This window comes from Macaca nemestrina, chromosome 3 (assembly GCF_043159975.1).
Source record: "Macaca nemestrina isolate mMacNem1 chromosome 3, mMacNem.hap1, whole genome shotgun sequence".
In the NCBI taxonomy this organism is placed as follows: domain Eukaryota; kingdom Metazoa; phylum Chordata; class Mammalia; order Primates; family Cercopithecidae; genus Macaca; species Macaca nemestrina.
Window position 1 is genome coordinate 126,590,764 of NC_092127.1, and position 72,089 is coordinate 126,662,852.

At 35.0% G+C, this 72,089-nt stretch overlaps 1 long non-coding RNA gene across 1 annotated transcript; it reads left to right on the forward strand.

Moving 5' to 3' along the window:
• The first annotated feature begins 24,731 nt into the window (after window positions 1–24,731).
• Window positions 24,732–29,115, forward strand: LOC105463589 (uncharacterized). The gene is made up of 3 exons (XR_976425.3): window positions 24,732–24,779; window positions 25,603–25,658; window positions 27,640–29,115. It is a non-coding gene; the product is annotated as an uncharacterized lncRNA (long non-coding RNA).
• The last annotated feature ends 42,974 nt before the right edge of the window (window positions 29,116–72,089 follow it).

Sequence of the window (72,089 nt, forward strand, 5' to 3'; positions counted from 1 at the left end):
CTGCCATAGGAGGAAGAAGGACATAGACTGTGATATGGTTTAGATGTTTGTCACTTCCAAATCTCATAGTTTTGTTTGTTTATTTCTTTGTTCATGCTTTGAGACAGGATCTCACTCTGCTGCCCAGGCTACGGTGGCAGATCTTAGCTCACTGCAGCCTTGAATTCCTGGGCTCAGGCAATCCTCCTGTCTCAGCTTCCCAAAGTGCTGGAATTACAGGTGTAATAAATCTCATGTTGAAATGTCATTCTCAACATTGGAGGTGGGGCCTGTTGGGAGGTGTTTGGATTAATGGTTGGATTTCTCATGAATGGTTTGGAGACGTTCTCATGGTAATGAGTGAGTTCTCACTCTATGAGTTCATATGAGATCTGGTTGTTTAAAAGAGCCTGGAGCTTCCTCATCTCTCTTACTCCCTCTCTTGCCATGTGATATGCTGGCTCCCTTTGCCTTCCATTATTATTGAAAGCTTCCTAAGAAACTCAGCAGAACCAGATGCTGCCACTATGCCTTCTGTATAGCCTGAAGAACTGTGAGCCAAATAAGCCTCCTTTCTTTATAAACCCTGTGTCTGGTATTTATTTACAGCAATGCAAGTGGGCTAACACAGCCTGGGATATACCAGAAACTTCTCTCTTACCTCATGATGTTGCATTCTTGGTATATATTGCAGTTATGCTAAAATATATAAGCATTCAAAGAATTGCAAAAAGGAAGGGCAAGAACTGTGCCAGCCAAAGCCATCTAGGGACCTATCCTACAATCTATTACAATCTATTACCAATATGAGCAAAATTCAGATTTACCTATGATTAATTTTGTTGAATATTTGTTTTTCTAATGTTATTTCTAAAATGTGGATATTTATAATTTTATTTTGCTTCGTTCTTCAATTAACTATATAGATATATATACATACACACATACACATATATACATAACCATATATAGTGCATATATTATACACATTAACTATATATGTGATGTATTCACTATTCAGGAATAAATTAGATATAAATGACAAAAGAAAACAAAAAGTATGTTTCTGCATGTGTGTGTGTATATATATATATATTCAATATATATATATTTTTAAAATTCCTTATCTGAAAATCCAAAAACTACAATATTCTGACAAAAAGTGTTTATTACTGATGTTATACAATTGATTTAACTTGAATTTAATGTACTTTTATTCTATATATTGTAAACATTCATAAATTTATATTGAATCCACACACACACACACAGGCACACACACACAAGTATGTATATTGAAAGAAAGAGAGATTACTTCATACATTCAGGCCTACAATTTCTCATCTAAAAATCTAAAAGCAGTAATATTCTTAAAAAAGATGTTCATTACTGATGTTACAAAATTTGATTTGACTTGAATATAATGTACTTTACTCTATATTTATGAATATTCATAAATTTATTTGAAGAAACATGAATATGTTTGATAAGAGGGTGATTCCCTAGACCCTAAAAGTTGTATTATATGACATGTGGTACACATACATATTACTTCTATTTCTGAAATTCAAAAAACTCTGAATTACAAATTATATCTACACATAATGTTTTAGGATGAGATTTTCTGGATCTACATATATATAGTTACATATGATTCTTAAGTTTCATTTACTGAGTTTATTTTTAAAGGGAATGTAATGCAGCTATAGTTACTACGTACTTATGACAGTTGGTGGTATTGCTTCACCAAGTAGTAGAAAATATTTTGCAGATTTAAGCAATGTTTGTATTTTGTAAAAATATGTTCACAAGAGCTGAATGCCTAGTTTCTTTTTATATGAAAAATTACAGTAGTTTTTTATAGCAATTAATAAGCTCTTAAAATATAAAGATAAAATCAAAGAGGCAATTCATCTCAAAATGTGTTTAAAATTTTTGCATATTTTCTTTTACTTTGTATAAACATTTAAAAATCTTTTTCTGTTTCATATTATTTTTGTTAGTGTTTCTTCTATTAATTGTTTTAAACATTATTTCTTTATTTTGTCGCTCTCTTCTTTTGAAAACTGAAACTTTTTCCTCAGGTACATGTTTCTCAATAACATTATTCTGAAATATTATGTATTGATTGATACAGTATTATAAATAAAATTAATTGGGAAATGTTCTATATCTGTTCTTTATAAAATTTGTGTTCTTTAAAATCCCTAATATTTCACTCTTGAATTATATATACTTATTTATCTGATCACAGTACAGGTGACCAGATAGACACAGGCCTGGCTCAACAGAAAACTTGAACCTTTCCCAAGCAAGTCAGGGAACAGAAATGAATATATAACTTTTCTCTGAAGGGTGACCTCATACACAGAAGTGACTCAAGTCTATGTTCCATCCTCCACATACTTTCACAATTTAAACCAGCCTCTTATCCAATTCAGATATGATCATCTATGTTGCCCTCCTCTTGAATCTAAGATGGCTTGTGACTACAGTGTGGTCCTTATGGCTTTGAAAGCTAGGATGAAAAGCCTTATAACTTCTACTTGGTTATATTTATAAATTTTCTCTGGGGAAATCCATATCTTCTGAGACCGCCATGCTGAAGAAGCCATGTATTTGTGCTCTAGTCGAGAGTGCTGGCAGAGTTTGTGGATGACAGAAAGCATTATCCATCAGCCTTGTTTGTCAGCCATTATGGATGCCTATACTAAAGTTTTCAGATTATCATAGCCCCGGCTGACATTTAACTGAATATTAGGCATCCCAATAGAGAGCTCTACAGGAGCACCCTGCCCAAATTCCTGAACCACAGAAATTAAAAGCATAGAAGAATGGTTATTGTTCTACACTAATAAATGGCTTGGTAATCAGTTACAGCAATTTAAAATATTTATTTTAATTCTAATACTATTTATAATGACACCATCAATTATTAAAATTAATTAATCTTTTTGTTCAAGGAACTTCACAAAATATGCATGATAATGAAAATATATATATGTATGGTATGGTAAGACATTTTTCAGTGCAACTCATTTTACAAGATTTATTTCAAAAATGGCTAACGTTTATTGAATTTTTCTATTATCCCAGTAATTAGTCATTTTTTCATTAATTTTGCTATTTAATATTTGCAAGAAACATGAAGTAAGCATTATTTAATGGTGCAGAAATAAAAGTTTAGAGAATAAATATATTTTCAGACATAGCACACCTGGCAAATGATAGATCTACCCAATCTAAAAGCCTTTCATTTTCATACTATGATGTATTTAGAAAAGAAAGTCATATTTATTAAGTTTGCAATGGATATACTATATTAGCTGTTTGACAAAATTATGTTTTAAGATCATGGTTTCCCCTTTTTTATTTTCTGCTGATACTTCTCATTAGAGTATATTTTTATATATTCTGCAAAGAGTATGCTTATTTTATGCTTGTTTATTTTATACAAATGAATGGCTTTGAAATTGCTGAACAGGTGGCCTTAGCCAATCAGTTATGGTTTGGGATATTAAAGAGGTCCATCTTTCAGACAGTGGGAGGTCTATAAAAATGTTGTGTGTAGTAAGATTACTTATTTATCTTTGTGGCATATTTAGAAACTGAGGGTTATTTAAATAATTTGTGTTCTGTAAAACATTGACAAATGTGTACCATAGCATGGCTCACATACTCAAGGGTACATTTTAGGCCATTTTGATCAATGAAATTTATATCTTATTTTGAATACATTTTTCTTAGTATAGATAGTTTTGGAAAATTGATGTTAGGTATCTTGGTGGCATCAACATAATAAACATTTCACACTTTGTGCAAATTGTGAAAAAATACTGGGTGTTATAGACATCTTAAAAGAACACTGGTAAGACAACTATTTTTATTTTATAGACACATTTGTGTATTTGTAAACCACATCAATATTATCTTTACTAACTACATTTTTAAAAACCCTCAAAAGTGGATTGTTTTGAAGTAATCCACAGAACTAGTTTTGTTTTCAAGTAGATTGTGATTTAAAAATTTTTAATTATACTTGGAATCTAGAAAGCAAAGCAAAAATCAAAATGTTCACGCTGATAAGATTTTTTTAAAGAATAAATTATTTCTAGAAACAGTAATAAACTGCAAAAGGAAAGATATGTGATTCATATTCTAAAGAGATAAAACATTGCTATCAACCATTGACTTATCTCCATTTTCTCAGGCATGTCATAAAATTCCTAGAGGCTGATATTTGCTAAATCAAAGGACATCTTTGACTCTATTTCATCTATCCATCATTTCTTTTAGTGACAGCTCATGGATTTCTCAGTACTTCAAAAACAATTGTTAGGGCAACATTATCTGCCTTTTTTCCATGGATCTCTTATTCCCATAGGAAATTTCTCATTCACATGGGAATATTCCAACACCATGAAAGAGTAAGTGAAAATTTGCATCTATCTGATGCTTTCCATAGATATGACATATACTTATTTATTTTTCTGGGAACATGATACTTCTATAGGATACTATTATAGGAAGAGAACACAAATACATTTCTGCCCGCTTTTTAAATCTTACAAATGTGGATTTCTGTAACCCACCAGTAGACCACCATTGTTCATTTACATTCACAAAGAATTCTCTTCATTTCCAATCACCCAAATTCTGCATAATTTTTTTTAACTATTATTGCTTAACTTCTTTTCTATACACCAGCAATTAACAATTTGGGATTTTAAATTAAACACAAGATGTCATTTACAATAGTGTCACAAAATGAATATTTTAGGTATAAACATAATACATACAAAAACTATATGTGGAAACTAAAACTCTGGTACAATAAATCCAAGAAACTCTAAAAACATGGAGCGTTACTCATGGTCATATAATGAAATACTTAATATTAAGGTATAATTTTTTTCATCTTAATTTATGGATTAAACACAATACCCATGAAAATCCCAGCAAGGCATTTTGTGAATATTGGAAAACTGATTTTAAAGTTACATTGAAAGAAAAAATATCCAAAGGATCCAATGCAATAGTAAAGAGGAAAAAAAATTGGAGAAATGACACTATCAATATATAAAACATCAATTAAAATCAGCAAAATATCGTAACAGACTTCTTACCAAAGGAAATAGACAGATTATAATTAAACAAAAATGATGTTCATTATCACTTGTCATTGTGAAATTCCAAATTAAAACAACAACGAGACATCACCACACACTGCATAAAATGGTTATAATCCCCAAAACCTGATAATGCTAAATACTGGTGAGAATGTATAGCAAATGTAATTCTCATTCATTGCTTATGAAAATGCAAAATGATACACTTTGGAAGACAGTTTGTCAGTCCCTTACAAAGATAAATATAGTTTTGTTATATGATCCTTCATTTGTTCTCCTAGATACTTAATTAATTGGTTAAAAAAACTATTCAAACATAAACTTATAGACTTACATTTATAACAGCTTTATTCATAATTTCCAAACTGAAAGCAATAAAAATGTCCCTCAAATGAAAATGGAACTATAGACTGTGGTACATCTCTACAAAGGAATATTATTTTGCAATAAAAAGAAATAAACTAGAAAGCAATAAAATATGAAGAAATATAAATATATTATGATAAGTTTGAAAGATGAGCAGTTGCATTGATATCAACTTTAAAAATTATTGAAATAGTAAAATAATTGAGGCATTAAAAGTGTTAGTGAATTCCAAGAAGGCCAAATAGGAACAGTTCCAGTCTGCAGCTCCCAGTGAGTTCGATGCAGAAGAAGGGAAATTTCTGCATTTCCAACTGAGGTACCTGGTTCATCTCACTGGGACTGTTTGGACAGTGGGTGAAGTCCATGGAGGGCAAGCCGAAGCAGGGTGGGGCATCACCTCCCTGGGAAGTGCAAGGGTTCAGGGGATTTCCCTTTCCTAGCCAAGGGAAGCCATGACAGACTGTACCTGGAGAAACAATACACTCCTGACCAAATATTGTGCTTTTCCCATGGTTAGCAACCAGCAGAACAAGAGATATACTCCCATGCCTGGATCAGTGGGTCCCATGCCCACAGAGCCTGACTCACTGCTAATGCTGCAGTCTGAGATCAACCTGCGACACTGCAGCTTGATGGGGTTAGGGGTGTCCGCCACTGCTGAGGCTTGAGTAGCTCACAGTGTAAACAAAGTGGCTGGAAAACTCAAACTGGGCAGAGTCCACCACAGCTCAGCCAGGCCTACTGCCTCTCTAGATTCCACTTGTGGGGGCAGGGCATAGCAGAAAAAAGGCAGCAGACAGCTTCTGCAGACTTAAACATCCCTGTTGGACAGCTCTGAAGAGAGTAGTGGTTCTCTCAGCATGGTGTTCGAGCTCTGGGAATGGACAGACTGCCTCCTCAAGTGGGTATCTGACCCCCATGTAGCCTGACTGGGAGACACCTCCCAGCAGGGGCCGACAGATACCTCAAACAGGCAGGGGCCCCTCTGGGATGAAGCTTCCAGAGGTAGAATCAGGCAGCAATATTTGCTGTTTTGCAGCCTCTGCTGGTGATACCCAAGCAAACAGGATCTGGAGTGAACCTCCAGCAAACTCCAACATACCTGCAGCTGAGAGGCCTGACTCCTAGAAGGAAAACTAACAAACAGAAAGGAATAGCATCAACCTCAACAAAAAGACATTCACACCAAAACTCCATCTGTAGGTCACCAACATCAAACACCAAAAAGGTAAATAAAACCACAAAGATGGGGAGAAACCAGAGCAGAAAAACTGAAAATTCCAAAAACCAGAGAGCCTCTTCTCCTCCAAAGGATTGTAGCTCCTCACCAGCAAGGGAACAAAACTGGATGGATAATTAGTTTGATGAGTTGACAGAACTAGGCTTCAGAAGGTTGTTAATAACAAATTTCTGCAAGCTAAAAGAGAATGTTCTAACCCATTGAAAGGAAGCAAAAACCTTGAAAAAATGTTAGACAAATGACTACCTAGAATAAACAGTGTAGAGAAGACCTTAAATGACCTCATAGCATGAGAAAACCATAGCATGAGAACCATAGCATGAGAACTTTGTGACGCATGCACAAGCTTCAATAACCAACTTGATCAAGTGGAAGAAAAGATATCAGTGATTGAAGATGAAATTAATGAAATAAAGTGGGAAGACACGATTGGAGAAAAAAGAATGAAAAGAAAAGAACAAAGTCTCCAAGAAATAAGGAACTATGTGAAAAGACCAAATATACGTTTCATTGGTGTACTGGAAAGTGACAGGGAGAATGGAACCAAGTTAGAAAACACTCCACAGGATATTTTCAGGAGAACTTCCCTAACCTAGTTAGGCAAGCATTCAAATTCAGTAAATACAGAGAACACCACAAAGATACTCCTCGAGAAGAGCAATCCAAGCCAGAAGAGAGTGGGGGCCAATATTCAACATTCTTTTTTTTTTTTAAATTATTATTATACTTTAAGTTCTAGGGTACATGTGCATAATGTGCAGGTTTGTTACATATGTATACTTCTACCATGTTGGTGTGCTGCACCCATCAACTCATCAGCACTCATCAACTCGTCATTTACATCAGGTATAACTAACAATGCAATCCCTCACTCCTCCCCCCTCCCCATGATAGGCCCCAGTGTGTGATGTTCCCCTTCCCGAGTCCAAGTGATCACATTGCTCAGTTCCCACCTATGAGTGAGAACATGCAGTGTTTGGTTTTCTGTTCTTGTGATAGTTTGCTGAGAATGATGGTTTTCAGCTGCATCCATGTCCCTACAAAGGACACAAACTCATCCTTTTTTATGGCTGCATAGTATTCCATGGTGTATATGTGCCACATTTTCTTAATCCAGTCTGTCCCTGATGGACATGTGGGTTGATTCCAAGTCTTTGCTATTGTGAATAGTGCCGCAATAAACATACGTGTTCATGTGTCTTTATAGCAGCATGATTTATAATCCTTTGGGTATATACCCAGTAATGGGATGGCTGGGTCATATGGTACTCCTAGTTCTAGATCCTTGAAGAATCGCCATACTGTTTTCCATAATGGTTGAACTGGTTTACAATCCCACCAACAGTGTAAAAGTGTTCCTATTTCTCCACATCCTCCCCAGCACCTGTTGTTTCCTGAGTTTTTATTGATTGCCATTCTAACTGGTGTGAGATGGTATCTCATTGTGCTTTTGATTTGCATTTCTCTGATGGCTAGTCATGATGAGCATTTTTTCATGTGTCTGTTGGCTGTGTGAATGTCCTCTTTTGAGAAATGTCTGTTCATATCCTTTGCCCACTTTTTGATGGGGTTGTTTGTTTTTTTCTTGTAAATTTGTTTGAGTTCTTTGTAGGTTCTGGATATTAGCCCTTTGTCAGATGAGTAGATTGCAAAAATGTTCTCCCATTCTGTAGGTTGCCTGTTCATGCTGACAGTAATTTCTTTTGCTGTGCAGAAGCTCTTTAGTTTAATTAGATCCCATTTGTCAATTTTGGCTTGTGTTGCTGTTGCTTCTCGTGTTTTAGACATGAAGTCCTTGCCCATGCCTATGTCCTGAATAGAATTACCTAGGTTTTCTTCTAGGGTTTTTATGGTATTAGGTCTGACATTTAAGTCTCTAATCCATCTTGAATTAATATTTGTATAAGGAGTAAGGAAAGGATCCAGTTTCAGCTTTCTACTTATGGCTACCCAATTTTCCCAGCACCATTTATTAAATAGGGAATCCTTTCTCCACTTCTTGTTTTTCTCAGATTTTTGAAAGATCAGATGGCTGTAGATGTGTGGTATTATTTCTGAGGACTCTGTTCTGTTCCATTGGTCTATATGTCTGTTTTGATACCAGTACCATGCTGTTTTGGTTACTGTAGCCTTGTAGTATAGTTTGAAGTCAGGTAGCGTGATGCCTCCAGCTTTGTTCTTTTGACTTAGGATTGTCTTGGCAATGTGGGCTCTTTTTTGGTTCCATATGAACTTTAAAGCAGTTTTTTCCAATTCTGTGAAGAAAGTCATTGGTAGCTTGATGGGGATGGCATTGAATCTATAAATTACCTTGGGCAGTATGGCCATTTTCACAATATTGATTCTTCCTATCCATGAGCATGGTATGTTCTCCCATTTGTTTGTGTCCTCTTTTATTTCACTGAGCAGTGGTTTGTAGTTCTCCTTGAAGAGGTCCTTTACATCCCTTGTCAGTTGGATTCCTAGGTATTTTATTCTCTTTGAATTAATTGTGAATGGAAGTTCATTCATGATTTGGCTCTCTGTTTGTCTGTTACTGGTGTATAAGAATTCTTGTGATTTTTGCACATTGATTTTGTATCCTGAGAATTTGCTGAAGTTTCTTATCAGCTTAAGGAGATTTTGGGCTGAGACAATGGGGTTTTCTAAATATACAATCATGTCATCTGCAAAGAGGGACAATTTGACTTCTTCATTTCCTAACTGAATACCCTTGATTTCTTTCTCTTGCCCGATTGCCCTAGCCAGAACTTCCAACAATACGTTGAATAAGAGTGGCAAGAGAGGGCATCCCTGTCTTGTGCCAGTTTTCAAAGAGAATTTTTCCAGTTTTTACACATTCAGTATGATATTGGCTGTGGGTTTGTCATAAATAGCTCTTATTATTTTGAGATACGTTCCATCAATACTAAATTTATTGAGCGTTTTTAGCAATAAGGGCTATTGAATTTTGTCAAAGGCCTTTACTGCATCTATTAAGATAATCATGTGGTTTTTGTCTTTGGTTCTGTTTATATGCTGGATTAAGTTTATTGATTTGCATATGTTGAACCAGCCTTGTATCCCAGGGATGAAGCCCACTTGATCATACTGCATAAGCTTTTTGATGTGCTGCTGGATCTGGTTTGCCAGTATTTTATTGAGGATTTTTGCATTGATGTTCATCAGGGATATTGGTCTAAAATTCTCTTTTTTTGTTGTGTCTCTGCCAGGCTTTGGTATCAGGATGATGTTGGCCTCATAAAATGAGTTAGGGAGAATTTCCTCTTTTTCTATTGATTGGAATAGTTTCAGAAGGAATGGTACCAGCTCCTCCTTGTACTTCTGGTAGAATTCAGTTGTGAATCCATCTGGTCCTGGACTTTTTTTGGTTGGTAGGCTATTAATTATTGCCTCAATTTCAGAGCCTGCTATTTGTCTATTCAGGGATTCAGCTTCTTCCTTGTTTAGTCTTGGGAGAGTGTAAGTGTCCAGGAAATTTTCCATTTCTTCTAGATTTTATAGTTTATTTGCATAGAGCTGTTTATAGTATTCACTGATGGTAGTTTGTATTTCTGTGGAGTCCGTGGTGATTTCCTCTTTATCATTTTTTATTGTGTCTATTTGATTCTTCTGTCTTTTCTTCTTTATTAGTCTTGCTAGTGGTCTATCAATTTTGTTGATCTTTTCAAAAAACCAACTCCTGGATTCATTGATTTTTCGGAGGGTTTTTTGTGTCTCTATCTCCTTCAGTTCTGCTCTGATCTTAGTTATTTATTGCCTTCTGCTAGCTTTTGAATGTGTTTGCTCTTGCTTCTCTAGTTCTTTTAATTGTGATGTTAGAGTGTCAATTTTAGATCTTTCCAGCTTTCTCTTGTGGGCATTTAGTGCTATAAATTTCCCTCTACACACTGCTTTAAATGTGTCCCAGAGATTCTGATATGTTGTATGTTTGTTCTCATTGGTTTCAAAGAACATCTTTATTTCTGCCTTCATTTCGTTATGTACCCAGTAGTCATTCAGGAGCAGGTTGTTCAGTTTCCATGTAGTTGAGCGGTTTTGATTGAGTTTCTTAGTCTTGAGTTCTAGTTTGATTGCACTATGGTCTGAGAGACAGTTTGTTATAATTACTTTCTTGTACATTTGCTGAGGAGTACTTTACTTCCAATTATGTGGTCAATTTTGGAATAAGTGTGATGTGGTGCTGAGAAGAATGTATATTCTGTTGATTTGGGGTGGAGAGTTCTATAGATGTCTATTAGGTCTGCTTGCTGCAGAGATGAGTTCAATTCCTGGATATCCTTGTTAACTTTCTGTCTTGTTGATCTGTCTAATGTTGACAGTGGAGTGTTGAAGTCTCCCATTATTATTGTATGGGAGTCTAAGTCTCTTTGTAAGTCTCTAAGGACTTGCTTTATGAATCTGGGTGCTCCCGTATTGGGTGCATATATATTTAGGATAGTTAGCTCTTCCTGTCGAATTGATCCCTTTACCATTATGTAACGGCCTCCTTTGTCTCTTTTGATCTTTGATGGTTTAAAGTCTGTTTTATCAGAGACTAGGATTGCAACCTCTGCTTTTTTTTGTTCTCCATTTGCTTGGTAGGTTTTCCTCCACCCCTTTATTTTTAGCCTATATGTGTCTCCGCATGTGAGATGGGGCTCCTGAATACAGCAAACTGATGGGTATTGACTCTTTTTTTTTTTTTTTTTTTTTTTTTTGAGACAGAGACTGGCTCTGCCGCCCAGGCTGGAGTGCAGTGGCCGGATCTCAGCTCACTGCAAGCTCCGCCTCCCAGGTTCACACCATTCTCCTGCCTCAGCCTCCCGAGTAGTTGGGACTACAGGCGCCCGCCACCGCGCCTGGCTAGTTTTTTGTATTTTTTAGCAGAGACGGGGTTTCACCGTGTTAGCCAGGATGGTCTCGATCTCCTGACCTCGTGATCCGCCCGTCTCGGCCTCCCAAAGTGCTGGGATTACAGGCTTGAGCCACCGCGCCCGGCTGGGTCTTGACTCTTTATCCAGTTTGCCAGTCTGTGCCTTTTAATTGGACCATGTAGTCCATTTACATTTAAGCTTAATATTGTTATGTGTGAACTTGATCCTGCCATTATGATATTAACTGGTTATTTTGCTCGTTAGTTGATGCAGTTTCTTCCTAGCCTTGATGGTCTTTACATTTTGGCATGTTTTTGCAATAGCTGGTACTGGTTGTTCCTTTCCATGTTTAGTGCTTACTTCAGGGTCTCTTGTAAGGCAGGCCTGGTGTTGACAATATCTCTAAGCATTTGCTTGTCTGTAAAGGATTTTATTTCTCCTTCACTTATGAAACTTAGTTTGGTTGGATACGAAATTCTGGGTTGAAAATTCTTTTCTTTAAGAATGTTGAATATTGGCCGCCACTCTCTTCTGGCTTGTAGAGTTTCTGCCAAGAGATCTGCTATTATCTGATGGGCTTCCCTTTGTGGGTAACCCGACCTTTCTCTCTGGCTGTCCTTAAGATTTTTTCCTTCATTTCAACTTTGGTGAATCTGGCAATTATGTGTCTTGGAGTTGCTCTTCTCAAGGAGTATCTTTGTGGTGTTCTCTGTATTTCCTGAATTTGAATGTTGGCCTGCCTTACTAGGTTGGGGAAGTTCTCCTGGATGATATCCTGAAGAGTGTTTTCCAACTTGGTTCCATTTTCCCCCTCAATTTCAGGCACCCCAATCAGAAGTAGATTTAGTCTTTTTACATAATCCCATACTTCTTGCAGGCTTTGTTCATTTCTTTCTCTTCTTTTTTCTTTAGATTTCTCTTCTCACTTCATTTCATTCATTTGATCCTCAATTGTTGATACTCTTTCTTCCAGTTGATCAAGTCAGTTACTGAAGCTTGTGCATTTGTCACGTATTTCTGGTGTCATGGTTTTCATCTCTGTCAGTTCGTTTATGGCCTTCTCTGCATTAATTATTCTTGTTATCAATTCTTCCACTCTTTTTTCAAGATTTTTAGTTTCTTCGCGCTGGGTACATAATTCCTCCTTTAGTTCTGAGACGTTTGATGGACTGAAGCCTTCTTCTCTCATCTCGTCAAAGTCATTCTCCATCCATGTTTGGTTCGTTGCTGGTGATGAGCTGCATTCCTTTGCAGGTAGAGATGCACTCTTATTTTTTGAATTTCCAGCTTTTCTGTCCTGCTTTTTCCCCATCTTTATGCTTTTATATGCCTCTGGTCTTGGATGATGGTGACATACTGATGGGGTTTTTGTGTGGGTGTCCTTCCTGTTTGTTAGTTTTCCTTCTAACAGTCAGGACCCTCAGCTGTAGGTCTGTTGGAGATTGCTTGAGGTCCAGTCCAGACCCTGTTTGCCTGGGTATCAGCAGCAGAAGCTGCAGAAGATAGAATATTGCTGAACAGTGAGTGTTGCTGTCTGATTCTTGCTTTGGAAGCTTCCTCTCAGGGGTGTACTCCACCATGTGAGTTGTGGGGTGTCAGTCTTCCCCTAGTGGGGGATGTCTCCCATTTAGGCTACTCAGGGGTCAGGGACCCACTTGAGGAGGTAGTCTGTCCATTTTCAGATCTCAACCTCCGTGTTGGGAAATCCACTGCTCTCTTCAAAGCTGTCAGACAGAGTCGTTTGTGTCTGCAGAGGTTTCTGCTGCCTTTTGCTGTTGTTGTTGTTCTTGTTTAGCTGTGCCCTGTCCTCAGAGATGGGATCTACAGAGACAGGCAGGCCTCCTTGAGCTGCTGTGAGCTCCATCCAGTTTGATCTTCCCAGGGCTTTGTTTACCTACTTAAGCCTCAGCAATGGTGGGCGCCCCTCACCCAGCCTCACTGCTGCCTTGCTGTTAGATAGCAGACTGCTATGCTAGCAATGAGGGAGGCTCCGTGGGCGTGGGATATAATCTCCTGGTGCGCCCGTTTGTTAAGACCCTTGGTAAAGCTCAGTATTGGGGTGGGAGTTACCCGATTTTCCAGGTGTTGTGTGTCTCAGTTCCCCTGGCTAGGAAAAGGGATTCCCTTCCCCCTTGCACTTCCCAGGTGAGGTGATGTCTCGCCCTGCTTCAGCTCTGGCTGGTTGGGTTGCTGCAGCTGACCAGCACTGATTGTCCAGCACTTCCTAGTGAGATGAACCCAGTACCTCAGTTGAAAATGCAGAAATCACCTGTCTTCTGTGTTGCTGGCACTGGGAGCTGGAGACTGGAGCTGTTCCTATTCAGCCATCTTGCCCCGCCCCCCCCCAACATTATCACAACATTCTTAAAGAATTTTCAACCAGAATTTCATATCCAGTCAAACTAAACTTCATAAGTTAAGGAGAAATAGCATCCTTTACAGAAAAGCGAATGCTGAGAGATTTTTTTCACCACTAGTCCTGCCTTACAAGAGCTCCTGAAGGAAGCACTAAACATGGAAAGAAACAACTGGTACCCGCCACTGCAAAAACATGGAAATTGTAAAGACCATCGATGCTAGGAAGAAACTGTATCAATTAATGTGCAAAATAACCAGCGAACATGATAATGACATGATCAAATTCACACATAACAATATTAACCTTAAAGGTAAATGGGCTAAATACCTCAATTAAAAGACACAGACTGGCAAATGGGATAAAGAGTCAAGACCTATCAGTGTGCTGTATTCAGGAGAACCATTTCACATGCAAAGATGGACATAGGCTCAAAATAAAGAGAGAAAGATCTACCAAGCAAATGGAATGCTAAAAAAAAAATAAAAAATAATAATAATAATAATAAAAAAAGGCAGAGATTGAAATCCTAGTCTCTGATAAAACAGACTTTAAACAGACAAAGATCAAGAGACAAAGAAGGCCACTACACAATGGTAAGGGATCAATTCAACAAGAAGAGCTCACTATCCTAAATATATATGCACCCAATACAGGAGCACCCAGATTCATAAAGCAAGTCCTTGGAGACCTACAAAGAAACTTAGACTCCCAGACAATAATAATGGGAGATTTTAACACCCCATTGTTAATATTAGACAGATCAACGAGACAGAAAGTTAACAAGGATATCCAGGACTTGGACTCAACTCTGGACCAAGCGGACCTAATAGACATCTACAGAACTCTCCACCCCAAGTCAACAGAATATGCATTCTTCTCAGCACCATATCGTAATTATTCTACAATTGACCACATAATTGTAAGTAAAACACTTCTCAGAAAATGTAAAATAACAGAAATCACAACAAACTGTCTCTCAGACCACAGTGCAATCAAATTAGAACTCAGGATTAATAAGCTCTCTCAAAACTGCATAACTACAAGGAAACTAAACAACCTGCTCCTGAATGACTACTGGATAAATAATGAAATGAAGATAGAAATAAAGATGCTCTTTGAAACCAAGGAGAACAAAGACACAACATAGCAGAATCTCTGGGATACATTTAAAGCAGTATGTAGAGGGAAATTTATAGTGCTAAATACCCACAAGAGAAAGCAAGAAAGATCTAAAATCGACAGTCTAATGTCACAATTTAAAGAACTAGAGAAGCAAAATCAAGTAAATTGAAAAGCTAGCAGAAGCCAAGAAATAACTAAGATCAGAGCAGAACTAAAGGAGATAGAAATACAAAAAAAAGTTAAAAAAAAAAAAAATCAAGCAGAGCTAGTTTTTGAAAAGATCAACAAAATAGATAGCCCACTAGCAAGACTAATAAAGAAGAAAAGAGAGAAGAATAAAATAGATGCAATAAAAGATGGTAAAGGGGATATCACCACCAATCCCACAGAAATAAAAACTACCATTGGGGAATACCATGAATGCAAATAAACTAGAAAATGAAGAAGAAATGGATAAATTCCTGGACACATACTCCCTCCCAAGACTAAACCAGGAAGAAGTTGAATCTTTGAATAGTCCAATAACAGATTCTGAATGAGGCAATAATTAATAGCATACCAGCCCCTCCCCCCCCCACAAAAATCCAGGACCAGATTGATTCATAGCTGAATTCCACCAGAGGTGCAAAGAGGAGCTGATACCATTCCTTCTGTAACTATTCCAACCAATAGAAAAAGAAGGAATCCTCCCTAACTCTTTTTATGAGGGCAGCATTATCCTGATACCAAAGCCTCGCAGAGACACAACAAAAAATGAATTTTAGGCCAATATCCCTGATGAACATTGATGTGAAAATCCTTAATAAAATCCTGGGTAGTAGGCTTCATCCCTGGTATGGAAGGCTGTTTCAATATATGCAAATAAATAAGCATAATCCATCACATAAACAGAACCAACACCAATGACGAAAACCACATGATTATTTCAATAAATGTAGAAAAGGCCTGTGACAAAATTCAACAGCCCTTCATGCTAAAAACTATGGACTTTACTGAGTGTATTAATATTTGTTCATTAATGATAACAAATACAGTAATGTAGGAAATTAATAATAGGTGAAACTGAGTGAATGGTATATGATAAATCTCTTTAATATGTTTTTCAATTTTCTGTAAATCTAAAACTGTTTTAAAAAGAAAATGTATTCAAAAAGTAATTAATGATACTTGGATAATTCTAAAATATTATGCTATAATATGATTGCAAAAAGTCAATAAATTTTCTATATAACCAAATTGTATACATAACCTACATGTATTAAGATGCAATAAATTCATATAAATGAAACTTCTGAAAAATAATCTCCGTGAATGATTTATTTCGTTATTAAACCACTTGCAAATCCTTTTATTTATGCATTTCAAGCCTGCCTACAAGTAACCTCTGCAGCTGCGAATGGAATACTGTGAAACTGTATTTTGAACACAGTTAAAAAGAAATTGCCCCAGGATTGTTAAAAAATAAGTATAAGAGCAGTAATGCTAACTTTGAGACTCAATGGATTAAACCACTGAGCAGGAGAATAGTTATTTGGTATGTTGGTATAAACTCTTTTAGGTTGTTGAAATGACTAGTGATATAAGAAAAAGGAAGCTTTTGATTTAACTTCCTCCCATTCTAACCAAACTTATCGTTTAATGCTAAGTCACCAGTAACTAGAGCATAGTTTTATGAGCAATAAAAAAGACAACATGCCGATCCATCAGTATTTTTGTACAATGCAAATGTGCGGTAGGATTATTTGTTATTATGGCAGGGAAAAAAATGACAGACCCAGGCAAATATTGAGTCCAAGTCAACATACTCACCCATCCTTGATCCCAGGCTGGAAATGTCATCTGGTCTACTACACATGCTGGATATATACATTTTTTGAGTTAATATGTTTTAAATATGTATTAGACATGGATGCTTACAATCAATTGATTGGAGATACACAAACACAAATACACACATCCTCAGATGTCCAAAAAATATTGTTGTGGTAGAGCCAAAAATGAGGAAATAGGCACTTTATAGTAGTATCATCTGAAACCAAGTGATTATATTGAAAAAATTTGTTTTGCTTTATAAATCCTTAACTTCATTCCTGGATGATGGTAGTTAGCATACTTCCGAAAAGACTATTCCAATTTAACTTGAATAGGGAAACCAAAGAAACAGCAAGAATGGTATACCTTTGTCTTTAAAATACTCCATTTGTTTCTACATAATTTAGAGTAAAAATACTAATAAATGATTGTTTAAATATGTTTTATGTGTTAATCCAATTTTAGAGACTTACAGAGATAGTTCTACTAGATAATATACTTAATATTCCTCTTTAGTGAAGACAAAAATTATTTTTGGATAGGTATTAAAAATTTAGTTTAGTGGACATCAATAATGGTTGAATATCCTAAATTAACTTGCTAACAAATATAGACAAATAGAAAATTATTATAATGAATAAACAATTTACAATTTTAAAATGGTATTACAGCTGGGTGTGGTGGCTCATGCCTGTAATCCCAGCACTTTGGGAGGCCACGGTGGGCGGATCACTGGAGGTCAGGAGTTGGAGACCAGTCTGGCCAACATGGTGAAAACTTGTCTCTACTAAAATACAAAAATTAGCTGGCTGTGGTGGTGCACACCCGTAGTCCCAGCTAATCGGGAGGCTGAGGCAGGAGAATTGCTTGAACTTGGGGAAGCAGAGGTTTCAGTGAGCTGAGATCACGCCACTGCACTCCAGCCTGGGTGACAGAGTGAGATAACGTCTCAAAAACATAAATAAAATAAAATAAAATAAAATAAAATAAAATAAAATAAAATAAAATAAAATAAAATAAAATGGTGTGTGATCCCTAAGATGTGTGGGGAAAATAAATACCTCATTGTTCTTTTCAATTCCATTAAAAAGTCAACCAACAATATTTTATTACAAATAAAATTAACTTGCTTTTCTGGATAGATTGTGGTAAGCATCTTAAAGTACATAAATATTTTCATTGATTATCACTAACATTATACTTTTTCCAAAATGTTATACACTTACAAAATATGTTCAGATTGAAGGCACTGCCTTACAAGTCACATTTTCTTTTCATTTATTTTACTTTTTTTTCACATGAGACAGCTCTAAATGTTTTACAAGGGTTAGTAACACACTTTTGCTTTCTCTAGTAAAGTTTTATTCATCTGTTTTCTTTTTGAATTTTCACTTATTTACTATCGTAGATAAAATACTAAGAAATATTCTGTGATGAAAAAGGATTCAGTCTTGAAGAGGAGTCAGTTTTTCTTGTTCTTTAAAAAAGATGAACACAAACTTCCATGCTTAGAAAAACAGTTATCATATGGAATATAATTTAGAGTGAGAATCTGGCATTTTTATTAAAAATATGTGATCTTTTTGTGTCAGTGAAATACTTATGTATTCTTCAAATTTTTTTGTAACATCTTTCTGTAAAAATCTAAGTGAAATGTACTATAAAAAGAAATTGGAGTTATAATATTGTGCCATTTGGCAGTGTGGAGCTTATACCATTTAATTTAGATCAAGAGATTTACCACTAGCCTGAGAGGTTTTGAAATTGGCTTATTCATCAGCTTTATTTTCTGTCAAACTGTAATCATTATCTTTTTTTTTTTTTTTTTAATGGTAGTTCCAAAAGAGTATTGACTGTCTTAGCTATTAAGTATACAGAAAATCTCCCACTCTCTTGCTGACTGGACCATTTTTAAAGAATATGGATTCCTTGGGAGACATAGCATTTTCACACAGGACTTTATAAAATTTCTTTATGCACTCTCTGTCTTTGAGATCTTTTCAGTTTGACATTTTATAGCCGGGTGAGGATTTTGTCTATTTTTCTCATTTATGTAGTGTTATATACCACATTTCAGGGTATGGTGGTCTGAACTAGAAAGCAACGGGGATTGATCTTTACATTTCTAAAAAATTACCTCTTACTAAAGTATCAAGAATCTAACTAAATAGGAATTTTTTTTTTTTTTTTTTTTTTTTTTTTTTTTTGGAAATCATAAATAAAGTCATCCATAAAATATGGGAAGCCTATGTGGAAAAGAAACCAAGGATGAAAATTATAGCTACAATTTTAATGCAGAAATGTTCTAGTTAGAATATGGCAGCTAGTGATGTGACGGTTGAAAAGGCACTTCCCTGGCTCTGAATCCTATACACTCACTTCAACAGTTCCAGGCCAGGCACGGTGGTTCACCCCTGTAATCTCAGCACTTTGGGAGGTCGAGGCGGGTGGATCACGAGGTCAGGAGATCGAGACCATAGGGTATTTTACTGTCTGTTTCTGAGTTATTTCACTTAGAATAATGGCCTCCAGTGCCATCCAGGTTGCTGCAAAGGAGTCATTTTATTACCTTTTATGGTTGCATAATGTATCAGTCTGTTCTCACGCTGCTATTCAGAAACATCTGAGGCTGGGTAATTTATAAAGAAAAGAGGCTTAATTTACTCACAGTTTTCCAGGGTTGGGGAGGCCTCAGGAAACTTATAATTTTGACAGAAGGAGAAGAAAACATGTCCTTTTTCACATGGTGAAATGCTGAACAAGAGGGGAAAAAGTCTCTTACAAAACCATCAGATGTTGTGAAAACTCACTTGAGAACAACATGGAGGTAACTGCTCTCACGACTCCATTGCATTTAGTTTTTTGATAATTTTTAGATTACTGTGAATGGTATGATATAATAGTCAAAATTAATTGCTTCCCATATATAGCTAGTTACATCAGCAAATTTTAAAGGTCTTTTTACCCCACTGAAAATTACTTTAAAACTATTTTTATTGTATTCTGACTTTTTGTTGCCTTTGATATAAAGTCAACCAATATTTGTACTGTTATTTCTTTAAAAGTAATTAATTTTTTTTTTGTCTGGTTGCGTTTAACATTTCACTTCCTTGTTTAGCTTCCTATGCTTGCTCTTAGCCAAAAGAATGAGAAGTGATATTTTGCTTTTTAAGATGTGTGTGTGTGTGTGCGTGTGTGTGTGTGTGTGAATGTGTGTTGAATTTACTTAGGTTTTTAATATGTGGGTTGATGCCTTTCATGAGTTTTGAAAAATTTATGACTATTTCTCAAATGTTTTTCTGCCTCATAGTATATATCCTTTGCTTCCAAGGCTCCAATTGCATGTGTTTTAGATCATTTGAAATTGTCCAGCCATTCTCAAATAACTTTAAATTTTTTTCTTTTTTCATCTCTTCTTTAGGTTGTATAACTTCTGTTATCCTTTTCTTCAAATGAGCTTAAACAATCCGTATCTATTCCCCTTTAAATGCAGTGCCTTCATTTCAGATATTTATTTTCAGTCGTAATTCATATTTAATTATGTGATTGTTTTATAATTAGTCTAAAATATAAAATCAGTTTTAACACATTTTTAACCTTTTTCCTGCACATGTATCAAGTTAATTATGAAGATTATTTTAAAGTTGTATCTGCCCATTCAGACATTAGGTTCGTATATGAGTTGGATTTATCTTTTTTTTTTCCCCCACTGTAAGGTATTTTTAAAAAAATTTATAAGGTTACTTATTTGCTTTTATTATTTTTTATTATATGTCAGTTACTGTGTATTGAAGAACAGTAGAAGTTGAAATAGATTTTATTACTCCACCTCCTTTTTTAAAGGTTGCTGAAGTAGGAGCTGATAGCTTCATTGCAAATCTTCATTTAACTTAGACCTGGTCTGTGTTTTCTTTTTAGATTTTTTAATGCCATCAGGTTCAACTATTTCAATGGCAAAGTTAGAGCTCTGCTTTCTCTAGAGCTTGGAGGACTCAGGAGGCTCCCTCTCTCTACCTCTTCTTTACAGTTCAGTTCCAGTTTTGTTACCCGTGTTTGACACTTCTGGACAGCTCTCTGTTCTCCAGCCTAGCTCTTAGCTTTCTGTGTCTTGGCAGATTGCTTCTTTTTATTTTGATCTCCTTCCAGTCTTTGGGCACCATCGCTATTCTCTTTTTGAAGGCTCCACAGGGAATATTTTGTAGACTGGTATGCCAAGGATCTAGGTAATTGTCTTTGATCTTTTCTCTGGCCACCAGACTTCATTGTGTAGCCTTCCCATGCTCTCTTGCAAGCAAATGAGAACTCTGTTACTCAGCTCCTGAGGATTCTAACCTATCCAATCAGCCCAGGTAAGACTCTTAATTTATTTCTTCCTCTCAGATTTAAATCCTCCTACTTACGTTATTTCTTTTTTGCTTGCTTGTTTGTTTGTTTTTTCCACCTGGGCTGACTTTAAGGATGAAAGTAGCTTGGGTCCCTATTCTCCTAGGAAAAGTTTGTTTCACTCAAGAATTCAGTTCATTTAAGATTTTAATTCCTCAGCATTTAAATATATTTCTAAACACGATTTTGTTGCTGTCTTTGCATATTCTTTTTGTTTGCATGGGAGCAAAGTGTGTGCAGGTGCATATATATACATACATACATATAAACATTTTTAGTTTATTCAGAGACAGAATTTCAAGAGAATAGACTATTTGGTAAGTAATATTAACATTTGAATTTGACTTGTTCATATTAACAATGTAGTATTAGAAAAAAGAAAAATAGGCTGGGGGCAGTGGCTCAGCCTGTACTCCTAGCATTTTGGGAGGCTGAGGACGGCAGATCACCTGAGGTCAGGAGTTAGAGATCATCCTTGCCAACATGGTGAAACCCCATGTCTACTAAAAGCACATAAATTAGCCGAGCATGGTGCCGGGTGCCTATAATCCCAACTACTTGGGAGGCTGAGGCAGGGGTATTGCTTGAACCCAGGAGGCGGAAGTTGCAGTGAGCCAAGATTGTGCAACTGTACTTCAGCCTGGGCAACAGAGCAAGACTCCATCTCAAAAAAAAAATAAATAAAATAAAATCTGTCTAACTTATTTGAGACAACCTTATTTTAATTTTCAATGGAATAATTCCTTCTGTTCATGATCATTGAAAAATATGGCACAGTAAACGTGTAAGATATGGAATATTTTGATTCTCAACCAATGAATTTTGTCTTAAACATCCAATGATAATTATAGCACCAAATGCAAGATTTTCCTACTCAAAAGTTATCTAATAATTTTAATAATTGTTTTCTTATTTTACGTTTAATCTTTTGCTTTTTAACTTTTATTTTAAGTTCAAGATTATATATTCCAGTTTGTTACATATGTAAACTTGTGTCACAGGGCTTTGTTGTACAGATTATTTCATCACCCAGGTATTAAGCTTAGCACTCATTAGTTATCTTTCCGGATCCTCTCCCTCCTCCTACTTTCTACCCTCCAATAGGCCCCAGTGTGTGTTTTTCCCCTCTATGTGTCCACATATTCTCATCAGTGAGTTCCAACTTATAAGTGAGAACATGTAGTATTTCATTTTCTGCTCCTGCATTACTTTGCAAAGGATAATGTCCTCCAATACTATCCATGTCTCTGCAAAGGACATGATCTTGTTGTTTTTTATGGCTTCATAGTACTCGATGGTGTATATGTGCCACATTTTCTTTCTCCCGTGTATCACTGATGAACTTTCAGATTGATTCCATGTCTTACAACAGTGCTGCAATAAACCATGTGTACATATGGCATTATAATAGAATAATTTATATTCCTTTGGTATATACCCAGTGATGAGATTGCTGGGTCAAATAGCCTTTCTGTTTTTAGATCTCTGAGGAAATGCCTTCATTTTGTTTGTGCTGGTATCAGAACTGCAAATAAAAATGCAATAATGTTCATGCAGAACATTTTGCAGAATTTTAATTCATCAATATGGTAGGAAGACATAGTATCACATTTTATATCTTCAACAGTTATATTTAACTTTGCAAAATTTACCAGTTGTATATGTAAGTAGAAAGAAAACTATTTGAGTCTCATCTATTTTATTATTACTTACATAAACATGCGATTATGAACACTAGTAGTAACAAGCTGTCATAAGAAATTATGAGTGGAAACAGTTTCAATATCATTTATTTCTCACTCAAGAAGACTTGATAGAATTAGTACCTGTGTCTAATCTGATATTCTTATTTCAGTTATTAAAACATCATAAAACCTAAGACAATAGACCTTTACAAACTTATCTTCCCTGTGGAATGTAATTTATTTATTTTATAAAAATATATATTTTTAAATGTGGTAATATAAGAAAAATAAATTTTAAGTATAGGTTTCTTTTCTATTTAGTATGTAAACAGGAGATATTTTGTCTGATATAATCTTTAATGATACAGATATTAACTATCCCACAATTTTTTAAATAAATGAAAGAACATAAAAAGTTAAAAGCATTTATATGCTCTTCTAATGAGCTATAATAAGAAAAAGTTTATGTGAAAAATTAAAATTTAGCTTAGGTTTCCTGGTGCTCGATACATTAGTCTAGTCTCCATATTCAGTACTGGAGTTTATGAATAAATTTACATGTATAATATATCTAATATATTGTACATGTAACATAAACATGTTTAGTTTAATAAGCTTTGAACTATATATATAAGCTTAATATTTATATATATTCTTAAACATTATAATATATAATGGTCCAGTATCTTTAACATACTTGTTAAATTTGTTTCTTCCAGAATCGAAGCTGTAAAGCTACAAATCGTTCTTCAAATAGAGCCCCAGATGCAGACCATGACTAATATATACCACAGACCCCTGGACTGGCTTGCTAGTCCATGCTCTGCTGCTAATGACATCGAAGGCACCCCTCCTGAGGAAATCTCAACTGCACAACCCCTACTATGCTCCAATTCATCAGGAAGCAGTTAGAGCAGTCTTTGGCCAGCCCCCCCAACAGCACTTGGGTTTTCCTGCTGAGAGGGGGACTGAGAGACAGGACTAGCTGGATTTCCCAGGCCAACTAAGAATCCCTAAGCCTAGCTGGGAAGGTGACCGCTTCCACCTTTAAACACGGGGCTTGCAACTTAGTTCACATCCGACCAATCAGATAGTAAAGAGAGCTCACTAAAATGCTAGTTAGGCAAAAAGAGGAGGTAAAGGAATAGCCAATCATCTATTGCCTGAGCGCACAGCAGGAGGGACAATGATCGCGATATAAACCCAGGCATTCAAGACGGCAACGACAAGCTGCTTTGGGTCCCCTCCCTTTGTATGGGAGCTCTATTTCACTCTATTAAATCTTAAAACTGCAAAAAAAAATTAATAATAATAATAATATATAATGGTCCAATGTGTAGGCAAATATGTTTTTTGATAAATCTCACTCAGATTTTATACATTTTAAATTAATCTGCTCATCAAAATATAGATAGGCTTATGTATAGCCATGGTGGTCACTAAACATCTCTTTAGAATCTCTTAAAAACACAGATTAAAAGCATCCACATTGAAGTATTATTTGCAATATGGATGTTAAAATGTTTGCATTTCTTGACACGTTTAAAATAGGTTTGTAATTCCAAATATAAATATCCTCATACTGTATCTGTAACTAAAATCAATAATAATAATATAACATGCTTAATTTTTCTCCAGTTTTCTGTTGATTCTTATATGTGAAGAATGAATAGCTATAGATTAGCTCATATTTCCAGTGACTAGATATTTGATGTTCCAAAGAAAGCTGGTAATTTTAGAACATTCTACTGAGCATAATAAAGGAGCTTGTGACTTAAGTTTCCATCATTTGCATAGAGAGTTATATGAAAGCAAGTAGCAAGTCCAGGAAGACACATTGTGAATAAGGTAGATATGAAGTTATCTGTCACAGGCCTGAAAGTTCACTACAGATCCAAACAGATAAAGGAAAACATGTAAATACAGTGCAAAAATGCTATGAAATGTTAGTACAGGACACTATGGAAACATTAGCATATATCTGGAATTAAAGTATGCATATGTTAAAATGTGTCAGGCCAGTAATGATTATTTGTATTTGTGTATGTGTATGTGTGTACATATGTGTTAATGTAGTTTTTCACTCTGTCAGAGGAAACACACATAAAGTTCTGAACCTTAAAAGATTACATTATATATCAGAACTACAAAGGATTCAAAGAGCTTCAATACATTTGTAGCACAAAATGTGACATGCTGCTGGGGAAGGCAGAAAGGAATGAGTTAGGAGAGAGAAAAAAGAATGTATTGATGGAAGCCTTTGTAATCTATGTTAAGTACTATAGTCTTTCCTTTTCTAAAGGTGTTGAGTATCTGTGAAATATACTGCTTTATTTCTCACTCAAGAAGACTTGATAGAATTAGTACCTGTGTCTAATCTGATATTCTCATTTTAGTTATTAAGACATGATAAAACCTAAGACAACAGGCCGTCTTCACAAACTTATCTTCCCTGTGGAACATAATTTATTTATTTTATAAAAAAAAAAACATAAAAAATTCTTACTAAAAAAACTGCTTGTTGAAAATTATTACTTAAGTGTTGGTAGAAAGTGCTAAAATGTTTTAAATTTTAGGTAAACATACATGAGTTTGACTAATATCGTGAAAATATGATATTTGTTGAATACGAGTATAAAAAGGAATGATTTAATACTTCTTTTAACTACAGGAAACAGAAAAACAAAGCCCACTTGATTGGTCCATACACTACAAGCTTCAAGAGGGGTGAGATTTTATTTTGTATTGTCTTTATTACTGCTCTCTGATATAGAAACAGCACCTGATATCCAGGCACACCATAAAATTTTGGATAATGTAATGAAAATGTGTGTTACTCAAAGTTTTGTAATATTAAAATATCCAGGGTCTAGTTCTTTAGATTGAAAGCAAGTTCGTTAAGATTAGAGCATTTATTAAGATTTTAAATAAAATTTAAAGGATGAAAGAAAGGATATTGCCAAATAAAGAATGTTGATATGAATATAAAATGCACTAGTGTCTTGTATATGGTGATTATGATTTGCAAGCATAATAAGCATTTAGGGGTACATGAAAATAGAGACTGAGAACCGTAGTCAGGGTAAATAAATGAGATTTGTCTAGAATACTCAAAGTTGAATACAAAATTTGTTTATGAACAAAATTTCCCACTAATTCACAATTTCTGTGTATATTAAAATAAGCACAGAACATCCTAAAGCAACATTTTATGCATTGGTATTTTCTCTGTTTCTGCAATGTCTTTTTATCTCTCTTCTTTTAAATTCCTTCCATAATATGAGCAGTATATTCAATTTTCAAAAGAAAAAATAGCTTTTATCTGTTAGTTCATTAGTTACTTATCATTGTCAATCTGGTAAATGTAGCATTTGTAGAATTTTCAAATGAATATTGTTCTCTGGCAAAGAATAGGAGTCACATTTATAATCCTTTTGTTACAGATGCTCATGGAAAGTGGATGGTATTTAAAGTATATGATATTTAATTTATTCTTTCATAAATCTATAAATATGCTTAAAATGCATCTCTCTAATAATAATAATGTAATAGAAACTATATAGAGAATATTAAAATCCCAGAGATTAAGATAGACTATATTTTTGATAAAATGTGGTCATGTGAATGGGTATCATCATTAATGGGGATCATATCTTCACTGTAAAAATTTTGTTCTCATTGGCAATTTTTCTGTAGAATCAAATCTCTGATTGTCTATGTAAAACTCTTTGGTGATAGCCAAATTCTTCTGTCCGTTGTGTCTTTAACTGGAGTCATAATGTATACCAGTATTTCTAGGGCAGTCCCTGCTTGTGTCTGTCATACAATAATAATGATTAGTAGTGCTCCACATTTTGTCCTAAATCTCCCAGTTTTAACTGTAAGCTTATAAAATATATTCTCATCCCATCCTGAATCTTAAGCAAATAATTTTCTTGAGATGCTCTTATTTAGAGAGACGGGGGGTGGGGGGAGGGAGAGAGAGAGAGAGAGAACATAAATAAATTAAATTCAAATAAATAAAATAATAAAACTTAATGCTTTACTAAGATTATTGAATCTGAAATCTTGTTACATCACAACTTTGTAGAAAAAGATTCTGAGAAGATATTCATTATAATGAAATAATCAAGGTAACATTTAATATGTAAGTAATTAAAATAGGTCAAATAACTAGATACATGAAGACAAATCCGGTATGCTTTCTAGTAATCTACTGAGTAAATTTGACTGTAATTAAACATTAAAGACCTACTATTTCTTGTTTATTTGCTTGTTTAAGATGGAGTCTTGCTCTGTCGCCCAGGCTGGAGTGCAGAGGCGTGATCTCGGCTCACTACCACCCCGCTTCCTGGGTTCAAGCGATTCTCCCACCTCCGCCTCCCAAGTATCTGGGATTACAGGCACCCACCATCATGCCTGGTTAATGTTTGTATTTTTGTAGAGATGGGGTTTTGCCATATTGGCCAGGCTGGTCTTGAACTCCTGACCTCAGGTGATCAGCCCACCTCGGCCTCTGAAAGTGGTTGGGATTACAGGCATGAGCCACCACGCCTGGCCCTTACTATCTCTATTCTATGTTTATTTATTGATGAATGTGTCTCTAAATCATTTGATCATAAGGTACTCTGAGATACCTTTTAAGAAAGAAAGAGTAACATCAGCAAGATGGCCAACTAGAATTACCTGTTTCTCATTCTCCCTACAGAAAGGGAACAGCACAACAAATAAACAATTATATTTCAACTGGAGTTATGGAAGAGCACCAGGGGAGCAGTGAAATCCATGTAGAGCATGGAAGCCCAGGATACATCCATAGAGAGGAAAGCAGCATCCTGCCTCTGCCACTGTTTCCCCTGATATATTTGGCCTGAAACCAAGAGGGACTATTTTATAGAGAAAAAAAAAAAAAAAAAAAAGCTGAGGACCCTCGATGGTTCACATCACTGTTGAAAATGCAAACATTCATCTATAGGAGGGTGTCTCAGTCCTCACAGCCCCAGAATCCAGTTTGTACAATTAAGAGTCCAAAGGACTGCATTGTCCCAGAATAGAAACCCTCTTTGCAGTCCCCACCCTGGCAACCTAAGCTTCTTTGGCATGGTGCCCTTTACAAACCAGAGCTGCAGCTGGAGTGTATTTTGCCCAGGGAGCCAGTAGCCACTGAACACCTCCATCTCTGAGGTCCCATCATCATTCCACTGTGTTCAAGAGGGGTAGCTGCAACACCACTACCCAGGCCTCCCAGAGCCTAGCCCCAAAGAACGACTGAGACACTGGCCTCCCAACTCATAAGGCATGCTATTCACCAGGAAAACAGGTGAACCTGCACAGTGATGTCTAATAGTCACCCTGGCCTCCACGTGTTTGTTTCTACAGCCAGTCTTATAGACACCCCAGGGGCAGCCTTGCCTCCAAAGACAATGATGCATGGCAGCCTGGCTCAAATGTCCTGATGCCTGGCATAAGAGCTATTCTGGTGGCAGCCCTGCACCCTAAGAAGACTGCTGCACAGACATCCTCTTGTGTTCCCAGACCAGCAACCAACCTGGTGACCCTACCCCAGCAAAATCATGACACCGTGACCTCATATAAAATGTTTAAAATACTGCTATAATTGGAAACAAAATAATAATATGTATTATGAAAACACATGAAAGTATGAAACTCATCAGTATAGTTAAATTCATAAATATTCTCAGAATATCTTAGAGCTGAAATGGTGCTCTGTAACACTTTCAAATCTCTAGTATAAATATTTAACATCAAAATGGTCCAAAAAAATAGCTACAATCAGTGACTAAGAAACACACTATAAATGAAAATGTAAATTAGGGCAACAAGAATATAAATGATCTGTGTGGGATGAAAGTTTACAGTATATTTTTGCAACCAAAATGAAGTTGTTTTCAGCTTAAAGTAGTCTATTAAAACAAGACTTTTTGTATTAGCCACATGGTAACCACAAAGAAAATTACAGCAAATGTACAAACAAGGAAAAGAAAGAAAGCAGTTTAGCCCTGCAGAAAACTACGAAATCATAGAGGAAATCTACAAGAGAGGAAGAAAGGAACAAATGATCTACAATCAGAAAACAATTTTTGGAATGTCAGGAGTAAGTCCTTACTTACTAATATAACTTTGAAAATAGATAAATTAAATTATGTAATTAAAAGGTATAGTGTGGGTGAGTTGAATTTTTAAAAAAACACCTGGTTTTATACTGCCCACAAAAAACTCACTTCACTATAAAAGACAAACATAAACTGAAAACAAAGGGATAAAAAAAGATATTTCATGCAAGTGAGAACCAAAAACAAGCAGTAGCTATAGTTACGTCAGATAAAGAGGACTTTAAGTCAAAAACTCTAAAAAGGGACAAAGAAGGAAATTACATAATGATAAAAGAATCAATTCATTAAGAAGATATAGCCATCAAAAATATATAAGCACACCAAACCAGAACACCCAAATATATAAAGCAAATATTACTAGACCTAATATGAGAGTCAGACTGCAAATACAGTAATAGTAGAAACTTTCAATACCTCACTTTCAACAAGGGACAGATTATCTAAACAGAAAATCAGCATAAAGGAACATAAAACTGCACCACATAACAAATGAACCTAACAAACGTGTACAGAACATTTCATCCAATAGGTTCAGGCTATACATTCTTCTCAATTGCACACAAAACATTTCCCAGTATAGGTCATAATATTAAGTCCTAAAACAAATCTTAACAAATTTAAGAAGATACAGATCATATAAAGTATCTTTCCAACCACAAAGTATAAAACTAAAATTCAAGGAGAAAAGCTTTGGAAACCTTATGAATACATGAACATTTAACAATATTTCCTAAATAACCAATGGGTTAAAGAAAAAAATAAAAATGAAATTTAAAAATTATTTGAGACAAATGAGAATGGAAACATAACATACTAAAACTTACAGGACACAGTAAAATCAGTTCTATGAATAGGAAAGTTCACAGCACTAAATGCCTAGATCAAAAATAACGATTTCCAATAAATAACTTAACCAGGCACTTCAAGAAACTAGAAAAATGAGAACAAACTAAACTCAAAATTGATGGAAGAAAATAATGAATCTGAGAGCAGAAATAAACAAAATAGAGACTAAAAAAGTTCAAAAGATCAACAAAACAAAGCGTTGGACTTTGAAAAGTCAAATAAAAGAGACAAAACTTTAGCTAGACTAATATAACAAGATAAAAGACTGAAATAATGAAAATTTGAGATGAAAAAAGGGATACTATTAGTGATATCAAAGAGATACAGAGGATTATAAGAGATTGTTATGAACGACAATATGCCAACAAATTTGAAAACAAAAAAAAATGGATAAATTTCTGGACACATATAACCTACCAAGATTAAATTATAAACAAACCTAAAATTCTGATCAAATTAATGAGTAAGAAAACGAAATCAGTATTCCATTATAGAAAAGTCCAGGAGCTGATGGTTTAACTGCTGAATTGTACCAAACATTTAAAGATTAATTAATATCATTTTTTTTCTCAAACTATTTCAAAAAATTTGAAATGAAGGAAATAATTCCAAATTCATTTTATGAAGCAAGCATTTTCCTGATGTGAAAACGAGACAAGAACATGGCTGAAACAGAAAACTACAGATCAACATTCTTGATGAACATAGATGCAAAAATCCTGAAACTAGCAGCAAACTGAATTCAACAGCATTTTAAAAAGATCTTTCACTATGATCAAGTGGGATTCATGTTCATGATGCAAGGATGGGATTTGAACTTTGCCCAACACACACTTTTATTAAAAAAAAAACCTCTTATTAAAAGAAAGAAAAATGAAAAACATATTTTCAATAGATACAGAAAATGCATTTGACAAAATCCAACATCCCTTCTTGATAAAAAATTCTCAACAAAATAGGTATACAAGGTGTGTAACTCAGCACCAAAAAAGCCGATATATGACAAACCCACAGCTCATAGCATACTGAAAAGCTAAAAGCATTTCTTCTAATATCAGAAACAAGACAAAGGTGTTCATTTTCATCAGTCCTGTTCATCATAGTACTGAAAATCTTAGCCAAAGCAAGTAGGCAAGTGAAAGTAATAAAATGCTTCCAAATAAAAAAATGCTCAACATTGCCAGTCATGGGGAAATGCAAGTCAAAACCATAATGAGTTATTACATCACTCCACTTAGAATGGCTATTACAAAAATATAAAAGTAAACAAATACTAGTGAGGATGTGGAGATAGGAGAATATTTACACTCTGTTGGTGGGATTGTAAATTAGTAAAACCATTATGGGAAACAATATGAGGATTCTTCAAAAACTTAAAACCGTTCCAGCAATTCCACTACTCTGTGTGTGTGTGTTTGTGTGTGTATACTGTGTGTGTGTGTATATATATATATATAAAAATTAAATCAGTGTGTGGAAGGAATAGCTTCCCTCTCATGTTTATTGCAGCATATTTGCCGAATTGCCCAAAAACTGATGAATGGAATAACACTGTGGAATACTATTCGGCCATAAAAAGAATAAAATACTATCATTTATGACAACACAAATACACCCGGAGGACGTCAGGCTAAGTGGAATATGCCAGGCAAAGACAGACAAATATCACAGGATCTCATTCATATGTGGAATCTTAGAAAAGTTTGTGTGCATGTGTGTGTGTGTGCGCGCGCGTGTGTGTGTATGTGTTTGTGTGTGACAAAGAGAGAGACAGAGAGTTGATATCATAGAATCATAGAAGCGGAGCACAGATCAAGCCTTGGAGAGGAAGAGTGTAGAATGGGGAGGGGTTGGTTGGTGGTCAATGGGAAGAAAGTTAAAATCATATAGCAGGAATAAGTTTTAGTGTTCTAACACACAGAAGGATGAGAACGGTTTACAGTAAGACTTTTTATATTACAAAATAACTAGAAGAAAATCTATTGAATGCACTTACTACACAAATATGATAAATACCTGAGCTGATAGATACGCTAAATAAGCTGGGCGCCGTGGCTCAAGCCTGTAATCCCAGCACTTTGGGAGGCCGAGGCGGGAGGATCACGAGGTCAGGAGATTGAGACCATCCTGGCTAACACGGGGAAACTCTGTCTCTACTAAAAATACAAAAAATTAGCCAGGTGTGGTGGCGGGCGCCTGTAGTCCCAGCCACTCGGGAGACTGAGGCAGGAGAGTGGCGTGAACCCGGGAGGCGGAACTTGCAGTGAGCCGAGATCGCGCCACTGCACTCCAGCGTGGGCAATGAAGGGAGACTCTGTCTCAGGAAAAAAAAAAAAAAAAGAAAGAAAAAAAAAATATGCTAAATACGCTGATTTGAAGATTATACAATACATATGTGAAACTAAACATCAAATTACACTCTGTACACTGTCAATTTAAATAAAAGTGAGATTAATTATGTATGCTGTAGTATTATTTAAATTATATCTATAAATTTATATTTTTTTCCAGATTTATTTTTAGCACAATACTTAGTGTTGAAAGCAATTCACTATAAAGAAAATGTGTTGGAATCCCATTAATAACGTTTACAAATTTTTTAATAGTATTCTTTCATTTGCTTCCATGTGTGTTTTATAAGACTTTTATATGTCAATTAATTTTTTAACTGTTAAAAAATATTAAGTAGGAAAAAAAGGCCGGGCGCGGTGGCTCAAGCCTGTAGTCCCAGCACTTTGGGAGGCCGAGACGGGCGGATCACGAGGTCAGGAGATCGAGACCATCCTGGCTAACACGGCGAAACCCCGTCTCTACTAAAAAAAAAAAAAAAAAAAAAAAAAACTAGCAGGGCGAGGTGGTGGGCGCCTGTAGTCCCAGCTACTCGGGAGGCTGAGGCAGGAGAATGGCGTAAACCCGGGAGGCGGAGCTTGCAGTGAGCTGAGATCTGGCCACTGCACTCCAGCCTGGGCGACAGAGGGAGACTTCATCTCAAAAAAAAAAAAAAAAAAGAAAAAAAAAATATTAAGTAAGAAAAAAAGATAGGCACACATACACACTCACACACACAAGGTATGAGATATTTAGTTTATTTTCTTTAGTTATTCCATAAGCTGCCTCTTCAATTACTTTTCTATATTTTATTTATTGGTCTCACTTATTACAATATTTTAATAAGGAATACTTCATTATAAATGGTTACTATAATTCCAAATGATTTTTTTTAAAAGGGCAAGAAAATATGCTTTGTGTATTGTGTACATTTTTATACGTTAGGTTATGAGTCTTGAGAACTTAAGGTAGTATTCGTTATTTACGTTTCTACTCTCTGGTACTCATATACTATTTAATAGAAATGTCAAAAGAGGTCCGTCATCCTAGTAGCCATATTCACAGAAAAACAAATATTAGACAAAATAAACTCCATGGGCTATTTTTTCCTTTCAAGATTCTCTTTTATTCTTTGGGAATTAATTATTTAGGATTTTTCTAGTTTTAGTGTTTATTTGCAGGTGGTTCTAGCATCTTTCCTTTTCTTTTCCTCTGTAAAATCAGGATAAATTTGTATGAAGAACCCTATTATTTTGTGTTTAAGGAAAACTGTGTCTTATTTTGGATATGTTAAAATTCAATCACATGCAAGTATTTTAGCACACCATGTTTTTATTTGTGGTGTGAATATTTTAAAACCCGCCACAGAATAACATCTAACGTTTGAGAGTCTGATGTTACAGATTTAAGTTCTTTCATCTGTCACATTTTGTATTCCTGTTAATCCTTGCAGAGTTAAAGCAAAATTAATAGGTTTACAATTCAGTCAAATCCTGAAAATCTAATGAGCCAAATTTTATAAGAGATAAGTTTATAAAAGTGAGTAATTGAATCAAATTTATATGTAATATAAAATAAATGATTTAGGGTTAATCAGTTGAGCTAAAAGACTTTTTCTGTGTGCATCATGCATCAGAATGATCAGGGAGTACATTCAAAAATTCATATTACTCAAAGATCTAGAAGCAGAAACACCATTTGACCCAGCACTCCTATTAATAGGTATATACCCAAAGGAATATAAATCATTCTGTTATTAAAATATATACATGCCTGTGTTGATTGCAGCACTATTCACAACAGCAAAGATATGGAATCAACACAAATATCCACCAATAATAGACTGGGTAAAACAAAATATGTTACATTTACACCATGGAATACGATGCAACTATAAAAAGGAATGAGATCATGTCCTTTTCAGGAACGTGGATGGAACTGGAAGCCATTATCCTCAGTAAATTATGCAAGAAACAGAAAACCAAACACTGTGTGTTCTCTCTTATAAGTGGGAGCTGAACAATTAGAACACATGGACACATTGTGGGGAACAACAAACACTGGGGCCTATCAGCAGTGGTGGGGTGGGAATGGGGGGAAGGAGTGCAGTAGGATTAAAAGCTAACAGATATTGGGCTTAATACCTAGGCGATGGGTTGATCTGTGCAGCAAATCACCATGGCACACGTTTATCTGTGTAACAAACTTGCACATCCTGAACATGTACCCTGGAACTAAAAATAAAAGTTGATGAAAAACAATTCATATTACTCTAGAACATTGAGGGAGAAGCAATTAATGACTAATGATAGTTTTATACAGGATTACTCAGAGAGTTAGAAAGAATATGAATGGAATATTGAGCTTGTAGTTTTTTTCTAATTTGAAACTTTTAATAATACAACTGAACTAATGTGTAACCCAACTATTATAATTTTAAGAAATAATTAGTGGCAATCTAGAAAACTAGAAAATACCGATAAATATAAAAGAAAAATAGTAATTGCTCATAATATAATCATCCAGAGATAAGTGTTTTTGACATAACTCTTTGCAGTATTCTCTAGATATATAAATTGATCCATAAGTATATAATTTACATGTGTATGTATACATTTTACTGTATTCATATTTTATTTTTTTGTTTGACTATTATTAGTTTGCATATTTCTGTATTAATTTTTTTCTTCAAGAGCAATGCCAGGATTATAACCTTTTCTATTTGTTTTGAAAATTTGAATTACAAAATCATGACCTGATTTTTACATCCACTGCAGAAAATGAGTGCCCTCATCAAAGCCTGTTTACCAAAATGTATGTATTTTAATTTGTTTCAAATTACTACTTTGATAAAATTGAACATTTTATTTTAACTTTGAATTACACCTAGGAATGACTATTTTTCAGAGCATCACTTCTCCACCAAACGCGCCTCCTAACAACTGGTTTCTTTATTAAAATTGTGTTTATTCTTATTTGGTCATTTTTTCATTACTTTTCAACAATATCCACAATTTCAAATGTTTGACACAAAGGTAAAGAATAAAATCATATTAGGAGGCATACTTGTTACTGTAAAACAAAACTTCAAGTTTTTGTTTCATAACATAGTGAGATTAATACATATCAACTAGATATCAGAATCTCTATGATTAAATAAAGATTCTGGGTAGAAAATGCTGCAAAACTGAGAAGTCTATATAAAACTGACATTTCATAAACAATATTTTAAATTGAAAACCCTAGATAGTTTTGCCCCAAAAGACATTAAAATTGTGCAGAAATATGAGATAAAAAATGGGAACAAAAATAATAAAAGTTGTGTCTGTGGTACATTTTATTTCAATGAAAAACTGTTTTTCCTGTATTTATTTATTTTTTTGTCTCAAGCAAAAGTAGATGATCAAAAGAAAGAACCACATAAAAAATCATTTAGGATACTCTTGAACTCAAGTGAAACATACAGATCAGTTCCTGTTCCTGATCTAATTACATCAATTGGCTAAAATATTGAAGCAATATTTTAAAAATAAATTCCTTTTTAAAGAATACCATGAAAAGAGAACAAAATGAGCATGAGGATTTCCTATATTTTTATTGAAGTATTTCATTCAAATATTTCATGTTGCCTTCTTAAATTTGTCCTTTCTATAAAGGAAAATCATGCTTCTTTCAATGAAGGACGATGACTCAACACCACCAGTCATACTCTATGGGCTTTAAGTAAGAATTAAGCCCTATTCTGCAAGAAATTTGATGTGCTGTTTATCAGTTTATTAATCAGTACAATTTTATATGGTAACTTTTTCTCTCTTAGATTATTTGTCAAGTGACTGACCTTGGTTTGCTTTTATTTGGCTTTATCTGCCATGGAGTTGATAAGTTTATCTTTTTCATTTAGGATGCCTAAAAGTAAATTTGAACAATAACTTTATGCCTCTGATCGAACACCTTAATTTATAAACATTTAATCATTAACAATCCTGAATTTGTAAATTTTACATAATCTGTCTTGCATCACACCACATAATTTTAGGAAACAGTTGAGATTCAATCATGCTTCAAAGATACAGGATACTTAGTTAAAAACCATATCTCCCTTCTCTGAGACAATATAAAGATTTTGTTGTGTACATGACAGAAAAATATATTTCCTCCATTGATGATTTCACATTTGAATTTTAATTTTTGTTGTGAGTCATCAAAATTGTTTTTGATATTTTTAAGATGTAAAATATTATTCAATATGCAAAATATAATAATTATACATATTTAAAGCAGATTGCAAATATATTTTTTTCCAGTCCTTGCCCTAGTAACTATTGAATCTTGATTTGAAAACCTGTAATCTACATTATTACTTTTTTACACATATTTACATTGAAAAATCCTATGAAGATTTATTACAGTTTTATTGCTATTATTTTATCATTGTTTAGCTTCTCCTTTAAGCAGCATTATATTTCTTCTTGAAGTAAATATTCATATTTTATCTTCTCATTCAATTTATTAATTTTATAATGATATAAAAACCTTATTTGATAAATAATACTATTATATCTGTTTTGGTAAAAGTAGAATAAATAGAACAGAATGAATAATACATTTCTAAGTAATTGCATCGTGCCTCCTTTTGCATGGAGATAGTGCTTATAAAAATGTATTTTGGCCGGGCGCGGTGGCTCAAACCTGTAATCCCAGCACTTTGGGAGGCCGAGACGGGCGGATCACGAGGTCAGGAGATCGAGACCATCCTGGCTAAAACAATGAAACCCCGTCTCCACTAAAAATACAAAAAAATTAGCCGGGCGTGGTGGCGGCGCCTGTAGTCCCAGCTACTCGGGAGGCTGAGGCAGGAGAATGGCGGGAATCTGGGAGGCGGAGCTTGCAGTGAGCCGAGATCGCGCCACTGCACTCCAGCTTGGGCGACAGAGCGAGACTCCGCCTCAAAAAAAAAAAAAAAAAATGTATTTTGTGGAACTCTGCTCTCTGCAGATGTTCCAAAAACACGAGAGGAAAGGGACAGAGCCAGGAAAAAAACGGGAAGGAGGCAAAGAGTAAGGAACAGAGAGATAAGTTTTATTATCAAATAATTTGATAATTATGCATAATGTATTATTTTCAATCTCGTAATGTGCCTTAAATTTAAGGGCTTTAAACAATCTACAACAACTGTGGTAATTTACAGTATTCTTCTATAGATTACTGTAATTCTTTTATATTGTGCAGACATACTATTCCAAATTTATTTGGCTATTGAGCACAGCCAGAATTAAAGGGATAATCCAATGTAAAAACTGACCTTGAATAATAACACAAATTAGGTTTATACTTTTTTGTTGTTGTTTGCTCATTTGTTTTTTCCCCTCTGTTCATCGAAAGCCAGGAATTAGCCCATGAAAAGCTGATAAACAAAGTTGAAACTAGGGGAAGCCTACTAGTATATTTCAAAGCACAGAGAGAGACTGAGTGGTGGATGATATCCTTGTATCGTCACTGGTGTAGGAGGCTACACAATGGAGACTCACTACATGTAGCAGAGAAACAGTAGCTCAAATGTTCCTATGATAATATGGGAAGTACGTGTTCCTAAACGATTTACGGGTTTGGGTGGAATGGTTTCAAAACATAATGTCAGTTGTTGGAATGGATTGTTTCTAGAAAAAAAAAAAAAAGAGAGAGAGAGAGAAAGAGAGAGAGAGAGGGATGAGCTCAAAAAATAGCTGGCCAGATTGGCAAGAGAATTAATTTTTTAAAAAAAGACCCAAACACATGCCAGAAATTTCAAAACAGGTATATTTGGGGAATAAAATGTTTTCTTAATAATCCAGTGATGCCTTCATTAAGACCTAACTGCAGACCACACACAAATCAAAGGTTTCTTAAAATTTGAGAAAGAATTTGTGACTACTATTAAATTCTTTTAGGTGGAAAAAATGTGCCTAGAAAGGGAACCAATGGTGTGGTCATGCGGCCATCTGACAAGCTCAAAATTAAGTCTAATAACAAGGGCATGGGTAGTGAAATAATTTTCTATCAAAAACCTGAAGATACTAATGCACTGTATCTTTCTTACAGTATTATTGAGTAGTAAGAGAATTTCAACATAATCCATTATACAAGTGTTTTTTTTGTTTGTTTGTTTTGTTTTGTTTTGTTTTTTTCTTTTACTCTGATGCATTTTAGCCATTTCTTTCTTGGATAAACTGAAGTTTCTTTAATGGATTCAGATGTGAATAGTATATTATTATACTTCTTCGCCGCCCTGCTTTTTAAGCCATGATCTGATCTTCTCATCTCTTTATCTGAACACAACTTCACTTTCTCAGTTGTTGGAAATATTCAGCCATTATTTCTTTCAAATGTTTTTCTTCTTCTTTTCCCTCTATTTCCTAGGTGCTTCAATTACAATTTCATTAATTCTGGATCTATAATCCTTGTGTCACTTCTTAATTTCCCCTTCTTTGCTTTTTCTACGTTCTCTGATAATTCAACCGGACCTTTCATTTCATTAACGTTGCTTCAGTTTTGTGCAGAGTATAATTGGAGGCTCTTTTGTATGTACTTTATTTTAACCATTAAATTTAGCTTCATTATCCAAGCCTCTAAATTAGTATGAATATTGCTTCATAATATATCACATTTGAGCAATATAAAATGATGATTTAAAATCTAGGAAAAATCATTTGATATATATATTACTGCTTCGTTTCATTTTGCACATATAGATTCAGAAATCATTGACACATGTAATACTAAGTTAATTAGTTAATATAAATAATATTTGTTTCTGATGATTTTAATGACTAATATGTTTAGTTAAATCAATTAAGTATATTTCTATTTTCATCTTCGTATTCAAATAAATAGCAATTAATTTTTCATTTTTGTTAGATTTCAGTGATTTATATATCAGATTTATGTTGTTAAACCTCACTAGATTTTTAGATCATTTCTTTCTACAACAGTGGCTGTTCTTTATTCGTGTGACAATGGAAAAAAAGCATACCTTCACCCTTTAAGGGACTGAAGAAAACACTGGTGGATATTTGGCAGAACTTCTGGTTTTCTATTTCCATAACACTGCAATGCAAAGGTAGCTATGCTTAGCATTTAACTATAGACAGCATTATGGAGTGTGTTAGAAATGTATAATTTCAGGCCCCACTTCATATGTAGTGATTCAGAGTCTTTTTAATATGATTCATATATACAATGAAGTTTGAGAAGCTAGGGAACTTCCAAATGATTTTTCACCATCGATCAAAGAGATTCTGAGATGGAAACACTTGGTATACATGCTTCATTTTTTCTTCAGAAACATATTAGTTTCCTAATGCCACATAACAGAACACTCCATAGTTCAGTGGCTTAAAACGGTAATCATGTATTATCTCATGAGTCTGCAGGTCACCTGTGTAGTTCTGATCTGGCTGGACTCCTTTGTGCTTTTCAGTCGTGGGTTGCCTGGTCTAGGGTGGTTTGTGATGACTTTGTCTCCCATAGCCAGGATGACTCGGGCTTTCTCCACATGGTCCCTCATCCCTCAGCATACTGCCCAGGCTTCTTCACATAGCAATAGTTAAAATGCTTTTAAGTGCAGCCAGGAAAGCAAGCCTCACTATGCAAACGTTATTCAAGCCTCCACTTGTATCAGGTGTGCTGCTGTCTCACTGTCCGAGCTCAGATTCAATGTGAGAAGTTAGATACATATCAGAACGCACAACATCACTGGCCCATTCTACAATATTCAACTACAATCATGTCATTAATGGATAATAACAGAATCCAAATAAATAAATTATGGGAAGAAAATGCCTTGCAACAAACCTTCCCTGAAATCTCTAAAAGTTGTCTCTTTGTTGCTTAGAAAATTAGGGAAAACGAAGTTACCTCATCATATTCACAGAACCTTGATGCTGCTGTTTATCTCACCTTTACGCTGTGAAATTCTTGGGATGATATGACCCTAGGGCTAGAATCCAATAAAAGCATAAGTGGAAATGTTATCTTTTTTATTACGTTCACACTTATTTACAGCTTGTCAGCAGCAACCGTGCTGCTCTCTGAATGCAGACTGCATTGCTCACACTGAGTCCTATCACAGGCCAGCTGTGCTTTCTTAGAGAGCTGCTTGTTATCAACATTCATATGTGAAAAAAATCTATGAAAATGATAAACATTATAACTTTCTACTTCATAAATTAACTACATAGCTGGTTGTCAATAAACACAAGGGCAGCTTGTGTCTGAATAAGAAGAGATTATCAAATAGAGGATATTCAAAATCTATAGGCACAAAATTATCATTGTTATTATAAATAATCAGACTCTAATTTGTTTTTACTTTGGTTTCTATTCAATCTATTGAAAAATAAAAATACACACACCCCCCCACCCCCCCCCACCCCCCACACACACCCCTTCTTTGTTGTCCTCGTGGCCATATCAGAAACTACATATATGGGAAAGAATAGAGAAATAGACCAAAAACATAGATCCAGTTAGTTCCAGTTCTGAGATGCACATGACTGCTTCCCTGGGCCTACCAGGTCATAATTATGAGCTGGCAAAATGCCTATTTATGCCATCTGCCGTTTCCAAGACTGCTGCCTTATCTATTGCAGAGTATCCATAGGCAAACGAGGCTCAGCATTGTCTCCTCTGCATACAGAAGACTTCTCCGACTAGGAATCGGGTCAAGGAGAGACCCACTAGCATTTACGTAAAAGGCCATCTGCTATAGAAAGGAGCTGAATCCATGATCAAAACAAGAAGGAAATAATAATTACTATTTTGACATTGTTAGGTGTTTTCAAGGTCTTTTATGACCTCCGACGACAAGTAGCCATTTTGTCATAATTCTGGTCTCTTTCTTCCTCTTTTTAAACAGAGCCATTAAGATTTGGAGCAGCAGTTGTCAATCTTTCTATCTTTCTCTGTTAAAAATGAATAAAAACTACATTTAGTAAGACCTTATACTTCTCTTTAATTAGCACAACTAAACTATCATATTTAAACAAGATTGCAAAAGAAAAACATCTTAATATAATGCTCCATGCTTTTCTGACCTGCTTTTCATACTGTATTGGTACATCTCTAAAATAGAAAATTTACCTCATTTCAGTATTTAATATTCATGTATATGGGTGTATGTGATTTCACTTTTCCTTAATCGACAGGCATTTGGAAACAGGTTGTCTGGTAAAAGGTTACAATGAACTGGAAGTAGCCTAGTTAGCTTGAGTATACCAAACAGCCACTCTTCAAATGTTTAAATATGAAGACGCAAAGTAAATGAGTTAGAAGGTAATAAAACATCAACATATAAACTCAATTTTCATCAGTGTTTACTTTTCTTTGTTTTCAACTTTTGAATTTTTTAGATGAGTAGTTCTCAGGTGTGAGCTGGTTAAAATGTCATGCATTATTTTAGTTGTAGGGCTAACACAGTGAACAAGACAAAGTTTTTGCCATCATGAAGGTTTATGCTAATAAGGACACAACCAGATTCTAAATCAGTGGTTTGAGAAAGGCACTATAAGAAATTCACCGTATGTACTATTTTTATTTTATTAACTCTGAAGGAAATTATTTTATTGCAGTTCTGGCTATGGATTGTTACTCAGAAAAGAATGCTGAAAAGATACTTAATAACAGAAAGTGCAAATAGAAAAAAATAACAAAACATTTTAATCTAAGATGTCTAACAGTGAAATAGTAATTGTTTGGAAAGCAGAGTGCTCCAAAAACAAAGGGAAAAAAACTAAAATAGATTACAGTGGTATCACCCCTTTGCCAACAAGTATCTGCTCGTGGCACTTATCTATGTTTAAATAAAAATTTCTTTTTTTTATATTAATAAAGTGGAAATGCCCTCATTTCCCTTGCATTCAGTATATATCTTTTACTTCTAATATTGGTGATTTTTTTTTTAAAAAAAAAAAGAAAGACAAGTTTTGATTGTAATCTCATATCATCCAGGTTATGTCTCTGTTAGAAACTGCTTGGAAATTAAAATTACATTTAAAATAACAAGGAATAATGGCAATTATCTTACTGGTTTACTTCTTTAATCATTTTTTATAGTCATTTGATTTTTTAGAATAACAATACTAAACTAACATGAACACTAATATTACTTAACTAACACTAAGACTAAATTTAGTTACTAGGAATTTTGACTTCCTGAATAGAGTAGAAAAAATATAGTGCAAAGTGAAAATATATGCAAACCTGGGTCAGATGCCTTATATCCCCTAGAATTACTATCATTTAATTTTGATTAGGCTTGATTACACAAGTCTATATCTAGAACTACTTATATCAGATATTCTCCTATTAAAGTAATTAGCATATTAGAATGTTATATTTTAAGACATTGTTTATGTATAAAAGGTCATCTTTATCAGCATCAAAAAATTTTTGTCTCAGTCAAGTGCACAGAAGAGTATTTTTTTTTCAAGATATGAGTTTCTCTTTGCATTCTACATTAGTAATCTTTTATTGACCAGATATTTTCTTTTTAGTTTTACAAACTTATTTTCAGTGTTGCTTAATGTTAGATCAGCACTCAATTTTGTCAACATGAGGAGACAGATTTCAATAAAAATGTGAAATTCTAATTTTGGAGATGACTTTCAGGAAATATAGAGTCTAATTGCTATCACAAAGGTAGCAATATATATAATTGTGAGTTTTTAAAGAATATCTCTGAATTCATGTTATTCTGACATCTGATTTTTCTTTTTTCATAATTTAAATTATATATAGTATATGTCTATAAAGTATACATAGTATATGTATACACGTATATGTGTAGTATACATATACTTTACTATTATTTTAAACTCTCTTTAAAATTATTTAGCATGTTATTAAATTATTAGAGTATGAGCATATAAAACAACAACAACGTAGGTCCAAACAGCAGTAGACTAAGAAAATAATGGTTTATATTTCTGTTGTATGAACACAGGTGCACTTACCAGGCTGGTACGGGGCTCTGCAGGTTTACAGACTCAGTCTCCTTCTAATTTGTCACTCTGTTAACTCACAAGGACTCTGAAAATTGTAGTTTTATTTTACAAAGGGATGAGTTCAGCTAACATCGGAGTGTTCTAACACAGAGGAAATAACAGAAGAACTGGCACTGAGTTTCAAATATCATTGCCTATTCATTTGTCCTTGGTCACTCAGATATTCCAATGCACTGTCTCCCCCCACTTCCCTGAGTCTCAGAGTCCCATCTAGAAATTATAACTGAGTTATATTCCAGATTATCAAGATGCTGTCTAGTCCTCTCCCTGAGGCCTAGATATACAAGGAAGATTACCTATGCGAGCAACTATACATCAATATCACTGGGAATTTCTGTGAACAGTATACAACATTGCTTAGACTTGAGTTTGAGAATGAAAAAGCTGGATTACTTCTCCTTCAGTTTCCGTCTGTCAATTGGTTGAGGGCTATCTAAAAGGGCATGAACTCTGTGACATTTCTGGACCACCCCTTGCGGCTGACAGAATGCATGCATGAAGGGGAATAACAGAGGTTAAAAGTGGTACATAAGGGGTAAGTATTGAAATGGGGTATGCTGAGAACATATAGGTTTGACACTAAGAGGACACATTACAGAAAGAAAGAGCATGAGGAAGGGCTAGGGGAGGGAACTGTGAGTGAGAAAATGTTACTGTGTATATAATCTATAAAATGTAATGTATTTAATATTCTGTGATTTTTTCTCTGCTATTCACCACTCTACTATGAGAAATCCTATGATTTCAATGAAGTGTTATAACATTACCCCTTCTGCTTACATACTGCCCTGGGAAAGAGCAAATACTTGTTATCTATTCCCTAGAAATGTTCAATAAGACTCATTTAATACCACTGATCCCATTATTTTCCCTCAGTTGTCCGTTATTTAATTTTAACCTACAAAACTTACATAAAATAATACATGACAAAAATTCCATAGCTTTGCAGACAAGAAATGTTGATTCCAATTCCTTTATGACTATTCAAGCAATACTTTCTGCAGAGAATTTTATGAACTATCCTCACCTCACATTATTATCTAAGCTACTAGACTTCCTTATACCCTTTTTGTGCCTGTCTTCTGTGGTACCCTACTACTGTTTCCCTATATAAGAAATGATGATGTAAATAATAATTGCCACTTGGGGTTATGATAAGATTGAAATAGGATAATCTGCAAATATCCTTAAAATCTACCCAACACATACTAATGACTCACTATTTTACGTTATAATTAATATCATAGCTCTTTAAAAGTAGAGTTGTTAATTTTTATTTGTTTGCATGATACTTAATACATAGCTCAGTTAATGTGCATCAAATCAAATATCGTGCATTAAGATTGTTAAGCTTTCCAATTTTCCAGAAGATAAAAATAAACAATATAAAATATATTAGGGGCACTGATTTTGGAAGAACAATTGCTTTTATTTAAAATATCAATCATGATGAGGTAGAGCCAGATGGCTAAATAGAACCTTCCGATGATCATCTCCCCTCAGAAACACCAGATTGAACAACTACCCACACAAAAAAGCAGCTTCATAAGAATCAAAAATTAGGTGAGCAATCACAGTATCTGGTTTTAACAGCATGCCCTTCTCCTATCTCCTGGCAGTGTCAGCATGGAGTGGAGAAAGAATCTGTGTGCTTGAGGAAGAGAAAGCACAGTGACTGACATTTTGCATTAGAACTCAGTGCTGTTCTGTCACAAGGAAAGTAACATGGGGCAGAGCTCGGCTTGAACCCAAAGAGAGAACTTTAAGAGTAGCCATAGCCAAAGGGAAATTATCTAGCTTAATGGTCAGAACTTGAGTTTTAGCTAACCCCAGGACAGCAAGCTAAAGCTCTGGGGTCCTAAATTAACTTGAAAGGCAGTCTAGGCCACAAGTCTGAAATTCTCAGGCAAGTCTTGGTGCTATGGTGTATCAGAGCCAGGAGACTTGGGGTTCATAAAACACAGTGGGATAGAAAAATAGAAAAACTTCAAATAAATAATCTAACAATTATTTTTAAAGGATGAAAAAGAACAGAGCAAACCAAACGCAAACTTAGTAGAAGAAAATAAATAATAAATAGAGTAGAAATAAATGAAATCAAAACAAAAAATACAAAAGATCAACAAAACAAAAAGTTAGTTCTTTGAAAGATAAACGAAATCAGCAAATCTTTAGCCACACTAAAGAAAAAAAAAAGACCCAAATAAACAAAACCACAGTTAAAAATGGAAATATTACAATCAATATTTCAGAAATTAAAAAGATTGTTAGATAATACCATAAGAAACTATATAAGAAACATTGGATAGTCCTAGACACATAAAACATACTAAGATTGAACTGTGAAGCAATTCAAAACTGAATAGACCAATGACAAGGAATGAGATCAAAGCCACAATAAAAAGTCTTCCAGCAGAGGAAAGCCTGGGACACAATGGTTTCACTGCTGCATTTTACCAAACATTTAAGAAAAACTAATGCCAATCCTACTTAAAATATTCCAAAATAAATAATAAAGGAAAACGAAATACTTCCAAGTTCATTGTATGAGACCAGTATTATCCTGATACCAAAACCTGACAAAGGCACATGAAAAAAGAAAACGACGGCCGGGCGCGGTGACTCACGCCTGTAATAGCAACACTTTGGGAGGCCGAGGTGGGCGGATCACGAGGTCAGGAGGTCTAGACCATCCTGGCCAACACAGTGAAACCCCATCTCTACTAAAAAAAAAAAAAAAAAAAAAAAAAAAAAAAAATTAGCCTGGCGTGGTGGCGGATACCTGTAGTCCCAGCTACTCAGGAGGCTGAGGCAGGAGAATGGCGTGAACCCAGGAGGCGGAGCTTGCACTGAGCATATCAGCAAAGGAATCCAATAGTGCATTAAAAAGAGTATTCATTATGACCAACTGAGATTTATCCCAGTGATGTGAGAATGGTTTATCATGCACAAATCAATAAGTGTAATAAATAAGATCAACAAAATAAAGGATAAAAGCTATATGATAATTTCAATTGATGCTGAAAAAGCCTTTGATAAAATTCATTATTCCTTCATAATAAAAAACCTACAAAAAAATGGCATAGAAGGGACATTCCTAAATGCAATAAAAACCATATATGACAGAAACACAGCTGTTGTCATTTTGAATGAGGAGAAACTGAGAGCCTTTTCTCTAGTATCAGGAATAAGATAGGCATGCCAGCTTTTGTCACTTTCAAATATAGTATTGAAATTGCTACCTAGAGCCATCAGACAAAGCAAATAAATAAAGGACATAGAAAAAGAAAATGAAGAAGTCAAATTAGTCTTGTTTACAGTTCATATAATCTTACATTTGGAAAAACCTAAAGAACACAAAAATACCTACTAGAACTAATAAGCAAATTCAGTGAAGTTACAAAATTCAAAATCCGCATACAAAAATCAGTAGCATTTCTATGTGCCAACAGTGAACAATCTGTAAGGAAGTAGAGAAAATAATCTCATTTACAATGGCTACAAATTAAACATATCTAGGAATTAACTTAACCAGCGAAAGGAAAGATCCCTACAATGAAAACTATAGCACATTGATGCAAGAAATTGAAGAGGACACAAACCAATGGAAAAGTATTTCATGTTTGTGAATTGGAATAATTAATATTGTTAAAATGTCCATACTACCCAAAGTAATCTACAGATTTAATGTAATCCCTATAAAATACCAATGTCATTATTCAAAGAAATATAAAATATAATCTGATATGAGTTGGCTCTGTGTCCCCACCCAAATCTCATCTTAAATTGGACTCCCATTTTTCCCACATATTGTGGGAGAGACCTGGTGGGAGACAATTTGAATCATTGGGGGCAGTTTCCTCCATACTGTTCTCCTGGTAGTGAATAAATCTCATGAGATTTGATGGTTTTGTCGAGTGTTTCCGCTTTTGCATCTTCCTTATTTTCTCTGTGTTTCTCTTGCCGTTGCCATGTAAGAAGTGCCTTTCCCCTCTTGCCATGATTCTGAGGCTGCCCCAACCATGTGAAACTGTAAGTCCAATTCAACCTGTTTTTCCTCTCAGTCTTGGTTATGTCTTTATCAGCAGCATGAAAATGTACTAATACAGTAAATTAGTACCAGGATTGGTGTATGGCTGAAAAGATACCCAAAAATGTGGAAGCGACTTTGGAACTGGGTAAGAGGCAGAGATTGGAACAGTTCAGAGGGCTCAGAAGACAGGAAAATGTGGGAAAGTTTGGAACTTCCTAGCAGCTTATTGAATGGCTTTGACAAAAAAGATAACAGTGACATGAAAAATAAAGTCTAGACTAACGTGGTCTCAGATGGAGATGAGTAATTTGTTGGGAACTGGAGCAAAGGTGACTCTTGTTATGTTTTAGCAAAGAGACTGGTGTCATTTTGCCTCTGCCCTAGAGATTTGTGGAACTTTGAACTTGAGAGAGATGATTTAGGATATCTGGCAGAAGAAATTTCTAAGCAGCAAAGCATTCAAAATGTGACCTGGGTGCTGTTAAATGTATTCCATTGTAATAGGGAAACAAAGCATAAAAGTTCAGAAAACTTGCAGCCTGACAATGCAGTAGAAAATTTAAAAAAAAAAAAACACACACATTTTTTTTAAGGAGAAATTCAAGCTGGCGGCAGACATTTGTATAACGAACAAGGAGCTGAATGTTAATCCCAAAGACATTGGGGAAAATGTCTTCCAGGCATGTCATAGGTCTTCATGGCAGCCCCTCCCATCACAGACCCAAAAGCCTAGGAGGAAAAAATGGTTTCGTCGGTTGAGTCCAGGGCCCTCATCCTCTGTGCAGCCTAGGGAGTTGGTGCCCAGTGTCCCAGCCTCTCCAGCCATTACTAAAAGGGACCAAGGTACAGTTTGGTGCATGGTTTCAGAAGCTGCAAACCCCAAACTTTGGCAGCTTCCATGTAATGTTGAGCCTGCGGGTACACAGAAGCCACAAATTGAGGTTTGGGAATCTCCACCTAGATTTCAGAAGCTCTATGGAAAGGTCTGGATGCCCAGGCAAAAGTTTGCTGCTGGGGCAGGACCCTCATGGAGAACCTCTGCTAGGGCAGTGCAGGAGGGAAATGTGGGGTCAGAGACCCCACACAGAGTCCCTACTGGGGCATTGCCTAGTGGAACTGTAAGAAGACAGCTACAGTCCTCCAGACCTCAGAATGGTAGATCCACTGGCAGCTTGAACTGTGAGCTTGGAAGAGCCACAGGTAGTCTATGTCAGCCTGAGAAAGCAGCCAGGTGCAAGGCTATACCCTTCAAAGCCAAAGGGACAGAGCTTCCCAAGGCTATGGGAACCTCCCTCTTTCATCAGCATGACCTGGATGTGAAACATGGAGTCAAAGTAGATCATTTCGGAGTTTAGAAATTGACTTCCCCACTGGATTTCGGACTTGGATGGGTCTTGCACCCTCTTTGTTTTGGCCAATTTTTCCCACTTGTAGTGAACTGTACTTACCCAATACCTGTACTTCCCTTGTATCTAGGAAGTAACTAGCTTGCTTTTGATTTTACAGGTTCATAGGCAGAAGGGACTTTCCTTGTCTCAGATGAGACTTTGGACTGTGGACTTTCAGTAAGTGCTGAAATAAGTTAAGACTTTGGGGGCCAGGTGTGAAGGCACAATTGGTTTTGAAATGTGAGTACATGAAATGTGGAGGGTCCAAGAATGGATGATATGGTTTGGCTCTGTGTCCCCATCCAAATCTTATCTTGAATTGTACTCCCATATTTCCCACATGTTATGGGAGAGACCTTGTGGGATATAATTTAAATTATGGGGACAAATTTCCCCATACCGTTCTTCTGGTAGTGAATAAGTCTCACGAGATCTGATGGTTTTATCAGGGGTTTCCACTTTTGCATCTTTCTCATTTTCTCTTGCCACTGCCATGTGAGCAGTGCCTTTCACCTCCTGCCATGATTTTGAGGTCTCCTCAGCCACACGGAATGTAACTCCAATTAAACCTCTTTTTCTCCCAAGTCTTGGGTATGTCTTTATCAGTAGTGTGAAAACACAATAATCCCCAATCCTGAAATTTATGAAAATTTAATTTATATGGAACTGTAAGCTATTCTGAGGGGGGAAAAAGAGGAATCACATTACCAGACTTCAAGTTATATTGCAGAGCTATAGTAAACCAAACATCATGGTACTGGCAGAAAAGCAGACCCATTGACCAATGGAACAGAATAGACAACAAATAAATAAATCCATACATCTAGAATAAACTCACTTACAATAATGGTGCCAAGAACATACACTGGGGAAAGGACAGTCCCTTCAATAAATGGTGCTGGGAAACTGGACATCCATATGCAAAATAAGAAAACTAGACTCCTATCTCTCACCGTATGCAAAAACAAAAACAAAGTTCATTGAAAAGTTAAATCTAAGACCTCAACCTATGAAGCCATTACAATAAAACACTGGGGAAACTCTCTAAGACTTTATTCTAGGCAAAGATTTTGTTAGTAACGCCCCAGATGCATAGGAAACCAAAGCAAAAATGGACACATAGAATCACATCATGTTACAAAGCTTCAGTACATGAAAGGAAATAATCAACAAAGTGCAGAGACAACCAGTGGAATGTGAGAAAACATTTACAGACTATCCATGTGACCAGGCATTAATAACCATAACATATATATACATATGTGTAGATGTGTATATATAAACATATATATACACATTTTGTGTGTGTGTGTATATATATATATGTGACCAAACAGCTCTATAAAAAAATCTAAGATTCTAATTTAAAAATTGGCAAATATCTGAATAAACACTTCTCAAAAGAAGACATAGAAATGATAAACAGATAAATAAGAAGGTGTTCAACAACTGATCATCAGAGAAATGAAAAACAAACTTATTTCTGTCAGCCCCAAATTTGCTATTACTTTTATATTTTCATTTAAACCTTTCTTCACTCTACTTACCTCCATTTAATAATGTATTTTAAGTATCTATAACATCAGCATGAAAGCATTTTTCTTTATTCCTGGGATGCCAAATGAGAGATCACATTCCATATAGCTAACTTAATGCTTTTCTTCTGCTCTAGCTTATTATATATCACTCTCACATCTCTTATATTTATGTTAAACTTTTTCAGTTTATTTTTAATTTAATGGTTCATGATTATATGAGACAATTGCAAATCTGAATTGAGAAACTCATAATTGAGATGTCATAATTTAGTGTATGCATGAGACATACTTGTATGAAGAGGTAAATATACAGTAACCAAAATAAAGTTCTCAAAAGAACTCATTAATATAAAGGCCTAGTACTTATAGACAATCAATAGCTTTTTTGACAAAATGAATACAGCTATAGGTCACGTATCTGTCCAACATTCATTCTTTATGAATTTATTGGTTACTTATTATATTTTGTATTATAGATTAAAGTAATTAAAATTTTGGCTTTACTGAACTATACTCCACATAGTGTGTGTGTGTGTGTGTGTGTGCAAGTATATACACATATGTTTCAATTAACTTATATTATTACTTTTTTTAAAATATTCTCCTCTAAACTGTATAGGATGAAATCCCAGAATCCTGAAAGCATGGTGCAGGAACTTCGTTTTCCAGAGAACGTTGTCAGAAGAATCCTGGTTTAATTAGGGTTTTCTTTGAGCTAGATTAGAAATTTAAATTTTAGTCTCAGTGAAATGAGAAACAATTGTATAGTTTTAATTAATGATACAATATAATAAAATTTACATTTTCAAAAGTATTGCTGGCTGCTAATGAGAAATGATTTTACATAGTAAGCGTAGAAGCAAAGAGAGCTATTAGGAAGTTCTTGTAGTAGTTGAGGTAAGATGGAATGTTGGCTTGGACTATTACAGTAGAATTAAATACAGAGAGAAATTATGTGCTTTGATTTATATTTTGGGCTAATGTAATTAGTGTACAACCATAAAATATCACTGGCTTAAAAAAAGCAATATTTTTTTTCACATCATAGGTCAACAAGCATCATCTGAGCTAGAAGATACAGTTTCTCACAGTCACTAAGAGGCTGTCTGGAATAGGACTCTATGGTCTTCCAAAACCTTGTCTTCTTGAGTAAGCAGAGTATGGGAAAGAAAGCCTGAAGAATCACCATTGCAAGTTGCCTTAAAAAAAAAAAAAATTGGGCCTTGCTAGGAGCTAATTTATTTTTATTTCTGCTTCCTTCCAATGGCCCAGAATTTAGTCATGTGGCCTTAACTACCAGCAGAGAAGGCATAGAAAAATGTAATTTATCTGAATGCCCAGGAGAAAATGGAATTGGGTGGTTGAAAAATTACATAGCCTATGTCATAAGAAGAGAATAAAGTACACTGAGCTTTGTATAATTGAGTTGTTTATGTAGAAAAACCTACTAGTCAGTTGGATAATGGCTAGAGGGTCTTTATTAATCCATAGAAAAACTTGGATTAGACCTAGAGTTTGAGAAAATTTGTAAAAAAAATTTTATGAACAAGATACAATAAAAGATTTATTTAAATCTAGGAAAACTTTAAAGTTTATAAGCTTTATAGTTTTGAAGGTCAAGATATTCCACATAATATAAAATTGTCAGATTGTACTTAATAATGACTTTATCATTTTGATAAGCAATGCAATATGAGATGAATTTGGAAGGCTGGGCTTTAAAAATCATTTTCATCACATTATAGGTTTCTTCAATGCCAAATTGAGGAGTATAAGCTTTCTTATAAGCAATTGGAATATATTGATAGCCTTAGTGAAGCAATATGACAAGATGACAGTGATGTTTTGAGTAGGTTACTATGGAAACATGGGGCCGAATTTATTGAAGTCAAAAGTCTACTTTCAGAGAGCCATTTAAATATAATAAATGAAATAAATGATAACATGTGTCTTCAGAAAGTAAGGAGCACTTATGTGAAACGTGAAGGCAACACAAAGAGAACGATTGGTGGAAAGAAATGACTCTAAGTAGGAGAACCTGGATAAGAAAAAAATAAAAAATAATAATTAATTTCCAATGTAATCAAGACCAATGTCAGAAAATGGGAAGTTATAAGGTAAAGTTATAGGGGCATATCAAAGTTAAAATAGTAGATCTCTAAAAAGTTATCTTCAATGGTTTTTGGGCAAAATACAAATGTATTCCAAATTTCTAAAGTAATTTATCAAAAATTAAGTAGATTATAAAGTTATATATATTTATATATATAACTTTGATATATATATCTATATATAACTTTAATATATAATCAATATATTTATCATATATAATGCCTTATTATAAAAATATATATCATATATATATCATACATATCTATATGATATATATATTTATATATATGTATCTCAAAGTGCCCCATTATGGAAAAACTGTCTCTCTCTCTCTATGTCTCTCTCTGTATATATCTCTCTATGTAAGTCTCTCTATATATATCCATATCCATATGTATCTATATATCACATCTATAATAGATATGCACATATGTATCACATCTGTGATACGTATCCACATATATATCACATCTGTGATACGTATCCACATATATATCACATCTGTGATACGTATCCACATATATATCACATCTATGATATATATCCACACACACACACATATATATATATGTATGTATATCTCAAAGTGCTCTATTATGGAAAAACTATCCTTAGGTCTCTGAAAAATATTTGCATAACCTTTTAATTGCACAGATAAATAAAAGGGTGCTCAACATAACTGATCATTCTCAACGTAACTGATCACATTCTGTAGAATGTGATGCATACTTCTCCTCATCATCTTTCTTGGACTACGCTTTCCTTGGACCACATCATTCTTCCTTCGAGATGGTGAACATTTTCTATATCCCATGAAATAGTGAATATGGTAATTTGGCTAAAAATAAAAATAAAAGGTTTATGTTGCTTTCATTGTGAATTCCTTGATTACATATGGACCAAATTGTTTCTTTGTTTTATTTTATGATGCAACGTGATCACTGGGATAAAACTTATCTTTCTGTGTTGTGGTAAAGAACTACTCTTCTCCAGTTGCTCTTTCTGACACCATGATCTTAGGTTTTATTTGCAGAGAGGAAGAAAGGATTCCTCTTTTAGATTTTGATCTGAATTTTTATTTCAAACACAGCTTTAACAAATAAATGATAATTTCTATCTGGCTCCATCTCTAGCAAAAATTTGCCTGAGAACATGTAGGAGCAGTGGATGATTAACTGGCAATATGTTTTTTTTCCATCATATCCACACATATCACACAGAGAAACAAAGTATACTCAGTATGTGAAGAAATGACTTGAAAATTAGAAAGAAAAAGTGACATTTTGGAAAAAAGAAACTTTTGATCTATACAGTTTGCAATGGACATTGTCCTCAAGTATAGCTGTAAGGTTCAACTGATATGAGTAATGCTAACCAGGGGGCTTTCAGTTATGTTTGACTGGTATCTTAAATCATGAGGCAAGGCTGGATTGAGTTGATAAAGAACGGATTTTAGTAGTTAAGACAGCATTGGCTGAGACTTCCAAATAAAGAAACTAAAACATTTTTTTATTTAGAACACAGAAAAAGTTTAGGTACTATAAAACTTCTGGAAGACAGCCTAAGCAATACCATCCTGGACATATGAACAGGCAAAGACTTCATGACAATGACAAAGACACCAAAAGCAATTGAAACAAAAGCACAAAATGACAAACGGGATCTAGTTATACTTAAGAGCTTCTGCATGGCAAAAGAAATTACCAACACGGTAAACAGGAAACCTACAGAATGAGAAAAAGTATTTGCAAACTATGCATCTGACAAAGGTCTATTATACAGCATCTGTAAGAAACAAATTTACAAGAAATAAACCACTCAATTCAAAAGTGAGGAAAAGACATGAACAGACATTTTTCTAAAGAAGACATATATGTGACCAAAAGGCATACGAAAAAGCTGAATATCATTGATCATTAGAAAAATGCAAATCAAAACCACAATGAGATACCATCTCACACCTATCAAATGGCTATTATTAAAAAGTAAAATAAATAAAAGATGCTGGTTTAGGTTGCAGAGAAAAGGGATCATTTATACACTGTTGGTGGTAATTTAAATTCTTTCATCCACTGGGGAAAGTAGTGTGGTGATTTCCCAAAGAGCTAAAAGCAGAACTACATTTCCACTCAGTAATCCCATTACTGGATATATACTCAGAGGAATATAAATAATTCTACCATGAACACACATGCATGTGAATGTTCACTGCAGCACTATTCACAATAGTAACATCATGGAATCAACCTAAATGCCCACCAATGACAGATTGAGTAAAGAAAATGTGGTATGCCATACAAAAGAATGAGATCGTATCTTTTGCAGGAACATTGATGGAGCTGGAGGCTTTTATCCTTAGCAATCTAATGCAGAAACAGAATATCAAAAACCCATATTTTCACTTATAAGTGGGAGCTAAATGATGAGAACTCATGAACACAAAGAGGGGAACAATCAGGCACTGAGGTCTACTTGAGGGTGAAGGGTGGGCGGAGAGAGAGGAGCAGAAAAGATAACTATTGGCTACTGGACTTAACACCCAGATGATGAAACAATCTGTACAAAAAACCTATGTGACACACATGTACCTATATAACAAACCTTCACATTTAACCTTGAACCTAAAATAAAAGTTAAAAATAAATATGTCTATTTAGAGTGAAGAAATGATTTTCTGTGTTGAGGGATTTCAGTCATATATGAGGAGCATAAAATCCTTTCAAGGACCAATAAAACTCATATAAAAACAAGCAAAGTGTGAAAATGAAAGTTTTGTGAACATAGGTAAGTGGATTTTTTTTTTTTTCACTGTGTATCAGAGTGAATAGAAAACTTAGAGCAGAAAAAGAGAGTAGATTGCCAAGGCTATAGCAGAAAATTTACAGTGTACAGGTCAATTTTCAGAGGAGAAAGTAAAAGAAACGAAACTTAACAAAAAGTCAATGGTATTATTTCAAAAACCATCTTAGAGTTAAGTTTGCACAGAGGCTCAAGTAAGGAAGGAATGAAAGCAAAATAACAAAATTCTTACAGAAGTGTAAAGGGAATAAAGTATAGAGGAGAATTAAGAAAGCAGATTGATTCAACTAATTGCTGAAACAAGTGTCTTTAAAGGAAGATCTGAGAAATTGTGTAGCCCATATTTCATTTATCCTACAAGAATGGATTAGGAAATCGACTGGGGACAAACCATCAAGAGGACTTTATCTTTGGGGTCCTAGGGAAGAAAGATTATTCAAAACATTCTGTTCAGTACTGCAGTAAAAACGTAACTACGTGGCTTTAATAGTATAAACCTTACTTATTGTATTTTTACTTATTTTTATTGATAAATCAATAAAACTAGAGACAAAAATATATTATTTGAATTAATGGAATTAAAACGTTAGTAGAACCAAAAGAGAAAAAAAAAAAAAAAAATATATATATATATATATATATTTTTTTTTTGAGACGGAGTCTCGCTCTGTCACCCAGGCTGGAGTGCAGTGGCCGGATCTCAGCTCACTGCAAGCTCCGCCTCCCGGGTTCACGCCATTCTCCTGCCTCAGCCTCCCGAGTAGCTGGGACTACAGGCGCCTGCCACCTCGCCCGGCTAAGTTTTTTTTGTATTTTTAGTAGAAACGGGGTTTCACTGTGTTAGCCAGGATGGTCTCGATCTCCTGACCTTGTGATCCGCCCGTCTCGGCCTCCCAAAGTGCGCGCCCGGCCCCGAGAAAAATATTTTTAATGGCTGCCTTTGGGAATGTAAATAAGGATATATTTCTCTCTGTGATTTCTTTTTGTTTGTTTGTTTGTTTTGTTTTTTGTTTTTTGAGACGGAGTCTCGCTCTGTCGCCCAGGCTGGAGTGCAGTGGTGCGATCTCGGCTCACTGCAAGCTCCGCCTCCTGGGTTTACGCCATTCTCCTGCCTCAGCCTCCTGAGTAGCTGGGACTACAGGCGCCCGCCACCGCGCCCGGCTAATTTTTTGTATTTTTAGTAGAGATGGGGTTTCACCGTGGTCTCGATCTCCTGACCTCGTGATCCGCCCGCCTCGGCCTCCCAAAGTGCTGGGATTACAGGCGTGAGCCACCGCGCCCGGCCTCTCTCTGTGATTTCTAAATTCTACACTTGCATTACATTTATTATGTTATGAAATATATCTAATAAAATGAAATAAAATTAAATGTTGGAGTATTTAATGTGTTGTGAAAAATATTCTAGCCCATCCAATAAATATGCATGTAAGTGATGATTGTTTATTTTAAAGTATTCCAATAAATAAAACAAACGTGAAATATTATGTTTACTAATCACACTTTGAAATGCAAGTTTATTAATATAATATGAATGCATTTTTTCTCTTTCTCTCTCACACATATACCCACACCCTCATACTTACAATTGCTATTTTTGCCTACAGAATAAACTCCTAGATGCTTTAGACTATAATTCAAGATTATCTCTTATATGCTCTAAAAATCTGCTGCCATATATTAATTTTATCACAGATAAAACCAGCTGAAGTTTTCTTACTGGTGGGCATTTTTTTCATCATCTCTTCTCTACCAGCCAAGACGATTCATGATACCCACTCTCTCTCTGTTCTGCCTGTCAGTGAGCCTCTGGGCTAAGTGTCTCAAACTTCCCTGAATGGGAAAGGCTGCTGCAAGTATGGTTTGGCAAGTCTACCAGTTGTTCGTAGTTGGAATAGGTGGAATAGCCTACATAGGTGGTACGTATTTGGTTTGGGGGTCTAAACTAAGATTCTTTTCACCACTCAATGCCATATTTAGGATTATCTTATAAATATGCAGTCCTTGAAGGACTAGTTTCTTTCATTTAGATCAGGCTCACTATTCCAAATTCACAGTGGATTAAGCACAGCTCATCCATAGGAAGATGAGAGGAGACTACTGTATACTAGTGTACTACGTGATACAAAGAGTGCACAGTGTTTGCATCATATTTGCCCCTGTTATGAACTATTAACTTCCTGTTTTTGCCCATTCTCAAGGCATTACATGTTGGTGGTTACTATAAAAACTATATTTACTTAGAGTTGACATTTCCAAGAAGCTCAGAATTATGCAATTACTTGCCTACATAGCATCATCACTTAAATGTCTCATCTAGTCCTCAAAACAAAGACGTCTAGAAGTGAACTTTTGACCTTCCACAGAAATCTTCTCATAGAAGAATATAATTTATCTCCGCAAAGGCAACATGCTCTACTTGCTTGAGCCAGAAAATAAATCTTCTTTGATTCCTCCTTCTTCATTACTCCTAAATCATGTATTCTATTTTGTCTTGTCAGTTTGGCCTCTGTATTTTTTTTAAAACTTTGTATCATCATCTTTTACCTAGACTATTACAATTTCCCTTCCTTGGGTATCCATACATTTTAGTGTTCATTCAAGCTAGTTTTTCACATAGCTATCTGAATATTCTTTAAAACATATATAAATGAAATATAATGTTTCTCTTTTGAAACTCTTTAATGGCTTCTCTTTTCACATAGGATACTGTATGTACTAGTCTGTTCTCACACTGCTGATAAAGACATACCTAAGACGGGGTAATTTATAAAGGAAAGAGGAAAGAGGTTGACTTACAGTTCCACATGACTAGGGAGGCCTCACAATCATGGTGGAAGAGCAAGGGATGTCTTACATGGCAGCAGGCAAGAGAGAAAAATGAGAACCAAGCAAACAGGCATACTCCTTATAAAACCATCAGATCTTGTTAGAGTTATTCACTACCATGAGAACAGTATGGGGAAAACTGCCCCCATGATTTAATTATCTCCCACTTGGTTCCTGCCACAAGATGTGGGAATTATGGGAGCTATAATTCAAGATGAGATTTGGGTGGGGACACAGCCAAACCATATCACTATATAAACCTTGTATATTGATTATGGATCTCTAAAGATTCTGATTTTTGCATGAGGACTTAATGACTTTGGAAGACAGCTGAATTATATCCACTTGGACATTATAATATATGAGCTTTGGTTTTTATAGATATAATCATGTAATAAATTTCATTATTTTCAAACCCTAAGCAAATATTTAAATCAATAAAAACATATGCAAATTTATAATGTATAAATCAAAAACACACCAAAAACTTTCATATTTATTTTTAGAAATTGTTTTTATTTTTAAATGCCCTTTTTATTTTTAGTTTATAATAGAAATATGGATGAACAAGATGCACGTGGTAGAATGTTATATCAGAAATTACCATAGCATTTTTTCAGTTTTATTCCAAACTTCCACTATTAACCTAATTCACTTTTAAAGTGCGTAATAAGTCAACTGAGTACTGATTACTAAGTTAAATGTTCTTGATTTTCAAGACTTAAATGAAAGAAATGATAAAGATGGTATTGTTAGAAACTTGTTTTAAAAATAGCTGAAATGAACTCCTACTACTTGATGACCATCTCAAATCTTAAAACAAAAACACTGCAATTGATAGTTATCCAAATAAATTGAAAATGAAGGAAACAACATAGTACTGTATTTTTTGAATGACTACTATCAGTTTGTACTGCAATAACAAAATACATTAGATTGGGTAATTTAAAAACAACAAAAATGTATTGCCAATAGTTCTGGAGCTCAGGAATTCCAAGATCAAGGTGCAACAGATTTGATGTCTGGTAAGCCTCTCTGTTTCATAGATGGTGCCTTATTGCTACATCCTAACACAGAAAAAGGAGAAAGGAAGCTCACTCAAGTCTTTTTTATAAGGGCAATAATCTCAGTCATGAGGGTGGAATCCCTATGTTGTAATCACTTCCCAAAGGCTCTTAATACTGTCACACTAGGTGTTCAATACTGTCTTATGAATTTTGGATGATGTTAACATTCTGTCCATAGCAACTAGTACAAAAATTCTTACTATATTCAACTTGTCTTTTGATTATGTATTAAATTATTAATTAATATTTCTTAATTTTTCTCAATATATATTTATATGTAGAGAGATACAGATATATAAATACATATCTATATAGAGAAAGCTGTACTTGGAATTCAAATTAAATATATTTTAATTGACTAGTAAAAAAAGTAAAATTGAATTTTTTTCTTGTATAGAAAAATGAGTGCCACAAAAATTTAATAAAGTGAAGAAATAAGTGTCATGATAAGTAACTAAAAATATGAGAGAAGAAAGCATTTTCAGCAAGTAGTATGAGGAATGCTAGCTCATAAAATAAAACTGACCTTTTAAACTTTGGCATATCTTGAACATTTAGATGTAAAATATATTTTCATTGCTCTTATTTCATTTTAATTCTTTTTAGTATCAACATTTAGCTGTAGTTTGATATAAAATTCTTTATCTAAAAATTTGAAAGTAGTTATTCTGCATATAACATTTGACAAATTTGGAAATATGTATTAAGATAGATCATAAGCAAAATAAGAACAAGCCTGTCAAGTTAAAAAGGATACTTGGAAATAAATTATTTCATTTAGATATTTTTCACCTGTTAAGTACATTCTTGACACATTTAAAAATAGAAAACATATACTTTTGAAAGTCAATTTTACTTTTCTAAGCAATTGATAGATACTTATAAAAGTAGCTAATGAGTGCTTCAACAGTATATGTATAATTAAATCATAAAACATATATATTTAATATACAAATTCTCAATATATTAATATTGCTATAACATATAAATATATAGTTTTGAAAGTTAAGTTCTTTTCAAAGCAAATAGCAGTTATAAAATACAGAGCATCTAAAGTATTATATATTATATACGCATATACTATGTATGTGGAGCAGTATTCACATAACTAAATCATATCTGTTTGAGAAATTGTTCAAAAAAATGTTTTAGAAACAACTCCAAAAGCAACAAAAATGATTTCCTCCTTAGCTTAAAATGTCACAATCACTATACTTTCTGGGCCAGATAATATTATACAAGGAACACAAGTTTTGACATGATTAGCGTTTTTTGTCAAATTCCACTTGGTACCATTTCAGAAAATGCAATTTTGTTTTATTTTCCTTGGATGAGTTCCTTGACTATTAAAAGACAAAATAAATGAAAGTGCTACTTGCATTGAAGTTTAAATACCTAAAAATATTGTTGCTCCTTAAAGATAGCACACAAACTGATCATCATTAAATTTAAATTCTTTTGTTTTCTTATTTTCTTTTTAAGAGTAAAGTGAAAGCAAGTTCATTAGAAAAGTAAAGCAATGGCTGCTCCATAGGCAGAGCAGTAGTGAGGGTTGCTGGTTGGCTTATAAATTTCTTAGGGTGTACACATACACACACTTATATAAAAACACATTTTCCACTTAACTGTTATTGAGCACTTAGTATGTATCCAGAGTTGTTTTAAATATCTACATTAACATGTAATCACAATTTTGAGGTTTTTTATTATTATTACTTTCACTTTAAAGATGTAGTCTATAAAGAAATCTGAGGCACAGAGAGGTTATGTCAATTGCCAAACGAAAGGGTGTATAACTATCAAGTATCAGCTTTTGATTTTGAAACTAGACTTTCAGCTTTTCCTATACTATACTCTTATTTTTTAATTCATTTATTTCCTTTGACTAATATTTTAGAAATGGAACACTTGCATAGTTTCTGTGGAGATTCTACTCATACTTTGGTGTAAATGATGAATAGGTATTATAAAACCAAGACATTGTACATGCCTAGCAATTGTGATTGTTTCAGAAATTAACATATTATTGCATTTGGGCAAATAATATTGGTTCAGGGCTGTGGTTCAAATTTTGGGGGAAAAAGAACTCTTGCCAGTCAAATTTGAGCCTGAAGCATGTGAGAATAAACATAATCACCTTAGCAACTTGACATCATGTGACACCCATAGAGAAAGGTTGAGAGCTAATTTGAGTGGTAGAGCTCTAGACTGCATCTTTATCATATCATTTGAGACTGAATAAAGTAGTATCAGAAGGCTACTTCTTAGGTCCTGGAGAAAATAAATTCCTGTGTTGTTGGAAATTAGTGTGATTTTTCCACATCCATAGCATCTATAATGCTATCTGGAAAATCAAATGTATTAGTAATCAATAACAATTTTAGAATTAAAATACATGTTTGAGAAATGAGGACCATGGAAAATAATGGGGATATTAATGTTCATACATGAGTGTTTAACTGCAAATCTTTTGTCCGCATGATTCATTTATTCCTCACCAATGAAATCCTCAAAGATACAATGATATCCAAATAGATAACTAAATAATTGTGTTGAATTGAGTTGAAGCCAAAGTGTTGCACCACAGAGTTATGGTTTATTTTTAGTAGTTTTAGTATTAATGCAATCTGAATCTTAACACCCTTTTCTTTTCGGTTCTGACAAAAAAATACAAAGTAATATTTTTTTGACCAGCTGTAGTTAAAATATTTTGGTAATAGCATCATAGTCTGTCAGTTAGAAATGTGATGATGTTTATTTCCTCTTTCTTCATAAGTATAGATTGGAAAGATTTTTGCAGTTTTTCATCTCAAATCCCTTCCACTCAAACTGCATTCACAAAGAATCTAATGCTTATAAAAATATTACTAACGCTGTGTAAATGATTTTATTCCATAGAAGTGCATTCATGTCAAGAATAGTTAAATATGTATGTGAGTATTTGTGTGTGTGTGTGTATTTATATATATAATGTATATGTATATATATAATTTATTTGGATATAAAAGGTATGTTTAAATAGGATATGAAGAAACAAGAAAAGTTAAAAACAATTCTTATGTAAATGTGAAAATATGAAATCAATAAAAAAGTTATGATTTAGAGCTGAAATATGACATTTTAAAATTCTAATATACATATTTTATTTGAATTCCACATAACTTTTTAAACTGAAATTTTTAAGAACAAAAAGACTAATGAAATATAACTTTAATGAAAATTTCTATGTAACATTTAAGAATACAGCTTCTGGGGGGCGGAGCAAGATGGCCGAATAGGAACAGCTCCAGTCTCCAGCTCCCAGCGCCAGCGACACAGAAGACGGGTGATTTCTAAATTTTCAACTGAGGTACCAGGTTCATCTCACTAGGGAGTGTGTGACAATCAGTGCTGGTCAGCTGCTGCAGCCCAACCAGAGAGAGCTGAAGCAGGGCGAGGCATCGCCTCAGCTGGGAAGTGCAAGGGGGAAGGGAATTCCTTTTCCTAGCCAGGGGAACTGAGACACACAACACCTGGAAAATCGGGTAACTTCCACCGCAATACTGCACTTTACCAAGGGTCTTAGCAAACGGCACACCAGGAGATTATATCCCACACCTGGACAGGAAGATCCCACACCTGGCCAGGAGGATCCCACGCCTGTGGAGCCTCCCTCCTTGCTAGCACAGCAGTTTGCGATCTAACTGCAAGGCAGCAGCAAGGCTGGGGGAGGGGTGCCCGCCATTACTGAGGCGTAAGTAGGTAAACAAAGCCGCTGAACTGGGTGGAGCTCACAGCAGCTCAAGTAGGCCTGCCTGTCTCTGTAGACTCCACCTCTGGGGACAGGGCACAGCTAAACAAAAAAAAAAAAAAAAAAAAAAGGCAACAGAAATCTCTGCAGACGCAAACGACCCTGTCTGACAGCTTTGAAGAAAGCAGTGGATCTCCCAACATGGAGGTTGAGATCTGAAAACGGACAGACTGCCTGTTCAAGTGGGTCCCTGATCCCTGAGTAGCCTAACTGGGAGATATCCCCCACTAGGGACAGACCAACACCCTACACCTCATACGGCGGGGTACACCCCTGAAACGAAGCTTCCAAAGCAAGAATCAGACACGTACACTCTCTGTTCAGCAATATTCTATCTTCTGCAGCCTCTGCTGCTGATACCCAGGCAAACAGGGTCTGGACTGGACCTCAAGCAATCTCCAACACACATACAGCTGAGGGTCCTGATTGTTAGAAGGAAAACTAACAAATGGGAAGGACACCCACACCAAAACCCCACCAATACATCACCATTATCAAAGACCAGAGGCAGACAAAACCACAAAGATGGGGAAAAAGCAGGGCAGAAAAGTTGGAAATTCAAAAAATAAGAGCACATCTCCGCCTCGAAAGGAACGTAGCTCATCGCCAGCAACAGATCAAAGCTGGATGGAGAATGACTTTGACGAGTTGAGAGAAGAAGGCTTCAGTCCATCAAACGTCTCAGAGCTAAAGGAAGAATTATGTACCCAGCGCAAAGAAACTAAAAATCTTGAAAAAAGAATGGAAGAATGGATAACTAGAATAATCAATGCAGAGAAGGCCATAAACGAACTGACAGAGACAAAACCCATGACATGAGAAATACGTGACAAATGCACAAGCTTCAGTAACCGACTCGATCAACTGGAAGAAAGAGTATCAGGGATTGAGGATCAAATGAATGAAATGAAGTGAGAGGAGAAATCTAAAGAAAAAAGAGGAAAAAGAAATGAACAAAGCCTTCAAGAAGTATGGGATTATGTGAAAAGACCAAATCTACGTCTGATTGGGGTATCTGAAAGTGAGGGGGAAAATGGAACCCAGTTGGAAAACACTCTTCATGATATCATCCAGGAGAACTTCCCCAACCTAGTAAGGCAGGCCAACATTCAAATTCAGGAAATACAGAGAATGCCACAAAGATACTCCTCAAGAAGAGCAACTCCAAGACACATAATTGTCAGATTCACCAAAGTTGAAATGAAGGAAAAACTGTTAAGCGCAGGCAGAGAGAAAGGTCAGGTTACTCACAAAGGGAAGCCCATCAGACTAACAGCAGATCTCTCGGCAGAAACTCTACAAGCCAGAAGAGAGTGGGGGCCAATATTCAACATTCTTAAAGAAAAGAATTTTCAACCCAGAATTTCATATCCAGCCAAACTAAGTTTCATAAGTGAAGGAGAAATAAAATCCTTTATAGATAAGCAAATGCTTAGATTATGGCACCACCAGCCCTGCCTTACAAGAGACCCTGAAGGGAGCACTAAACATGGAAAGGAACAACCAGTACCAACCATTGCAAAAACATGCCAAAATGTAAAGTCCATCGAGGCTAGGAAGAAACTGCATCAACTAACGAGCAAAATAACCAGTTAGTATCATAATGACAGAATCAAGTTCACATACAACAATATTAACCTTAAATGTAAATGGACTACATGGTCCATTTAAAAGACACAGACTGGCAAACTGGACAAAGAGTCAAGACCCATCAGTGTGCTGTATTCAGGAGACCCATCTCACATGCAGAGACACACATAGGCTCAAAATAAAGGGATGGAGGAAGATTTACCAAGCAAATGGAGAACAAAAAAAAAGCAGGGGTTACAATCCTAGTCACTGATAAAACAGACTTTAAACCATCAAAGATCAAAAGAGACAAAGAAGGCCATTACATAATGGTAAAGGGATCAATTCAACAGGAAGAGCTAACTATCCTAAATATATATGCACCCAATACAGGAGCACCCAGATTCATAAAGCAAGTCCTTAGAGACTTACAAAGAGACTTAGACTCCCATACAATAATAATGGGAAACTTCAACACCTCACTGTCAACGTTAGACAGATCAACGAGACAGAAAGTTAACAAGGATATCCAGGAATTGAACTCATCTCTGCACCAAGCGGACCTAATAGACACCTACAGAACTCTCCACCCCAAATCAACAGAATATACATTCTTCTCAGCACCACATCACACTTATTCCAAAATTGACCACATAATTGGAAGTAAAGCACTCCTCAGCAAATGTACAAGAACAGAAATTATAACAAACTGTCTCTCAGACCACAGTGCAATCAAACTAGAACTCAGGACTAAGAAACTCAATCAAAATCGCTCAACTACATGGAAACTGAACAAACTGCTCCTGAATGACTACTGGGTACATAACAAAATGAAGGCAGAAATAAAGATGTTCTTTGAAAACAAAAAGAACAAAGATACAACATACCAGAATCTCTGGGACACATTTAAAGCAGTGTGTAGAGGGAAATTTATAGCACCAAATGCCCATAAAAAAGCTAGAAAGATCTAAAATTGACACTCTAACATCACAAATAAAGAACTAGAGAAGCAAGAGCAAACACATTCAAAAGCTAGCAGAAGGCAAGAAATAACTAAGATCAGAGCAGAACTGAAGGAGATAGAGACACAAAAAACCCTCCAAAAAAAACCAATGAGTCCAGGAGTTGGTTTTCTGAAAAGGTCAACAAAATTGATAGATTGCTAGCAAGCCTAATAAAGAAGAAAAGAGAGAAGAATCAAATAGATACAATAAAAAATGATAAAGGGGATATCACCACCGACCCCAAAGAAATACAAACTACCATCAGAGAATACTATAAACACCTCAACGCAAATAAACAAGAAAATCTAGAAGAAATGGATAATTTCCTGGACACTTACACTCTCCCAAGACTAAACCAGGAAGAAGTTGAATCCCTGAATAGACCAATAGCAGGCTCTGAAATTGAGGCAATAATTAATAACCTACCAACCAAAAAAAAATTCCAGGACCAGATGGATTCACAGCTGAATTCTACCAGAGGTACAAGGAGGAGCTGGTACCATTCCTTCTGAAACTGTTCCAATCAATAGAAAAAGAGGGAATCCTCTCTAACTCATTTTATGAGGCCAACGTCAACCTGATACCAAAGCCTGGCAGAGACACAACAAAAAAAGAGAATTTTAGACCAATATCCCTGATGAACATTGATGCAAAAATATGCAATATAATACTGGCAAACCGAATCCAGCAGCACATCAAAAACTTACCCACCATGAACAAGTGGACTTCATCCCTGGGATGCAAGGCTGGTTCAACATACACAAATCAATAAACGTAATCCAGCATATAAACAGAACCAAAGACAAAAACCACATGATTATCTCAGTAGATGCAGAAAAGGCCTTTGACAAAATTCAACAGCCTTTCATGCTAAGCACTCTCAATAAATTCAGTATCAATGGAACGTATCTCAAAATAATAAGAGCTAATTATGACAAACCCATAGTCAATATCATAATGAATGGGCAAAAACTGGAAGCATTCCCTTTGAAAACTGGCACAAGACAGGGATGCCCTCTCACACTACTACTATTCAAGATAGTGTGGGAAGTTCTGGCCAGGGCAATCAGGCAAGAGAAAGAAATAAAGGGTATTCAGTTAGGAAAAGAAGAAGTCAAATTGTCCCTGTTTGCAGATGACATGATTGTATATTTAGAAAACCACACCATCTCAGCCCAAAATCTCCTTAAGCTGATAAGCAACTTCAGCAAAGTCTCAGGATACAAAATTAATGTGCAAAAATCATAAGCATTTTTATACACCAGTAACAAACAGAGAGCCAAATCATGAATGAACTTCCATTCACAATTGCTTCAAAGAGAATAAAATACCTAGGAATCCAACTTACAAGGGATGTAAAGGACCTCTTCAAGGAGAACTACAAACCACTGCTCAGTGAAATAAAAGAGGACACAAACAAATGGAAGAACATACCATGCTCATGGATAGGAAGAATCAATATTGTGAAAATGGCCATACTGCCCATGGTAATTTATAGATTTAATGCCATCCCCATCAAGCTACCAATGAGTTTCTTCACAGAATTGGAAAAAACTGCTTTAAAGTTCATATGGAACAAAAAAAGAGCCCGCATCTCCAAGACAATCCTAAGTCAAAAGAGCAAAGCTGGAGGCATCGTGCTACCTGACTTCAAACTATACTACAAGACTACAGTAACCAAAGCAGCATGGTACTGGTACTAAAACAGAGATATAGACCAATGGAACAGAACAGAGTCCTCAGAAATAATACCACACATCTACAGCCATCTGATCTTTCACAAACCTGAGAAAAACAAGAAATGAGGGTAGGATTCCCTATTTAATAAATGGTGCTGGGAAAATTGGTTAGCCATATGTAGAAAGCTGAAACTGGATCCTTTCCTTACTTCTTATACGAAAATTAATTCAAGATGGATTAGAGACTTAAATGTTAGACGTAATACCATAAAAACCCTAGAAGAAAACCTAGGTAATACCATTCAGGACATAGGCATGGGCAAGGACTTCATGTCTAAAACACCAAAAGCAATGGCAACAAAAGCCAAAATTGACAAATGGGATCTAATTAAACTAAAGAGCTTTTGCACAGCAAAAGAAACTATCATCAGAGTGAACAGGCAACCTACAGAATGGAAGAAAATTTTTGCAATCTACTCATCTGAAAAAAGGGCTAATATCCAGAATCTATGAAGAACTCAATCAAATTTACAAGAAAAAAACAAACAACTCCATCAAAAGGTGGGCGAAGAATATGAACAGGCATTTCTCAAAAGAAGACATGCATACAGACAATAGACACATGAAAAAACCCTCATCATCACTGGCCATCAGGGAAATGCAAATCAAAAGCACAATGAGATACCATCTCACACCAGTTAGAATGGCGATCATTAAAAAGTCAGGAAACAACAGGTGCTGGAGAGGATGTGGAGAAATAGGAACACTTTTACACTGTTGGTGGGATTGTAAACTAGTTCAACCATTATGGAAAACAGTATGGCGATTCCTCAAGTATCTAGAACTAGAGGTACCATATGACCCAGCCATCCCATTACTGGGGATATACCCAAAGGATTATAAATCATGCTGCTATAAAGACACATGCACACGTATGTTTATTGCGGCACTATTCACAATAGCAAAGACTTGAAATGAACCTGAATGTCCATCAGTGACAGACTGTATTAAGAAAATGTGGCAGATATACACCATGGAATACTATGCAGCCATAAAAAGGATGAGTTTGTGTCCTTTGTAGGGACATAGATGCAGCTGGAAACCATCATTCTTAGCAAACTATCGCAAGAACAGAAAACCAAACACCACATGTTCTCACTCATAGGTAGGAATTGAACAATAAGATCACTTGGACTCGGGAATGGGAACATCACACAGCAGGGCCTATTATGGGGAGTGAGAAGGGGGGAGGGATTGCATTGGGAGTTACACCTGATGTAAAGTAAAAGTTGATGGGTACTGACAAGTTGATGGGAGCAGCACACCAACATGGCAAAAGTATACATATGTGACAATCCTGCATGTTATGCACATGTACCCTGGAACTTAAAGTAAAATAATAATAATAATAATAATAATAATAATAATAATAATAATAAATAAAAAATTAAAAAATAAAATAAAAAAGAATACTGCTTCTTCTTAAGTTTTAATCGGAAAGATGACATAGTGGTAGAATATACTTTGATTCTGTATTCTATCCTGTACTGATATTCTTGCAAATGGTACAATATTTTTGGGAGGCAAGAATTCTACCAGTGAACCACCAGTGCTTCCTGATGGTACAATAATTTTTAATAAAAGTAGGTTCAAAATTATTTTGCAATTAATTTGTTAAATATATTGACTTTTTGGAAAGGCAAGGGAATCTACATCTGAGTTTCATGGCAAGGGTTTCAGTGAACTAAATTGACTCACATAATGAAGTTGAATTCTTGTGTGTGTCTTTCAAGGTTTTTGTTTTGTTTACTCTTTTTAAGAACCTAGGTCTTCAAAGTAAAAAGCAGAAAGAAACTAGGGAATTGGCAGACTGCCAATTATAAAAGGACATTTTATTAATTAAGATGACATATTTAATTCTTTTGTAACATTTTTCTCATTTAGAAACACTACTATCTTCCAAAATCTTCAGGGATTTGTGACTAAAGGAAATACTTTTGATATGTTTTTATTTGTGTGTGCTCAGGGTATATGTGTATATGTGTATACCATTGAAAAAAAATAATATATTTACTGTTTACCTGAGTCAACATAATTACGATATGTGGTGTGATGTGCAGGACTAAAAGATACCTGAGAAACTAAACCATTAAAGAGGAACAGATATCACTAGATAAAGAGGATGCGGAAAATCACAAGTCATGGTGTGTAATTCTCATATGATTTCCAAAACAATTGATATTGGGGTGCAACTTCCAGGCCATAGGGAAGTAGTATAAAACAAATTCTTACAAATTTCAAAAGACAGAGTACATTTGAATTACATATTGCATTATACTACTTTGAATTTTTTTAAAAGGCTGTCTACAATAACACTCAGATACTCTGTTATAGTTTTTGTGAGTAAGCAAAGTAAATTGAAAAATAGAGGTATCACAAACTAATGCTGGCTGGTTAGTTTCAACTTCATGCTCTGGCATTTATCTTTAAAAGAGTTAAGTTGAGTAATATTAATAATTGTTCTAAGAAAATAGTTTTCTGGGATTTTTGCAATTTGGGGCACATTGTGATTGAATTATTACCAGACTGATCAAAATATTCATCCCTGTTTCTGTCTTACCTTTAAATATGGGATAGTTGACTGCCTAGACTAAATTAGCATTTAAGCCTCTTGAAAAATTATCATGGCAAGTTCTAAACAAAATGTATCTATTATGATGGGCTAGTGGGACTAATGTGATTAACTAGAACAAAACAATAAATAATAGATGAGAGAACATTTTGTTTAGAAAGAGGTGCTAGTATGCTTATTTTGCAATCTATATTTGTATACATTTAATTTGGCTATATCATGATTTCCTAAGCATTTATAAATTAATTTAATCTGTCTATTTTAATGTATTAACTGTTAGCTGCAATGTACACACATTTATACATTTCACCTCAAAAGTAGATGGTAATTGGATGCAAATTTAAATTGTGCTTAACATTTAGAAAATCCACTTTAATATCCAAATCTTTTATACCTAAACCATTTGCCACTATCAAAAAGACACAATTTTATTGCCACAAAAACCTCTTATTCTTAAAAAATTGTTTGTTACCCTCTAAACATCTAAACTGTACTCATATTAAAAACATATGGGTTTTGGCCGGGTGCGGTGGCTCAAGCCTGTAATCCCAGCACTTTGGGAGGCCGAGACGGGTGGATCACGAGGTCAGGAGATCGAGACCATCCTGGCTAACACGGTGAAACCCCGTCTCTACTAAAAAATACAAAAAACTAGCCGGGCGAGGTGGCGGGTGCCTGTAGTCCCAGCTACTCGGGAGGCTGAGGCAGGAGAATGGCGTAAACCCGGGGGGCGGAGCTTGCAGTGAGCTGAGATCCGGCCACTGCACCCCAGCCTGGGCGACAGAGCAAGACTCTGTCTCAAAAAAAAAAAAAAAAAAAAAAAATGGGTTTTATCAAGGTAATTTTTTTTCTTAATTATTCTAAGAAATTGCCAATTAAAATGTAATTATAGGATGTTTAAAATGAATTGTCTCAAAGGAATATCCAGATGGTCATGAGAAATAAATAGTGATAAATGAAACTTAAAAAGTATAGTTCCTCATCTGTTCTTGATGGAGATGTGACACCAAATTATTTTAATAATTTAATTTTCTAATGCTAATCCAGAAATGTGTTGTGGATACAAATATCTGGTTATAAAATTTTTTATGCATGAAATACGACTTTTTTGTAACAACATAATTTTTTTAAAAATAAAATCACTAATTCTCTGGGTGATGAAGAAATACATCCCTGAGAATTCTTTCTGGTGGTGGAAACCACAAGCTGTGTCACAATATCCCTGTCACACTTGTATAATAATGTAACCTTGAAACATGGCTATACAGAACAGGTGAGATTTGTGTGTGTGTGCCACTTTTATAGTCAGGTGATTTAATTCTGCCAAATGGATGTAAGAAAAAGTGTTGTGACTAGAAATTGAGAAGGCTTTCATTTTTATAGAAAACACCCACTTCTCCTGGCTTTTATACTTCTCTATAATTCTAAAGCACACATAATTACAAGACCTTGATTTGCTACTTTAGAGTGTCTGAAGACTCCAGGCCCATGGCTTTGTATAGTAGAACAACAAGACAAAGGGAGCCTAAAATTCTGACACCATGCATCAGAGACTCACAAAGCCCTGGGCAAATTCATTTTGGCTGCTGTTTAGATGAGAGAGGAGTAATCTTTCATCTTGATGAAGCTACTATTATTTGGAGTTAGACATCACTAGCAGCTAATCTAATTTTAACCAGTCAAAGCATAGCCATTTTATTTTTCCACTTTTGTATTGGGATTTCCATCATGATCATGTCACTGTAAATGGAGGGAACAACCAATCCTTGCTCAAGGTTGCTGTGCGCTGTCCTCAGCTGCAAGGCCTTAGTTACCCTCTAGTCCCTAAATGCATCAGGAGGTATGTCATCAGCTTCACTATAAGAAAAATGTATAAACTTTTCTCAAGAATCACTTTTCCTCTTCCTTCCAAACTAGTGAATACTTATTATTCTCTAAGGCAGAAAAATAGCATTCTTTTTTCATCCAGGCTTTCAAATTTATGGTCTTGAGTACTTCAGGGCTTAGCATTTTCCACCTGAAAATCATTGAGTCATAAGCTTAAAGATTTGGCTTCCAAATGCAAAATGTTTTCTCATGTTTTTGCTGTGACACAAAAGATTTAGATGAAATGACAATAGCACATGAAAAACTGGAGAGAAGAAATGAAACCTTTAATTTTCATCACAAAATGTTATTCTACCACACATATCAAAAATATTCTGTAGATATGTGTGCTTACAGGTTTAAGTGTTTGTGTGCCCGTCTCTCTCTAAGCACATTTTATCCTCCCCTTCCCTGAAAATTACTTACAGTGATTTCACCTTTTAAAGAATCTCTATAATTTTGTGTTAGTCTCAAATACTTCTAGAGGAATACTAGCAACAGCAAAAAC